This window comes from Populus nigra, chromosome 5 (assembly GCF_951802175.1).
Source record: "Populus nigra chromosome 5, ddPopNigr1.1, whole genome shotgun sequence".
Lineage (NCBI taxonomy): Eukaryota > Viridiplantae > Streptophyta > Magnoliopsida > Malpighiales > Salicaceae > Populus > Populus nigra.
The window spans coordinates 6,786,018-6,858,106 of record NC_084856.1 but is presented as its reverse complement, the minus strand read 5'-3'; the positions used below and the strand labels follow the sequence as shown (position 1 = coordinate 6,858,106).

At 31.0% G+C, this 72,089-nt stretch overlaps 7 protein-coding genes across 7 annotated transcripts in view; 6 read left to right on the top strand and 1 right to left on the bottom strand.

Annotated features, from left to right (window-relative positions):
- Positions 1 to 1,166, top strand: part of LOC133693427 (probable inorganic phosphate transporter 1-7) — a 1,779-nt gene extending 613 nt beyond the window's left edge. Inside the window, exon 1 of the mRNA XM_062114641.1 lies at positions 1 to 1,166. This exon is cut by the window's left edge and continues 613 nt beyond it. Within this exon, the coding sequence (XP_061970625.1) occupies positions 1 to 989 (989 nt within the window). The 3' untranslated portion in view covers positions 990 to 1,166.
- A 508-nt stretch (positions 1,167 to 1,674) lies between these two features.
- Positions 1,675 to 2,951, top strand: LOC133694328 (uncharacterized). Its single transcript, XM_062115823.1, has 2 exons — positions 1,675 to 1,693; positions 1,942 to 2,951. The coding sequence occupies exons 1-2, from the start codon at positions 1,675 to 1,677 to the stop codon at positions 2,739 to 2,741; spliced, it is 819 nt and encodes a 272-aa protein (XP_061971807.1). The 3' UTR covers positions 2,742 to 2,951.
- A 2,945-nt stretch (positions 2,952 to 5,896) lies between these two features.
- Positions 5,897 to 7,740, top strand: LOC133693417 (probable inorganic phosphate transporter 1-7). Its single transcript, XM_062114628.1, has one exon. The coding sequence runs from the start codon at positions 5,962 to 5,964 to the stop codon at positions 7,561 to 7,563; it is 1,602 nt and encodes a 533-aa protein (XP_061970612.1). The 5' UTR covers positions 5,897 to 5,961; the 3' UTR covers positions 7,564 to 7,740.
- Positions 7,741 to 8,248: 508 nt separating this feature from the next.
- On the top strand, positions 8,249 to 9,525 carry LOC133694327 (uncharacterized). The gene is made up of 2 exons (XM_062115822.1): positions 8,249 to 8,267; positions 8,516 to 9,525. Exons 1-2 carry the CDS (start codon positions 8,249 to 8,251, stop codon positions 9,313 to 9,315), a joined length of 819 nt encoding a protein of 272 aa, XP_061971806.1. The 3' UTR covers positions 9,316 to 9,525.
- A 2,944-nt stretch (positions 9,526 to 12,469) lies between these two features.
- Positions 12,470 to 14,313, top strand: LOC133693418 (probable inorganic phosphate transporter 1-7). Its single transcript, XM_062114629.1, has one exon. The coding sequence runs from the start codon at positions 12,535 to 12,537 to the stop codon at positions 14,134 to 14,136; it is 1,602 nt and encodes a 533-aa protein (XP_061970613.1). The 5' UTR covers positions 12,470 to 12,534; the 3' UTR covers positions 14,137 to 14,313.
- Positions 14,314 to 39,995: 25,682 nt separating this feature from the next.
- On the top strand, positions 39,996 to 42,612 carry LOC133693288 (uncharacterized). The gene is made up of 3 exons (XM_062114475.1): positions 39,996 to 41,198; positions 41,938 to 42,166; positions 42,264 to 42,612. Exons 1-3 carry the CDS (start codon positions 40,267 to 40,269, stop codon positions 42,426 to 42,428), a joined length of 1,326 nt encoding a protein of 441 aa, XP_061970459.1. The 5' UTR covers positions 39,996 to 40,266; the 3' UTR covers positions 42,429 to 42,612.
- Positions 42,613 to 60,056: 17,444 nt separating this feature from the next.
- On the bottom strand, positions 60,057 to 64,486 carry LOC133693473 (uncharacterized). Its single transcript, XM_062114692.1, has 12 exons — positions 64,328 to 64,486; positions 63,859 to 63,918; positions 63,735 to 63,788; positions 63,553 to 63,613; positions 63,346 to 63,422; positions 63,056 to 63,105; positions 61,918 to 62,000; positions 61,326 to 61,396; positions 61,085 to 61,241; positions 60,593 to 60,750; positions 60,417 to 60,515; positions 60,057 to 60,222 (listed from the first exon to the last, which is right to left on the bottom strand). The coding sequence occupies exons 1-12, from the start codon at positions 64,364 to 64,366 to the stop codon at positions 60,160 to 60,162; spliced, it is 972 nt and encodes a 323-aa protein (XP_061970676.1). The 5' UTR covers positions 64,367 to 64,486; the 3' UTR covers positions 60,057 to 60,159.
- Between the last annotated feature and the right edge of the window lie 7,603 nt (positions 64,487 to 72,089).

Sequence of the window (72,089 nt, the reverse complement as noted above, 5' to 3'; positions counted from 1 at the left end):
TTGGCTCTACCGTGCCACAAGCAGATTATGTCTGGAGGATAATTTTAATGCTTGGTGCATTGCCTGCTGCTTTGACCTATTATTGGCGCTTGAAGATGCCCGAAACTCCTCGTTACACTGCCTTGGTAGCCAAGAATGCTGAGAAAGCCAGTCGAGATATGTCGAAAGTCATGGGCATTGAGGTGCAAGCTCAGAAGGAGGCAGGAGAGGAGAAGGTGATTAATAAAAGCAACTCTTTTGGGTTGCTATCGGAGGAATTTCTTCGCCGTCATGGACTGCACTTGTTAGGGACTGCAAGCACTTGGTTTTTACTTGACATTGCATACTATAGCCAGAACTTGTTCCAAAAGGATATTTTCAGTGCTGTTGGGTGGCTTCCAAGGGCCAATACAATGAATGCAATGGAAGAACTTTTCAAGATCGCCAGGGCTCAATTCCTTATAGCACTCTGTGGCACAGTCCCAGGATATTGGTTCACAGTTTTTCTCATTGATCATATAGGTCGTTTCACAATTCAGCTGATCGGGTTTTTCTTCATGACTGTGTTCATGTTTGTACTGGCCATCCCTTATCACCACTGGACTCTAAAAGAAAACAACATTGGTTTCGTAGTCATTTATGGACTTACCTTCTTTTTTGCAAATTTTGGGCCTAATAGCACTACATTTATAGTACCAGCGGAGATTTTCCCTGCAAGGTTCAGGTCAACTTGCCATGGAATATCAGCAGCTGCTGGGAAGGCTGGCGCAATAATAGGGGCTTTCGGGTTCTTGTATGCAGCACAGAATCAGGACAAGTCCAAGGTTGATCCAGGGTATCCAGCAGGTATTGGGATGAAAAACTCGCTAATGGTGCTTGGCATGATGAATGTGCTTGGCTTTCTGTTGACATTTTTGGTTCCTGAGCCAAAAGGAAGATCCTTAGAGGAGATTTCAGGGGAGAGTGAAGAAGTTGATCAAGCACATCCCACTGGAGTTGAAACTGTCTAGTCTAGCGGTTTTTGTTTTTTTTTTCAGATGACCTTTTCATTCTAGGTTTCAATATGCTGTACCAAGATCTTAAGAATTTTTCTTTATCCTCTTAATTAAACTGATACTTATTTGCTCGGAGGTTAAGGGCTGCCACTTGGGAATTTCAATGTTGTGCCGTTTTTATTTTATAGCAAATTAACTTAGTTCCATGCCAGGAACCAAGAAACTGATAATGCAGCTAACATTAATCTCTTGTCCACCAATGGTCACAGTTATTGATGGTGTGTTTGGCACATATTTTTAAGATTTCATTTGTTTATGCGGTGTTCTACGCGATGCTCTACATAAATATACATATTATAAATTTAAATTAATGTTTTTTATATGGTGCATCGCTTGGTGGTGGTGATAGCCGATAAGAAAATACAAAGGTTTGTGCATATTCTGAAACCTTTTTTTATGTGACAAAAAGAAAAACATTATTATTATGTTTTTTCAATTCATAATAATCTGAGTTTTAATAAACAGTAAAATAATAAACAATAAAACACTGATCTATAATTATCCCACATTTCATTTAGACTTAATTATTATCATGAACAGCTTTGATTTTCGCATGTTTAGTTCTGCAAGTCGGGGACGAAATAGTGACAGTGACAGAAGTACCATCTGCACTCTGCACCCATAAGATCTCACATTTGCAATGGATGGCTTGAAACTAAGTATGCGCGAGTCATCATCGCTCCATGCATTATCATAAACAAGAAAATCTGGCGCATGAAGGGCCGTCTGATGCTGAGCTTTCTCTATTGAAGCCGTGCGTGGAAAGTCACAACAATTCTGCTAGTCTTCTTTAGTTAGAGAACAAACTCCCTTCTAGGCTGAAGAAGGATCTTGCGTTTCGTGAGTGCTCACCCAATGAGACATGGCGTGATAGATTACTGCTTCCAATAGAATTCTTTCTTCCAAGTATTAATTAATTTCCTAACATTATCAATGGCTGGTGCCAAGATAAAGGGCATCACATTGTGCCCACCAGCTTATTCTGTTCCCATTGACGAGCTTAAATCAGCCATCACAAAGAATACTCGTGCAATTCTCATCAACACCCCACATAATCCAACTAGAAAGATGTTTAGTAGGGAGGAGCTTAGTACTATCGCATCACTTTGCATTGAGACTGATGTACTAGTTTTCACTGATGAAGTTTATGATAAATTGGCTTTCGAAACAGATCACATTTCTATGGCCTCTCTTCCAGGAATGTATGAACGGACTGTGACTTTGAATTCCTTAGGGAAGACATTCTCCTTGACAGGGTGGAAAATTGGCTGGGCAATAGCGCCTCCTCACTTGACATGGGGAGTGCGGCAGGCACATTCTTTCCTTACTTTTGCTACCTCCACTCCTATGCAGTGGGCGGCTGCGGTTGCTCTCAGAGCCCCAGAATCCTACTATGTTGAGTTAAAGAGGGATTACATGGCAAAGAAGGAAATCTTGGTTGAGGGGTTGAAGGCTGTTGGTTTCAAAGTATTTCCATCAAGTGGGACTTACTTTGTCGTTGTTGATCACACCCCTTTCGGCCTGGAAAATGATATTGCATTTTGTGAGTATCTGATCAAGGAAGTCGGGGTGGTAGCAATCCCAACAAGTGTATTTTACTTGAACCCGGAAGATGGAAATAATTTGGTGAGATTCACCTTCTGCAAAGATGAAGAAACTCTGAAGGCTGCAGTCGAGAGGATGAAGGAGAAGCTGAAGAGAAAATGACCCCTTTTGTGTGGGAATAGCAGTCTGAACTTCGATATTTCAATGATTGATGCTGCAATGCAAAATATTTTATGTGGGAGTTTAGTACCCTTTTTGGGTGGCGATAAAGCCAAGTTAGTTTGCTAGCAATTAACAGCATCATTAGAATAATAGAAGGCATCTTTTCCCAAAATCTATTGATATTTATCGATTTGATTATTGTCTCTCGTATTCTCATGTTTGTGTAATTTTTATCACTCTTTAGTTCCTTGTATTGGACTGGCTCAATAATGATTGATATCCTTGTATGTCTTGAAAATGGATTTCTTACAACGTTGCATACAAAAAAGGCCTAGTGTGTTTTCCGAATTAGGTCGATTAAGGCCTGGGCTTTATCTTAGACCTTACTGTTTCCTGTGAGCTGTTTGGTTGTGGCGGTTTATTTATTTATTTATTTTTCTCCTTCCAAACAATATGACTTACTAGATAGATGGTCGTGATTGCTTTTTATTTTTTTTTGCAATGTAAAAAAATGATGTTTAAATGCTATTATCGGATTTCAAAGAATGAAAAACAAATCATGACTTGACATCAAAGAAAGACAGTTAAAAAAAAAATATCATCAATTCCTTATAATAAAAATATAAAAGGATAAAATTAGAAAAACAAATCAATAAAAAAAAGTATTAAAAAACAAAGCACCAGTAAAATCAAGTGAGGTTGCCAAAACTCACGAGCAGAACCAAGCGGACGATCATTATTTGATAGGTGGCTTGTGTAATGCTGTGGACCTATCATTTTTTTTATCGCCTAAAAGATATCGAGACGATGTATTTTTTTTAAAGAAAAAGATCCAAGATTATGATCATTGACTCGAGATTCAAAAATCCTAAAAAGCAATGAAAAAAATGGTTAAGACAAACCTAATGAATTTGCTGAATTCATGATTCGAGACATGATATTGGGATAACTAAATAGAAAAAAAGATAAATAAACAAAGAATACAAATTTTAAAAAATAAAATTCTTTCAAGTATTGCCTCAAATTAAATGCCAGGGATGCAATCAATAAATTTAATAAAAAACTAAAATAGGGCCAATCATATTTTTTACCAGAGAAAAAATATATATTAAAACGATGCAAACCTTGTAAACTCGAGTTATACTCTAAAACTCGCAATCTATTAAATTCTTGAACCGGGCTCAACCTATGAGCTCAACACCTAAACAATTAAATGCTGGATGATAAAATCAATCAATTAATTCAAAAAAAAAAATCCTTTAGAAAATCTAAATTTAACAAAGCCAAACAAACTAAAAGTAAGGTGACCCATGTTATTTTAAAATTGACCACAAAAATCTCATAGAAAGAAAAAAAAAAAACAAAATAGTGAAGTATATTAAAAAAAGCAAAAAAAAACACGGAAACTTGTGCCCGTGTCAACTTCGTTAATCGAAGTCAATTTCTTAAATTTACAAATCTTTAAATTCTACACCTGGACTAAACTAAGATACTTAACCCGATTACCCTGCGACCCGAAATATGAGATGAGAATAACCTGACAAAAACAAAAGCTGAACAAATAACAAAACTCATAGCCTAACAATTCAATGTCAAATGATAAAAAAAAATTCTAAAAAGAATTTAAAAAAATACCGAACTCAAACTAGGTAAATCATTGAAACTAGTGAACAAGGTCATAAAAATGAGACAACCCTCTACAAGGAAGAAATAATCAAAAAGCAAAACCCTCAATTATAAAAAAATTTAAAAAATAAACAATAAGGACCAACTATGACACTAAAAATAATTGGAAGAAACTAATTAGGGATAAAATTGAAAACAAAATAAATGAAGAAAAGGATAGAAAAAGAGTAATGAAAAAAATAAGTACCAAATTTTTTTTAAAAATGAATTAAAATTCTAAAGGAAAAAATAAAAAATTGCGAAGAATGAAAAAATAATAATTAAAAGAATAAAAACTAGATTGTAAATAAAAAAAAATAAATTAAATGCAGAGAGGGATAAAATTGAAAAAAAAAATTTCTAAAAGCATTAAAATCAAAGCAAATAGAAATCAAAAGAATGAGATCCGAACCCAAAACAAATTCAAAATGGAGGACAACAAAATTTTTCAAGGCTTGGCATGAAAACCAAGACCAAGAGAGAAACAAAAAGTAAAAGAAAAAACCTTATTTTTGCCAAATCGCCGCCCGCCGTGGAGCACACGCCACTCCAGCGGCTGGGCCACATCCTTGCATATCGGTTGAGATGGTGATTGGTTTTATTGGCCATTGTCCTTGGCCACACGCGCCTTCAAAATAGCATGATGGCTCCTGACACGTTGATGCATGCGTGACACACGTCAGCATATTTTACTGATTTATTAATATTTTAATAAGAAAAATTACAAAAAAAGAACCCAATGACATACCATGACGCAAAGACTGAAACATCGTCAGAAGCTATGCTTTAAATCCAAAAAGTCGAAGGTAAACAATGTAATTTTTCTGTACAAAAATAATGCAAAGACAAATAAACTCCTCCTTGCAAGGTCATTTTATTTGAGCACCCAAGGGTATAAATGTTATTTCACATGTAAATTTAAAAAATTGAAAAAAACTCTTAGTAGAAGACTATTTTTATCAGATTTCAAGGGTATATAAAAATATATTTTCACTGTGTATTATAATTTAGAATGAAATCTTTGCCCCTGATGAATTCTGAAATACCATTTGAATCTCATGGAAAATATTATTTTACCCCAGTATTATAGATAAAAAAAAATTATAATTACACTGCTTGAATTTACGGTGATTCTCCTTGTATGCTACAGTGTTTTCTCTTTCAAGGAGCCCTTAACCCGAGTCCCAACTGGAACTAAAAGAATATCGCCATGGACTACTCCGTGAACGCTTTTTATTTATTTTTTTCTTGTGAACTTACAATTAATTTATTTTTCATTTTTTTTTTGGTATAAAATAAGGATTTCTCGTAAAGAATCTCGTTAAATTCGTTGGGAACCGAAGAGGTTTTTTTCTCTAAAATCTCGGAGAATCGAGAGACAGAAGGAGTAGATCTTTGGTGGACATTGAACTCCGACTCTTCCCGGGACACATAAACCGTATCCTGCTAGGACTATTACGCTTGATTCCCCCATTCTATAAATATATCAAACTCGGTTTAGAAAAGGAGCTCTCAGCAAAAAGTTTCAGATCAGGAAGGCAGGGGAACCTCAACCATGGCCGCCAAAGGGCAGGTTGATCTTCTTCTAAAGCTAGACCATGCAAAAACGCAGCTCTACCACATCAAAGCTGTGATAATCTCCGGCATGGGATTTTTCACTGATGCATACGATCTTTTTTGCATCTCTTTGGTGACCAAACTACTTGGCCGCATATATTACCAGGTTGAAGGATCACCAAAACCAGGTATTTTGCCCCCTAATGTTGCTGCAGCTGTTAATGGGGTAGCACTATGTGGAACTCTTGCCGGACAACTCTTCTTTGGGTGGCTCGGTGACAAGCTTGGTCGCAAGCGTGTTTTTGGCATCACGCTTTTGCTCATGATGATATCTTCCGTTGGTTCTGGCCTTTCTTTCGGGAGTTCACCGAAAACAGTCATGGCTACTTTGTGTTTCTTTAGGTTTTGGCTTGGTTTCGGGATCGGAGGAGACTATCCACTCTCGGCAACCATAATGGCTGAATACTCTAACAAGAAGACTCGTGGGGCTTTTATTGCGGCTGTTTTTGCTATGCAAGGATTTGGAATTCTTGCTGGCGGTGTTGTGGCTATGGCTGTTTCTGCAACTTTTGGTGCTGTATACAAAGCTCCTGCTTACTCGGTTGATCCAGTTGGCTCTACCGTGCCACAAGCAGATTATGTCTGGAGGATAATTTTAATGCTTGGTGCATTGCCTGCTGCTTTGACCTATTATTGGCGCTTGAAGATGCCCGAAACTCCTCGTTACACTGCCTTGGTAGCCAAGAATGCTGAGAAAGCCAGTCGAGATATGTCGAAAGTCATGGGCATTGAGGTGCAAGCTCAGAAGGAGGCAGGAGAGGAGAAGGTGATTAATAAAAGCAACTCTTTTGGGTTGCTATCGGAGGAATTTCTTCGCCGTCATGGACTGCACTTGTTAGGGACTGCAAGCACTTGGTTTTTACTTGACATTGCATACTATAGCCAGAACTTGTTCCAAAAGGATATTTTCAGTGCTGTTGGGTGGCTTCCAAGGGCCAATACAATGAATGCAATGGAAGAACTTTTCAAGATCGCCAGGGCTCAATTCCTTATAGCACTCTGTGGCACAGTCCCAGGATATTGGTTCACAGTTTTTCTCATTGATCATATAGGTCGTTTCACAATTCAGCTGATCGGGTTTTTCTTCATGACTGTGTTCATGTTTGTACTGGCCATTCCTTATCACCACTGGACTCTAAAAGAAAACAACATTGGTTTCGTAGTCATTTATGGACTTACCTTCTTTTTTGCAAATTTTGGGCCTAATAGCACTACATTTATAGTACCAGCGGAGATTTTCCCTGCAAGGTTCAGGTCAACTTGCCATGGAATATCAGCAGCTGCTGGGAAGGCTGGCGCAATAATAGGGGCTTTCGGGTTCTTGTATGCAGCACAGAATCAGGACAAGTCCAAGGTTGATCCAGGGTATCCAGCAGGTATTGGGATGAAAAACTCGCTAATGGTGCTTGGCATGATGAATGTGCTTGGCTTTCTGTTGACATTTTTGGTTCCTGAGCCAAAAGGAAGATCCTTAGAGGAGATTTCAGGGGAGAGTGAAGAAGTTGATCAAGCACATCCCACTGGAGTTGAAACTGTCTAGTCTAGCGGTTTTTGTTTTTTTTTTCAGATGACCTTTTCATTCTAGGTTTCAATATGCTGTACCAAGATCTTAAGAATTTTTCTTTATCCTCTTAATTAAACTGATACTTATTTGCTCGGAGGTTAAGGGCTGCCACTTGGGAATTTCAATGTTGTGCCGTTTTTATTTTATAGCAAATTAACTTAGTTCCATGCCAGGAACCAAGAAACTGATAATGCAGCTAACATTAATCTCTTGTCCACCAATGGTCACAGTTATTGATGGTGTGTTTGGCACATATTTTTAAGATTTCGTTTGTTTATGCGGTGTTCTACGCGATGCTCTACATAAATATACATATTATAAATTTAAATTAATGTTTTTTATATGGTGCATCGCTTGGTGGTGGTGATAGCCGATAAGAAAATACAAAGGTTTGTGCATATTCTGAAACCTTTTTTTATGTGACAAAAAGAAAAACATTATTATTATGTTTTTTCAATTCATAATAATCTGAGTTTTAATAAACAGTAAAATAATAAACAATAAAACACTGATCTATAATTATCCCACATTTCATTTAGACTTAATTATTATCATGAACAGCTTTGATTTTCGCATGTTTAGTTCTGCAAGTCGGGGACGAAATAGTGACAGTGACAGAAGTACCATCTGCACTCTGCACCCATAAGATCTCACATTTGCAATGGATGGCTTGAAACTAAGTATGCGCGAGTCATCATCGCTCCATGCATTATCATAAACAAGAAAATCTGGCGCATGAAGGGCCGTCTGATGCTGAGCTTTCTCTATTGAAGCCGTGCGTGGAAAGTCACAACAATTCTGCTAGTCTTCTTTAGTTAGAGAACAAACTCCCTTCTAGGCTGAAGAAGGATCTTGCGTTTCGTGAGTGCTCACCCAATGAGACATGGCGTGATAGATTACTGCTTCCAATAGAATTCTTTCTTCCAAGTATTAATTAATTTCCTAACATTATCAATGGCTGGTGCCAAGATAAAGGGCATCACATTGTGCCCACCAGCTTATTCTGTTCCCATTGACGAGCTTAAATCAGCCATCACAAAGAATACTCGTGCAATTCTCATCAACACCCCACATAATCCAACTAGAAAGATGTTTAGTAGGGAGGAGCTTAGTACTATCGCATCACTTTGCATTGAGACTGATGTACTAGTTTTCACTGATGAAGTTTATGATAAATTGGCTTTCGAAACAGATCACATTTCTATGGCCTCTCTTCCAGGAATGTATGAACGGACTGTGACTTTGAATTCCTTAGGGAAGACATTCTCCTTGACAGGGTGGAAAATTGGCTGGGCAATAGCGCCTCCTCACTTGACATGGGGAGTGCGGCAGGCACATTCTTTCCTTACTTTTGCTACCTCCACTCCTATGCAGTGGGCGGCTGCGGTTGCTCTCAGAGCCCCAGAATCCTACTATGTTGAGTTAAAGAGGGATTACAGGGCAAAGAAGGAAATCTTGGTTGAGGGGTTGAAGGCTGTTGGTTTCAAAGTATTTCCATCAAGTGGGACTTACTTTGTCGTTGTTGATCACACCCCTTTCGGCCTGGAAAATGATATTGCATTTTGTGAGTATCTGATCAAGGAAGTCGGGGTGGTAGCAATCCCAACAAGTGTATTTTACTTGAACCCGGAAGATGGAAATAATTTGGTGAGATTCACCTTCTGCAAAGATGAAGAAACTCTGAAGGCTGCAGTCGAGAGGATGAAGGAGAAGCTGAAGAGAAAATGACCCCTTTTGTGTGGGAATAGCAGTCTGAACTTCGATATTTCAATGATTGATGCTGCAATGCAAAATATTTTATGTGGGAGTTTAGTACCCTTTTTGGGTGGCGATAAAGCCAAGTTAGTTTGCTAGCAATTAACAGCATCATTAGAATAATAGAAGGCATCTTTTCCCAAAATCTATTGATATTTATCGATTTGATTATTGTCTCTCGTATTCTCATGTTTGTGTAATTTTTATCACTCTTTAGTTCCTTGTATTGGACTGGCTCAATAATGATTGATATCCTTGTATGTCTTGAAAATAGATTTCTTACAACGTTGCATACAAAAAAGGCCTAGTGTGTTTTCCGAATTAGGTCGATTAAGGCCTGGGCTTTATCTTAGACCTTACTGTTTCCTGTGAGCTGTTTGGTTGTGGCGGTTTATTTATTTATTTATTTTTCTCCTTCCAAACAATATGACTTACTAGATAGATGGTCGTGATTGCTTTTTTTTTTTTTTTTGCAATGTAAAAGAATGATGTTTAAATGCTATTATCGGATTTCAAAGAATGAAAAACAAATCATGACTTGACATCAAAGAAAGAGAGTTAAAAAAAAAATATCATCAATTCCTTATAATAAAAATATAAAAGGATAAAATTAGAAAAACAAATCAATAAAAAAAAGTATTAAAAAACAAAGCACCAGTAAAATCAAGTGAGGTTGCCAAAACTCACGAGCAGAACCAAGCGGACGATCATTATTTGATAGGTGGCTTGTGTAATGCTGTGGACCTATCATTTTTTTTATCGCCTAAAAGATATCGAGACGATGTATTTTTTTTAAAGAAAAAGATCCAAGATTATGATCATTGACTCGAGATTCAAAAATCCTAAAAAGCAATGAAAAAAATGGTTAAGACAAACCTAATGAATTTGCTGAATTCATGATTCGAGACATGATATTGGGATAACTAAATAGAAAAAAAGATAAATAAACAAAGAATACAAATTTTAAAAAATAAAATTCTTTCAAGTATTGCCTCAAATTAAATGCCAGGGATGCAATCAATAAATTTAATAAAAAACTAAAATAGGGCCAATCATATTTTTTACCAGAGAAAAAATATATATTAAAACGATGCAAACCTTGTAAACTCGAGTTATACTCTAAAACTCGCAATCTATTAAATTCTTGAACCGGGCTCAACCTATGAGCTCAACACCTAAACAATTAAATGCTGGATGATAAAATCAATCAATTAATTCAAAAAAAAAATCCTTTAGAAAATCTAAATTTAACAAAGCCAAACAAACTAAAAGTAAGGTGACCCATGTTATTTTAAAATTGACCACAAAAATCTCATAGAAAGAAAAAAAAAAACAAAATAGTGAAGTATATTAAAAAAAGCAAAAAAAAACACGGAAACTTGTGCCCGTGTCAACTTCGTTAATCGAAGTCAATTTCTTAAATTTACAAATCTTTAAATTCTACACCTGGACTAAACTAAGATACTTAACCCGATTACCCTGCGACCCGAAATATGAGATGAGAATAACCTGACAAAAAAAAAAGCTGAACAAATAACAAAACTCATAGCCTAACAATTCAATGTCAAATGATAAAAAAAAATTCTAAAAAGAATTTAAAAAAATACCGAACTCAAACTAGGTAAATCATTGAAACTAGTGAACAAGGTCATAAAAATGAGACAACCCTCTACAAGGAAGAAATAATCAAAAAGCAAAACCCTCAATTATAAAAAAATTTAAAAAATAAACAATAAGGACCAACTATGACACTAAAAATAATTGGAAGAAACTAATTAGGGATAAAATTGAAAACAAAATAAATGAAGAAAAGGATAGAAAAAGAGTAATGAAAAAAATAAGTACCAAATTTTTTTTAAAAATGAATTAAAATTCTAAAGGAAAAAATAAAAAATTGCGAAGAATGAAAAAATAATAATTAAAAGAATAAAAACTAGATTGTAAATAAAAAAAAATAAATTAAATGCAGAGAGGGATGAAATTGAAAAAAAAAATTTCTAAAAGCATTAAAATCAAAGCAAATAGAAATCAAAAGAATGAGATCCGAACCCAAAACAAATTCAAAATGGAGGACAACAAAATTTTTCAAGGCTTGGCATGAAAACCAAGACCAAGAGAGAAACAAAAAGTAAAAGAAAAAACCTTATTTTTGCCAAATCGCCGCCCGCCGTGGAGCACACGCCACTCCAGCGGCTGGGCCACATCCTTGCATATCGGTTGAGATGGTGATTGGTTTTATTGGCCATTGTCCTTGGCCACACGCGCCTTCAAAATAGCATGATGGCTCCTGACACGTTGATGCATGCGTGACACACGTCAGCATATTTTACTGATTTATTAATATTTTAATAAGAAAAATTACAAAAAAAGAACCCAATGACATACCATGACGCAAAGACTGAAACATCGTCAGAAGCTATGCTTTAAATCCAAAAAGTCGAAGGTAAACAATGTAATTTTTCTGTACAAAAATAATGCAAAGACAAATAAACTCCTCCTTGCAAGGTCATTTTATTTGAGCACCCAAGGGTATAAATGTTATTTCACATGTAAATTTAAAAAATTGAAAAAAACTCTTAGTAGAAGACTATTTTTATCAGATTTCAAGGGTATATAAAAATATATTTTCACTGTGTATTATAATTTAGAATGAAATCTTTGCCCCTGATGAATTCTGAAATACCATTTGAATCTCATGGAAAATATTATTTTACCCCAGTATTATAGATAAAAAAAAATTATAATTACACTGCTTGAATTTACGGTGATTCTCCTTGTATGCTACAGTGTTTTCTCTTTCAAGGAGCCCTTAACCCGAGTCCCAACTGGAACTAAAAGAATATCGCCATGGACTACTCCGTGAACGCTTTTTATTTATTTTTTTCTTGTGAACTTACAATTAATTTATTTTTCATTTTTTTTTTGGTATAAAATAAGGATTTCTCGTAAAGAATCTCGTTAAATTCGTTGGGAACCGAAGAGGTTTTTTTTTCTAAAATCTCGGAGAATCGAGAGACAGAAGGAGTAGATCTTTGGTGGACATTGAACTCCGACTCTTCCCGGGACACATAAACCGTATCCTGCTAGGACTATTACGCTTGATTCCCCCATTCTATAAATATATCAAACTCGGTTTAGAAAAGGAGCTCTCAGCAAAAAGTTTCAGATCAGGAAGGCAGGGGAACCTCAACCATGGCCGCCAAAGGGCAGGTTGATCTTCTTCTAAAGCTAGACCATGCAAAAACGCAGCTCTACCACATCAAAGCTGTGATAATCTCCGGCATGGGATTTTTCACTGATGCATACGATCTTTTTTGCATCTCTTTGGTGACCAAACTACTTGGCCGCATATATTACCAGGTTGAAGGATCACCAAAACCAGGTATTTTGCCCCCTAATGTTGCTGCAGCTGTTAATGGGGTAGCACTATGTGGAACTCTTGCCGGACAACTCTTCTTTGGGTGGCTCGGTGACAAGCTTGGTCGCAAGCGTGTTTTTGGCATCACGCTTTTGCTCATGATGATATCTTCCGTTGGTTCTGGCCTTTCTTTCGGGAGTTCACCGAAAACAGTCATGGCTACTTTGTGTTTCTTTAGGTTTTGGCTTGGTTTCGGGATCGGAGGAGACTATCCACTCTCGGCAACCATAATGGCTGAATACTCTAACAAGAAGACTCGTGGGGCTTTTATTGCGGCTGTTTTTGCTATGCAAGGATTTGGAATTCTTGCTGGCGGTGTTGTGGCTATGGCTGTTTCTGCAACTTTTGGTGCTGTATACAAAGCTCCTGCTTACTCGGTTGATCCAGTTGGCTCTACCGTGCCACAAGCAGATTATGTCTGGAGGATAATTTTAATGCTTGGTGCATTGCCTGCTGCTTTGACCTATTATTGGCGCTTGAAGATGCCCGAAACTCCTCGTTACACTGCCTTGGTAGCCAAGAATGCTGAGAAAGCCAGTCGAGATATGTCGAAAGTCATGGGCATTGAGGTGCAAGCTCAGAAGGAGGCAGGAGAGGAGAAGGTGATTAATAAAAGCAACTCTTTTGGGTTGCTATCGGAGGAATTTCTTCGCCGTCATGGACTGCACTTGTTAGGGACTGCAAGCACTTGGTTTTTACTTGACATTGCATACTATAGCCAGAACTTGTTCCAAAAGGATATTTTCAGTGCTGTTGGGTGGCTTCCAAGGGCCAATACAATGAATGCAATGGAAGAACTTTTCAAGATCGCCAGGGCTCAATTCCTTATAGCACTCTGTGGCACAGTCCCAGGATATTGGTTCACAGTTTTTCTCATTGATCATATAGGTCGTTTCACAATTCAGCTGATCGGGTTTTTCTTCATGACTGTGTTCATGTTTGTACTGGCCATTCCTTATCACCACTGGACTCTAAAAGAAAACAACATTGGTTTCGTAGTCATTTATGGACTTACCTTCTTTTTTGCAAATTTTGGGCCTAATAGCACTACATTTATAGTACCAGCGGAGATTTTCCCTGCAAGGTTCAGGTCAACTTGCCATGGAATATCAGCAGCTGCTGGGAAGGCTGGCGCAATAATAGGGGCTTTCGGGTTCTTGTATGCAGCACAGAATCAGGACAAGTCCAAGGTTGATCCAGGGTATCCAGCAGGTATTGGGATGAAAAACTCGCTAATGGTGCTTGGCATGATGAATGTGCTTGGCTTTCTGTTGACATTTTTGGTTCCTGAGCCAAAAGGAAGATCCTTAGAGGAGATTTCAGGGGAGAGTGAAGAAGTTGATCAAGCACATCCCACTGGAGTTGAAACTGTCTAGTCTAGCGGTTTTTGTTTTTTTTTTCAGATGACCTTTTCATTCTAGGTTTCAATATGCTGTACCAAGATCTTAAGAATTTTTCTTTATCCTCTTAATTAAACTGATACTTATTTGCTCGGAGGTTAAGGGCTGCCACTTGGGAATTTCAATGTTGTGCCGTTTTTATTTTATAGCAAATTAACTTAGTTCCATGCCAGGAACCAAGAAACTGATAATGCAGCTAACATTAATCTCTTGTCCACCAATGGTCACAGTTATTGATGGTGTGTTTGGCACATATTTTTAAGATTTCGTTTGTTTATGCGGTGTTCTACGCGATGCTCTACATAAATATACATATTATAAATTTAAATTAATGTTTTTTATATGGTGCATCGCTTGGTGGTGGTGATAGCCGATAAGAAAATACAAAGGTTTGTGCATATTCTGAAACTTTTTTTATGTGACAAAAAGAAAAACATTATTATTATGTTTTTTCAATTCATAATAATCTGAGTTTTAATAAACAGTAAAATAATAAACAATAAAACACTGATCTATAATTATCCCACATTTCATTTAGACTTAATTATTATCATGAACAGCTTTGATTTTCGCATGTTTAGTTCTGCAAGTCGGGGACGAAATAGTGACAGTGACAGAAGTACCATCTGCACTCTGCACCCATAAGATCTCACATTTGCAATGGATGGCTTGAAACTAAGTATGCGCGAGTCATCATCGCTCCATGCATTATCATAAACAAGAAAATCAGGCGCATGGGGGCAAGCTGATGCTGAGCTTTCTCTATTGAAGCCGTGCGTGGAAAGTCACAACAATTCTGCTAGTCTTCTTTAGTTACAGAACAAACTCCCTTCTAGGCTGAAGAAGGAACTTGCGTTTCGTGAGTGCTCACCCAATGAGACATGGCGTGATAGATGACTGCTTCCAATTGAATTCTTTCTTCCAAGTATCAATTAATTTCCTAACACCAAGGAAATGGAAACCGATGGAATCTTTAATTGTTGTAATCAGACCATTGGGTCATTCTTTCTTTTCAAGTTCGATGACCGTACGTTGCGGTGAAAACTTCAAGAGTTGCATTATTATATATAAACTGGCGATTAAGGTTTTACTGCCCATAGTAAATTGCGATTTAAGGTATGATTTTACTGGCGATTAAGATTTTACTTTCCATATATATATATATATATATATATATATATATATATATATATATATATATATATATATATTAAAGGATTTTAAATTTTATATTAAAAAAATAAAATATTTTTTTATTATTTATATAATAAACTTTAAAATAGGTTAATAACCAACTGAAAAATATATAAAAAAAAAATCTTTGACTAAGAGAATAAACACATTAAAAAAAACAGATATTTATCAGGTTTTGTCGGGTCACCCAGGTTCCAGGTTGACTCGACAAGTCCAACAGTTTTCTCCGAGCCAATTATTGGCCCGGTTTTGAATGAAACAAACCTAGCCAAGGTCTTAGTTTACCTGGGTCCCGGGTGACCCCCGAGCCGAGTTTGATAACTATACATTATATCTGTCCAATTTAATCCTTTAATATCACATGCAAATCATGTTTTTTTTTTTTAATATAAGAAATTCATAAAGTTGTCAAAAATTAATATCATATGATGATTTTATCATATTATAAATGATGTTTTTTTAATCATATAATAATGGTAGAATTGTTTTTAAAATATTTTTATGATATTTTGATGTTTTATAAGAAAACATGTGGAACTCATATGTTATTTAATAAAATAAATAAATAAAATGTAATGGAAGGATTATCAATCAAAATATCTTGTTGTTGAAAGAACAAGAAGAAGAATTAATGAATTAAAACCATCAATAATTGGAGAGATGTTTGTCAATGCTTGCTGGAGAGTCTTGAAAATTAATCTTTTTGGTGTCAATTCAAAATATTGAACATTAAATATGTCAAGTCATGCAATTTATAGGGCTAAGAACCATTCTAATTTTTAGAATATTAAAACAAATATTATAGGCTTTTTGTAATTAATTCTCTATTATAATTGAATTTAATTATTATATTTAATTTGAATTTAATTAATTAATAACTTGAATCCACATATTTGAAAGAGATAGAATTCAATTCATTTTGTTTTATATATTATCGTCATTACATTCATCTTATTTCTTAATTTTTTTATATAAAAAAAGATGGGTGGAAGCTAGTTTTAACATTATTTTTTTCTCTTTAGCATAATAGATTAGAGGAGTTAGTCTATGATTTACTTTTATACTAATTTTAGAGATTGAATCACATTTGAGATTTAATTCACTCAAAATAGTTTTAAATATGAGATTTTATTAAAATATCTTAATTGAATTCAATTTAAAAAGTTTCAAACAACTTATTAGTGTTGAAAACTAAACACACAAGTATTTGAACCTCTTTAAGTGTTTATCAATTGATTCCACAATTATGAATACAATGACCCTTATACTTATAAGGTATGTCCTCGAAAGGTTTTTTCTTTTTTTTATTATTATTATTCTCATAATCTAAATCCAATGAAATAATTTGTTTAACATTATCATTGCTCCATGTCTAAAACTTAGCTTTATAAAAAATAATATCACGAATAATAATAATTGTCTTAGTGCTAGGATTGTATAGTCTATATGTTTTTGAATAATCATTGATACAAAAAAAAGACACATTTTCTCCCTTGTCATCAAGCTTTTTTCAAAGGATTTTCATCTCTTTCAATATTCTCACCATCTAAATACATTAAAATAATTTGTTTAACACCATCATTGCTCCATGTTCAAAATTTAGCATCATAGAAAACAACATCACAACTAATAATAATTTTCTTGGTCTTAGGATTATACAGTCTATAAGCTTTCGAATAATCACTAATACCAAGAAAAATACATTTTTATCCCTTGTCATCAAGCCTTTTCTCTTTTGATATGGAACATAGGCATATGCAATGCATCAAAACATTTTGAGATAATCAACAACTAGTCTTTATCCATTCCAAGCTTCCCCTGTTGTCTTATTTTGAATGACAAGAGTGAGACTTCTATTTAAAATATGAATATTTAATTTACTATTTCAGGTAAAAACTCTTTGGTAGGCCACTCCTTATTAAAAGACTTCGTTAACATATCTATAATAGTGTAATTTTTTCTTTCACAAACTCCATTTTGTTGAAGCATATAAGTTGCAGTAAGTTGCCTCTTAATTTCATATGTCTTATAAAACCTTGCAAATTCATTTGAGTTATAATACTCTCCACCATGATCCGTTCAAATAGCTTTTATTAGTTGGTTAGCTTCATTTTCAATAAGTGATTTATACCTATTAAAGGCTTCAAAGCTTAAGATTTTTCTTGCAAAAATAAACCCAATTTTCTAACTATAATCATTAATAAAAATGATTATATATCTTTCATCTCCATTAAAGAATGGAGTTATTGGTCCACAAATATCTGAATGAACAAGCTTCAATGGCCTCTTTGCTCTCTATGATTTTTTTTCCTTGAAAGATTTTGGTGTTGCTTATTAACAACTCATTCTTCGTAAACTTGAGAAGGAGTTGTAATTTGTGAAAGCTTTATCATCTTATTCTTTTGATGTAGAATTTTCAATACGTCAAAATTTAGATGTCTATGACAAAAATTCCATAACCACGCTTCCTCTTTCAATATTATCAACAAACATGAATGAAAATATTTTAATATATGAAGGAAACAATTAATTTGTCATCATGTTAACTTTTAAAATTAAGCCAATTTATTGTCTTCAATTCTACATACTTTGTTTTTTATATAAACTACATACCTCTTTTTTTTTTAAGTTGACCAATGCTAAACAATTTTTTTTTTTCAATTCTTGAACAAAGAAAACATCAAAGATGGTATGGATAGTATTCTTTATGGTTTGGATTGCTACCATTCCTTTTTCCCGTGATAGGAACTTTAGACTCATCATCAAACTTAATAAAATCTTGATAAGATTTAAATAAATAAGAGAAGATTAGTTTATCTCTACTCATGTGATTGTTATACATAGTGTCTAAATACTATAAATTTTGGTGATTTTTTCATTCATATTATAAGCCATCAATAAAGACATTTCATCTTCCTTCTTAACAAAATTAGATTTTCTACCATCATTATTATTTAAATTAGTTTGACATTTATATTTGTAATGTCCATACCTATGACACCTGAAGTATTCAACCTTCTATTTGTCCATTGGCTTTGACTCTAAAAAATTGAATGATTGTTTTCATATCATTTTCCTTTTGTTTAAGAATTAGGAGACTGGTTATCTTTAAAGTTTTGATGTGAAAATATACTATGATTAATGTTTGTGTTCCTTCCTCTTTCCCGACCATCTTTTTATGAGGTAGAAAAAGATTATTATATGAAACGCGTAAAGCTTGCTCCTTCTTTTCTTGTTGATTCCACTTTTGCTCATCAATTAGCAAGTAAATTCACAATTCATCAATGAAGAGTTCATTGATATCCCTATATTCCTATATTGAACACATAATAAAATTGAATTAGCGTGAACGAATGAAGAATTTTTCAAGGATGGTGATATCCTCCATTTTATCTCCATGGATTTACATCTGTTAATGATTATCGTCACTCTTGAAAAATTGTTTGTAACTTACTCTCCCATATTCATCCAAAGAAATTTGAATTGTGTTTAAAATGCTTGAAGATGATGCCTCTTCGCTCTAATTGTTTCTTGGAACTTCTTTTCCATCGAATCCCAAATATTATTGGAAGTATCCTTGCAAATAATGGTTTTAAAACTTTTTTAAAAAATATTAACTAGCTTTGTGGCATCATTCAATTTAATTTCAATAGTGCTGGTGTCTTAGGACAAGTTTTCATTGTGTCATACTCGTATCAGACATATTTTAACTTTTCAAGATCAGATTTCAATCTTGATTGTGGGTCGCGTGACCACGTGATCATGAGGTTCGCATCAGATGGTATCAAAGCTAGGCTCTAAAATCAGGTCATTTCCTTATAAAATTTTTATTTTCTTAACGTTCCTTAAGTTTTAGTATCATCAATTATCTTCTTCTCATTCTTTTTTTGGCAGCTTATTAAAAAAAGAAAAGAAGAGTGTTATTTCATTTTATTACCATCTCTAAATATATCAGTAGGATAAACAAAAGTAAAAGAACACAAAAGAAAAAAAAGATTAGACATTATATAAAGTTTGTTTTAGATCAGTGTTAACTATCTAAAAGGTTGTACAAAATGTTAACACTGACATTGATGAGTTTATTGATGATCATGCAAAGGTGGGTGAGGATGAATATGACTTTGCAACCATGGGCCATAGAAACAAATTTGGGTCAAATAGAGCAAGAAGGAATGTGAGTTTTTGCTAAGGTGGAGTTTTCAGCCAAAAGGAAGAGTTCTCGAGATTTTAGGCATCGTATTGAATCAAATGGAGAGGTGGTTACCATTAAGTTGAAAATACATGCTTTTTAAGGAAATAATGATCCAGAGGCATATTTAGAGTGAGAAAAAAAGGTTAATTGGATTTTGACTGTCATTATTATATAGAACATAAAAACATAAAACTCATTGTCATTGAGTTTACAAATTATGCACTAATATGGTGGGATTAGCTTGTTTTGAGCAAAAGAAGGAATGATGAAAGACCTATTGAGTCATGGGATGACATAAAAGCTATAATGAGAAAACAATTTATTTCTAACTTTTATTACTGAGACCTTTTTTAGAAATTACAGAGTTTACACTAGGGTTTGAAAAGTGTGGAAGATTACCACAAGGAAATGGAGATTGCAATGATTAGGAATAATGTGGTTGAAGATAGGGAAGCTACTATGACTAAGTTTCCTAATGAGATGAATAAAGAGATAGCTAATGTTGTTAAGTTACAACACTAGGTTGAGCTAAAAGACATGGTTCATATGGCTACGAAGGTGGAGAGACAACTAAGAAGAAAAGGACATGTTCGGCCATCATTCAATTCAGGTTTTTCATCATTATGAAAGATGAATTTAAATAGAGAGGAGGCTGCCCAATCTACCAAAGTCGAACCACTTAAAGCTACGGTTGAAGTCTTTATGGGTTTCAAAGGTAAATATGACACTCAACCTAAACGTACTCGTGATGTTAAATGTTTCAGATGTCACTAGCTTGGACATTGTGCTTCAGAGTGTCCAAACAAGAGGATAATGTTGATGAGAGACAATGGTGATGTGGAATTTGAAAGTGACCAATATGATTGTCTTCATAATATTGATGAGAAACAATGGTGATGTGGAATCTGAAAGTGACAAATATGATTGTGAAGACATGCTACAATTGGAGGATTGTACTAAAAATGAATTGGCATTACCTATTGAGGAGTCCTTGATTATAAGGCATACACTTCAGGTTCATATCAAGGAAGGTAACAGTGATCAGCAAAGGGAGAACATTTTCCATAAACGTTGCTATGTACAAAACAAGATGTGTAGTTTAATTATAGATAATGAAAGTTGTGTTAATATACCTAATAGTAACCTTTTTAGTAAATTGAACTTGAGTACTATTAAGCATGCTAGACCTTATAGGTTGCAATTGTTGAATGATAGTGGTGAAGTGAAAGTGACTAAGCAAGTTTTGGTTTCATTTTTTATTGAAAAGTATACTAATGAGGTTCTGTGTAATGTGGTAGCAATGATATTAACAAATGTTTAAAAAATAATTATTTATTAACTTAATATACACAATTTTTAAAAGAATTTCCTCATTAATTAGTATTGAATAAGAATTATATGTATATATATATATATATTGTTATATAGTTTTATTCTTTTATATAGACACGTAAAAATGATTGATATATAATTTTTTTTATTGAAATTTTCTTTTATGATCATAATAAAGTTTTGCTTAAAACATAATGCTTCTCATAAAATAAACATGTTTTTTTTTGTCAAAAAGAGGAAGAAGAAGAAATAAATGAATAAAGAAATTAAGTTGTTGATTAAAAATATTTTTTCTTAATTCAGATCATTATAATTTTTGCAAATATTTGTTTCCTAATTGAGTAATGCATAAGGAAGTAGATGTTAAGTATCTTTGTCTAATGGCAGGACTCAAAAGCATGGTATGGAGAACATAACCAACAAATTTCATGATTGAAGAGTTTTCTTGGGGTGAGGGATCTGCAATAAGAAAATACAAAAATATATGGTGTTGATACAAATAAAATTTTACTTTTCAACTATTTTTTTCTTATTTTTTGAAAAAAAAATAACACATTTGTCTCTTTTATTCTTAATTGATAATCATCTTAAAACATGTGCTTCAATGTTGGTTTATTGACAAAATAAAAAATTAGTGGTTAATTGGACTTGTATAACTATGCCAATAAAAAAGGCTATAAGGGATAGAAAACAAAATTTATTTGCAGCTTTAAAAAGTAGGGATACTTAAATCATAACTTTGTTAGTCTGTTTCTTTTTTCTTATTAAGAAAAGCACCAATATATTTTTTCAAATTATAATTGGAGAATGAAATAAAATGTGACAAAAGCATAATCATAAACTATTTGATTAATCATATATTAATTTCTCCAAAAAACATTCTTAACTATCATATTCCAAGCTGCCAAAAAGAGACAACAACCTCCAAACAATCTATAACCTAAGAATGAGAAAAAGCAAGTCGAGTAATGCAAAAACAAACCACAAACAAAAATTATATTCGCTGACATTGGAACAACTTTAATAAGCAATGCAATGAGATGTTTGGCAAAAAAGAAAGGCATAAAGAAATCTTAAGAGACTGATTGAAAATATAGAGAAGTTAAAGATTTTAATTACCATATTTTTCTCCATATATTTGATAAAATGATTGAACAAAATAGGACACATACCTAGAACTATACTAAAGAGAAGACAAACAAAAAAAAATCTTTTTATTTTTCTCCATATATGTAGTATATTATTTGATAAAATGATTGAACAAAATAGAATACAAAATAGGCTAGAACTATACTAAAGGGAAGACAAACAAAAACTAAAAGCTTGTTTTAAAAGTTAGGGAAAAGATAAATACTGCATGAGAAACTCTAAAGACCAAAAATATAACCAAGTTGCAAGAAAAACAACAGAGAATAGGAACAAAAGTTAAAGTGAAGGTCTTGGTTCTAATTATATGATTCAACAAAAATTGTTGTCATGATAATGAAAACGAAGTGTGAGTAGGCACATAAAAATAGATACATGAATGTCAACAAAAGAAAGAGACAAAAAGGACCAGAAAAAACTATTGTCAATGCAAAAAAGATAAAAATATTTTTAAAATCAATTTGACCACCTGCCATGAGTAGTAGGAAATGATGATGATGCAAAGCAAAGAGTAATGATATACTTTTTTTTTCTTTTGCAAAATATAAAAGAGCTCAACACTTGTTGAGCCTTATATTAAATTAAAAAATGGCAATGTTTTAAAGCTAAGATGATATTGTCTAAAAGAATTCATGAAATGACAATTCCATTTTACATAGAAAATTGAATTGATATAATTCTAGAGGAAAAAGGTTTATGAGTATCGTCTACTAGCAAGGATCAAACCTAAAATGAAATGAAGCAATTAATTGGATATGTGATGGTGGTAGAAAAACCCTACAAAATAGAGATTAATAATAAGTCAAACATCAAAATTATTAGATAAAATATACCATACATCCAAAGAAAGATGGGAATCGAAACTTCCAAAGAAAGATGGGAATGTATTCCATCAAAGACCACCAAAAGAAATGGAGCACCAACGGAGAATAAAGATGGAGGAAATAGACCACCAAAGTTGTAGTGAAGCGCTAATTGTTGAAAACAAAATAAGCTCCATTAACAATGTAGAAAAAAACACTAAGATAAAATATAATAAAGAAATGGACACAACAACATTAATAGTTTTGTAGTATAAAGTGATAAGGAACATGAAAGTAAGTATGATCACAAGTGCCCAAACTAATCAGTAAAAAGTAAAGGGGTTTTGACAAAGGAAAATGCATGAGATTAAACATCTTTAACGGCAGGGAAAAAAAGAAAAAAAAACCATCTTCAAAACAACATTAAAGGCAACAAATGTGCTTAGAACACAAATTAAGATTGCATATTAGGACCAAACATCCTATTATAACATGCTATCATTTGATGTTCAATTCATAGGATCAAATGTCAAAAAATCAATTCAACTTAAAAGTTAAAGGTATTATATGAGGTTTCAGTATATAATTTATATTATTTTTTAACATATTTCCTCAAGTGAAAGCTCTAAAGACTTAAAACTTGCATATACTCACATTACGTTGTACTTAATTTTTATCAAATAAATAGAGATAGTGAGATTTGAATTCGTGACTGCTTGGTCATCAACTGATATCATGTCAAAAAACCAATTTAATTTAAAAACTTAAACTATTAGATGAAATTTCAATATATAATTTATATTATTTTCTAACATCAAAAACCCATGAAATGTAAGTGCTTAACATAATATAAGATTTATTTTTTTCTAAACACGACAAAAGTATCGAGAAGGACATAGCATCCTTCAAATGCAATATCATCAAGGAAAAGGCTGAAAATACTCTACCATACTTGGAAACTGCTATTAGTGGATCCATTATAGATAATCAATAAAAACAACATACAGAAAACAATAAAAATCATAGCATCAACCAAAAAAGAGAAGCAGAGTTTAGCATCCAATCATTAAAGAGAAGCCAAACATAGTTTTTTAGGATAATAATAGGCTCAAAACTAATAATCATTAAGCAGAGGAACCTAGAGGTTCAAATCAGTGAAACGAAAGGTGACTTGGAGAAAAATACAGGTGCACCATAGCGAGGGGGGGAATCAATCACCCACCTCAATTTAGGTCACAGGGAACATAGCGAGGGGGGGCAATCACTCACCTCAACTCAAGTCACAGGGAACATAGCCGAGGGGGGGGCAATCACTCACCTCAACTCATGTCACAGGGAAGGCGCTAACTAGCCAAAAGACATGCGCTAACAGTTGCAAGTAGAGAAAAAAGAACAAAAAGGACAAACCCAAAAGCATTTTTTGATAGGAACATTTCGCTCCTTAAGTTCCCTGTTTGCACAATTCAAAGCTGAATTCAATACACAACATCCATTTTTATTCATTGTAATGTCAAGAAATTAGCTTTCTGCTTTCTACTATTTCTTTAATGAGATGCTGCAAATATATTAAATATTTTTATTATGATTATGGAAAGAAATCCATCTGCAAATATTTTTATTTTTATTTTTATTTTTATTATTGACTAATCATTTACCTTCATTGAATAAGTGAATACATTTGCACAATTTAACCGTAAAACATAACTTTATCCATTGGTATGTACCTTCCATGTCCTTTTGTTAAAAATGTTAAAGAGCCATCATTTCTATAGGAATTAAGAATAAATTCAAGTTATACTTCAATCTATGAAAACTTTACATAACTTCAATTAAGTTCTTAAATGTTTTTATATATATATATATATATATATATATATATATATATATATATATATATATATGCTCTAAATAAAGATCACTAATCCCTTGTCTTGATATGCTCAATCATTTTTTTTCTTTTTGCTTTGCATGGGTTTTATGAAAAAAAATATTAAATGAAAATTGCAATCACTGTCAAACTATTAAAATTGTTTTCCATTTAGAATTCGAATCAAAATGAGTCCATTCGAAAAATAAACTTAGACTAGACCATATACATACCACATTGCATGAAGACATAACCTACACAACCTCTTTTGGTTATGTCTTCATGCAAGCACATTGCTCTACCCTCTTCTTTGAACACTCTATTAATTAATTGCCATCTAGGTAAGAGATCACCAAGCTTTCAGTATACAAGCACAAGAAGGCCATTCAATGGAATTCAATTTTTTAGGAAAATGTAAGGCATATCCATTCATCATGAAGAATTAAAGTATGGAACTTACGGTTATGAAATCTGGTTAAGCAGTTAATACCAAAATATTGATGCGAACCTCTCGACTCGATATAACACTGTTAGATCAACTCGATCAGGGACAAAACTCTATGAAATCATGAAAAATACCCTTTTTCTTGTTAAGATATTGTATATATAAAACTCGATCATCAGGGACAAAACTCATACTACTTTTAATAAAAGTGGTTATTAAAGGATAAAAAGGTGTTGTTTTGACCATTTCTTTTTTTTTTTTTAAAGCAATGGGTTTTTTACTAGGGTTTTGCCTAGTTATTAAACCTGGCCCGGCGGGTCAATCTAGGACTCGATCGCTGGACCGGTTCAGGTTTAATAAAAGACCAGTTGGGGCAACAACTTGGTCGACTCGAGCGAGACTCAATGTTTTTTTAAAAAAATGTGGGATTTGAAACCCTAATGTTATGTTTTTTAAATGTGGGATAAAAAACTTTTTGGTTTAAATACTTCAACTTAAAGAGGTAACATAGTATCTTTTCAATGTAGGATTTGAAGCCCTTTCATATATATACTCTATGTTCCCAAGAAAAAAGTAATGTTTTTTCAATGTGGGATTTGAAACTTATTAGTATATATACTCTATGTTCTTAAGAAAAAAATTATATATTTTTCAATGTGAGATTAGAAACCCATTAGTATATATACTCTATGTTCCCAAGAAAAAGTTATGTTTTTTCAATATGAGATTAAAAAAATTTTGGTTTAAATACTTCAACTTAAAGGGATAACATAGTATCTTTTCAATGTGAGATTTGAAGTCCTTTCGTATATATACTTTATGTTTCCATGAAAAAGTTAAATTTTTTCAATGTGGGATTTGAAAGCCATTAGTATATATACTCTATATTCCCAAGAAAAAAATTATATTTTTTCAATGTGGGATAAAAAACCTTTTGGTTTAAATACTTTAACTTAAAAGGATAACATAATATCTTTTTAATGTGGGATTTGAAGCCCTTTCATATATATACTTTATATTCCCATGAAAAAAGTTATGTTTCTTCAATGTAGGATTTGAAACCCATTAGTATATATACTCTATGTTTCCAAGAAAAAAAGTATGTTTTTTCAATTTGGAATTTGAAACCCATTAGTATATATACTCTATGTTCCCAAGAAAAAAATTATTTTTCAATGTGGGATAAAAAAAACTTTATTGCTTTAAATACTTCAACTTAAAAGCTTAACATAATATCTTTTTAATATGGGATAAAAAAAACTTTTTAAAATATTATTTTAAACTTCATTATTTACAATATGTATAGCCTATATTTACATGGATTTTTTTCTTAATTTTTTCATACGAAATATTAAAGTTTTAAATATTTTTTCATAAAAAATACCAACGAACAAGAATTTTTTTTACCTGGGTCATTAAACCATGATAGCTCTATAGAAAATTAATCAAAATAAATTATAAAAGTTTGATTTCCAATCAACTTAAAATTGAAAGATAAAATTAATAAAAAAAAAATCTTGAGTCAACTATATTAAATACAATATAGTGAAATAGAGATGGACTATATTTTTTGTTTTGCTCATGCTCCTCTGCGAGTTGTATTATATTATCATAAGAGCAACATTTAAAAAGGGTGATTGCTAGAGGACAGGAAAAAATAGCTACGTAAACCGAGTAATGATTGAGGTAATTGATGCATAGATGAAAATATCAATAACGAGGCACAAAAGGATGGTAAATCTATGACCAAATATAACAATCATCTCTAAACATAGCTAAGCACAACCAAAACCTTGAATAATAAAAGCAGTGAGCAACCTCGAAGGATGTAGCTCAACTGGTCAGGTCCTAGGTTTGCTCCCTAGAGGTCACTAGTTCGAGTCCCACAAACTTCAAGGCCACTGGAGGCTTACGTGGTCGTTAACTTCAGGACCTGTGAGATTAGTCGAAATGCGCGCAAGTTGGCCCAGACACCTACGTTAATAAAAATAATAATAATAAAATAAAAGCAGTGAGCTGAGAAATAAGTAGAAGTCATTGATTAAAGGAAAAGCATTGTATTATGTATTAAAGTGTAATAAACAATCTCTAAACCTCGTGATAAATCATTTAAATTCCAACTAAAAAATAATAAAATTAGAAAATATTGTGATTAGGGTGAAATTCTTGGTAAATTGGTGTCAAACCCTAAATGAATTAAAGTATGAATTTGTGTGAAAATATTGATCGTCAATATGAAACCACGCTTAACTGTGTAATTTTTAATAAAATAAATAAAATTTAAAGAAATTTTATTATACTTAGTGGCAAAAAAATTTCAGGCAAGTTAGTATGAAACCTAGGCAAAATAATAAAGAAATTTTATACATGAAAAATACCAACGAACAAGAATTTAATAGAAAATACATATAAGACAATAGTTAGTAGCATTACTATAAATATAAAGGCCAACAGTTCCATGCCATGGGAGGAAGGAAATTTGTAAAAAACTTAGTTGAGTGAATGGTAAATGTTTAAAGTGATTTCCCATAAAAATAAACAGATTTTATTCGAAACAATTAGAGATAAATAGTTAGGGTTTATGTTTTAGAAAGAGAGAGTGAGAAATTTGAAAGAGAAAGGGAAATTGGTGAAATTAACCATTGAAAACTCATCCAATTGGGTTGAAAACTCATCAAATTAGGTTAATCTGACAAGAAGAGGTAAGATGTTTGAACTTCATTAATTTCATTTCCTTTTTGGATTGAATGAAAAAGAATGAATTCCCTAAAGTTATAAAGTTAGGGTTTAATATATTTTTGTATTGGAATGTTAATTGGGCTTATTATTATTGATGTTGGTTTAATACTGGTTTAATTTGGATCAATTGCATGAAAAATTGGATAGCCCAACTTCTTGAATATTAGGGTTTATGTTCATTGTATGGAAATGTTGAATTGGCTATTTTAGTGATTTTAGGTTATGAAAATAACATGGGAAAATTTTAATTTGGGTAATTAACATCTAGAATTAAAAAGCCCAAAATGCGTTGAATTCTAGGGTTTATGGGAAAAATCTAATGGAAATGAGTTAATGATTATTTAGGGATACGATAACTTGATTGAGTGATTTGTTGGAGGAAATATTTGATATAAACATTGAAATTAAATAAATTAGTGGTCGACCATGGATAAATTTTAGGGGAAATTTGAGAAATTGATTAATTTAGTAATGAATTGTGTGTATTGATGTTATATGAGTTTAATCGAGTAGGGTTGGGGTAAAAATTTAGGTTATTACATGATTGTATGCTTGTTAGCATGTTTTTGAAAGATATAGGAAAGTAAATCTTAAGGTTGTTGTTTTCAGGAAACAATTGGCTAAATTGAGTTAAATGACTTTGAGAATTTAAGGTTTTGGGAATCTATTGAATAAATTAAGGTCAACCATAGAGTAAAAATCATTGGTGGCTAAATTGTTACCTTTAGGAATTTTATGGGAATTTTGAAAATTTAGACATTAATTTTAGTTTTTTTTTTTTGGTAATTGTGATGTTTGAAGATGTTGGCAATAATTAAGATTGAGTATACATTTTTCATACTTTACTCAAGGTTTTTATGTGTTAGGATGATGAAAGTGCACCAATTGAACTTTTTCTTTTTGAAATTATGTGTTTGAATGACTTATAATATGTTTGAGTTCGATTTGGAAATAATGTGAGAATGTTGATTTTGTATTTTAAATTCAATTTGTAATGGGAAAATTTAAATAAATTATGAAACATGGGCGACGTTGTCTTTGAATGAATATGTGTAATTTTGGTCGGGGTTTTTATGTGGTTTTTTTATGAGAATACAAAAAGTTATATTTTTCTCCTTTAATTTTAAGTTTTTTTATATTTATTTGATTTCTAAACGTACTAATTATTTTTATATTTTGATTTAAGATGTAAATGGAGGCCTTAATGGCAAAATAAAGTTAATTGAGCAATTCTGAACAATTTCGACATAGTTTTGTAATTTGGACATAACTCTTTCCTCCGAACTCCATTTGAGATGATTCTAAATTCTATGGAACCCTAAGAAACATCTCTATAATTTCATGTTTTGAGTTTTGAGATATTTTGACTGCATCAAGGTTAAAATTTGGAAAAAAGCCATTATACCTGTACTGCTAACATGTGGAACATTCTTTGGCATACAAATCTAATATGATGTGATTTATTTTCAAAAGCTTCTAGACTTGGTGCATGAATTTCAACTAAAGACATCACTTTTCTTGTTATATTAGGACTATGTTTTATTATTTAATAATTTCATTAAATATTCAAATTTGGTGGTTATTTTGGATATAATGTTGAGGGTATTTTTAGAAGATTTTGTAGGCTTCTAAAGAGGAAAAAACATGTAAAAAAAGAAAAGAGAGATCAGAACTCTCTTTCCTCCCTTCTTTCTTCCACTTCTCTTCCCTATTTTCTTTTTCTCCTTCATGATTTTCATGATGATACTATGTAACTAAATTTGATTTGGTTAAAGGAAATAGAAGCCTCAAAATCAATAAAAACTATGAGATTTAATTTATTTTCATTGTTCAATTTATGCTTTAAGCATTAAATATTCTTCGGTGTCTATTTTTTATGATTATCTCATTTAATTAATAAGAGTCCTACTAGTTTATTATTTGTTGCAATCTATAACTAGGTGAATAATCAAATCCGTAATTGTTTGATCTCTCTAATATGTGAAGCAACTAAGGTTTAATGATTTGATGCGTCAAAAATCCGTAAATATTAGGAAGAAAATTCAACTAATTTAAATGCAATTGCTTATGCTTGTGTTGTTTAGCTTTATCAATCTTTATAAGTTTTAAAATTGCTGCTAGCTTAAATTTTAACACTTGTCTTGAGTTGTTTATTAGTCAAGGCTAATTAGATTGCTTGTTTTCTAATTGACTACAACGAAGAAGAGATAAGAAAATAGTTTTGAGTGTTTTTTAATTGTTTTTCTTAAATTGTTTTCATTATTATCAAAACCCTCCTTTCATCCTGGTTCACAGACATCAAACTAGGCTAGATACTCTCCGTGAGAATAATCCTTAATCGCATTACTACATATATTTTAAAGAGTATAAGTTTTTTTTTGGTTCCCTACAACAGCACATCAATCTTTTACGGCCATCTATGAGTTTGACAAGGTGTTTAGATTCTTTCCTAGGTATTTTGAGTAAAAAATGAGTTGAAAATGAGATTCTTGGTTAAAAAAACTTAATAATTAAACCATATTATTAATTATTTGGTTATATATATCACATTTTACATGGAAATACATAGAAATCTTAAAGTATAGGTTTTAAATTGCATTGGAAAAGTGACGTTGTTACAAAGATTCTCATCCAAAGCTCACTAAAAATAGAAAGTAAAACAAACCCTGAAATACATCAGGATTGGAATCCTAAGATGCACAAGGCAAAACACGCAAACTCAATTAAAAAATGAAATTTATTGTGAAATCAGGCATATGAAAGAGCTTAACAAACTACAAAGTAATGGACACTACCACCAGTAGACTAAAACGCAAACCAAACTCCCAAAAAAGGCATAAACCAATAAATCTAAGTAATTTCCAAAAAAGCATCAAAACAGAAGGGAAAAAAAAGAAACTGCAGTCGCATGAAAACAATCCTAATCACAAATAACAAGTATGAAGATTGATCATGAAAACAATGACATCAAAAAGGAAACAACACAACCCCCCTAAGAATGGAATGACCCCCATGTGCAAAACCATATGATTAAAATGAAAACAGACAAAATCTATGTAGAGAAGGAAGAAAGAAAAGAGAAAATGAAGGAATGGAAAGCAAAAAATCTCTCTATCTCGACAGGAGAAAGAGGAGATAAGAAAGAAAAATAAGAAACACGCCTTTGTAACAGGAGAAAGAGAAGAGATAAAGAAAAAAAATGGTTGGTGTTGATTCACATCTCCATGCATGAAAGAAAAGGAAAGGTAGAGAATTGTTTGAATCTACTATGCAAATGTCTTTACATCCATAGAAAAAGCTTCAGTTTTTTTAAGGGTTTTTTTTTTATTAATGGTGTATTTATAAATTATTCAATCAAAATTTCTCTATTTAAACAGGGCAACAATAAAAAGGTATTGATGTTGATCATTTCTTTAACTTATTGGCCAATTATAAAGTTCTTCTTAATAACATTATGAATAACGATTAAATAGGGCTTTTTACACAACTTTTAATTTCTATTTCAAGATTTCATTAAAAAAAAATGAGAAGAAGAAGATAGGGAGCATTAAAAAAGCATGCTACATCATAAACAAACATAGTTAGTCACATTCACAAATGGGTTCAAGCCTTAATAAACAATAAACTTCCTTCAATTGATGAGACAAAAATTATTTTTTCTTTTAGGCTGATTAGTTTTAATTTTTTTTTAAAAAGTGAATAGCATGTATTTAGACTTAATTTAACAGTTGTATACATATAGGATAGCTAAAATTTTATATTTTAGTTTTTATATTAAAAAAATCCAGATTTAAAGCACATAAATCTAGTAAAGATTGAGTATGTGATTTGCATGATGAACTTGTGGTACCAAAATCTTTTATTTATTGTTAGTCTTAGTTATCAATAATAATAAGATTTTAATGTAAATGTTTCAATCCCAATTCTAAAATTTTAGATATTAAAATTAGTAATTATAAAAGAAAATATAAATCAAAATGAATAGTAATTTATGATGTTTTTTATATGTGAGAGCTAAGACAGTTTTAACTCTCTTTGTGCTTAAAGTTTTTCTGTATAAGCTTTTAACATATGTAATGCATGAGCTTTTTTAAGAAAATAGATATTTTTTTAGTTAATTTTATATTTTTTTCTATTTTTATTTCTAATTTTGTATTATGATACGTTTTTATTTTTTTTTCTTTTTGAAGGGAATGATTTTCCTTGTTTATTTTTTATATTTAGTATTATTAGTGTTTACTAGTTTTTTTTTTCTATATAAAAGGTTGTAATAGCCTTTTAGCAATTGCAGACATGAATGGATAAAATTAAATATTTTGAGAGTCTCTTTATACTTGTGGTGTTTTTTTTTTTCTTTGAGGGTTCTGATATGTAATAAACCCTTTTATCATTTGCTTTTATCTACATCAATTGGTATTACAGCCCAAAAAACCTTGATAGTTAATTATTTGCTTATTGTGTGCTACTAAACAGTCATGGTTAAAAGAGGTCATTAAATAGAATGTGCTCATGTGAAAGGGGATAAAGAGGATTTGTCTTGGGAAAGAAACATCTAGGAACTAAATATTGGTTATGTCTACATTAATTCTTGTTAATGAAAATCCTAGTGATGTAACCCACGATGAAACAACCTGTACGAATTTGTTATGTTTAAGATCCATGATGATGCATCTCATACAAAGGTGTTGTGTTAAGGTCTTATAATGAGGTGACCCACACATAAAAAGGTTTTCATGATGGATGCCAATTTCTTTCTAAGACTTGAATTCGAGAATGAGTTCCTTCCGATCCTTGGAGACCAATACAAGAGCTTTTTTAGAAAATTAGATATTTTCCTTAGTTAATTTTATGTTTTTCTATTTTTATTTTCCAATTTTGTATGATGATGCTTTTCTAATTATTTTTTCTTTTTTTCCCTATATAATAGAGTTGTAATAAAATTAAGTATTTTGCAAGTAGAGATATAAATGAATAAAATTAAGTAAATTAAAAGTCTCCCTATACTTATGGTGTTTTTAATTTTTTAAGATTTTGACATGTAATAAACCTCTTTACCATTCGCTCTTGTTAGTGTCAATACTGATGCAAGATGTTTTTTTAGGAAAATTTTATTTGTTTTCTTAATTTTAATTTTTCTATTTAGTTTAGGAAATTTAATATTATGTTGAACAATTTTACTTCTTTTATTTTGTTTAGGATTTCTTATTATTTTTCCTTTATTTTTAGGTTTCTTAGTTTGTTTATGACTTATATTGTTTTTTTTTTTATTTCGAGTTTTTTAGTTGTTTAGGTTAGTTTTTAAGTTTATTTAAAAAGTTGTAAACATCTTATCGAAACACACTACTTGAAGAGAAAATATCTAGTAATAAAATTTTAAATTAGGGTTTTTATGTAAATGTTTTTTTTTTCTTTCTTATGTTATTTCAATTTATAAGCAAGAGATAATGTTTGGTGTGATATAGACAAACATTGTCTTGTTTCGTTTCCTATAGGCAAAATATATTTTGATAATATTTTGTGTGAAGGTGTGACTATAAATGTGTGTCATATATTATTAGACAGACCATGGAAATATAACATGAGTGTCTTGTATGATAAAAGGCGTAATACATATGCTTTTGGTATAAAAAGGAAGTGTATAGTATTGGCGCCTAGAAGGGAACATAAAATTGTTGAAAGCTAGGGTAAACCTATGTTGTTTTTATCTAGATTTGAGGATAATGAGCAGAAAGAAAAGGAGAAAGATGAGAAATATGAGAGCCCAAATAATTTGTGAGTAAAGGTTTGTTGTGGAACAAGTCATTGACGATCAGTAGTGGTTCTTTCAAGATTAAAGGTGCTTTAGGAATTGATTTTTAGCCTACTTTATCTAAGCTGCTTCCATATTAGAGGTTTAAAAGTGGTCAACGACAACGTGATGACTAAAACTCAAGGATGAGTACTTTCCAACCCAGGGAGAATAATGTAGTTTGACTTGTAGAAATTAAAGGGTTTTAGCTATTATATAGAGATTTCTCATAGTTAGATGAGGATATGCCACAAACAGACTATGTGAGTAGTCTAACATATACTTTTATCAACTAGTAGAAAATTGTTAGGCCTAAAAGAGGTTTGGTCATGAATTTTCTTTAAATTAGGCTTTGAAGATTATATTTAATTCAATGTTGTTATTTTTCCTTAATTATTCTGGATTTTATGGTTTTTAGCTATCTTTCCCTTTTGTTTTAGGATTCTAGTTTTTCTTGCCTTGTTAGGTCGATTTCATGCCTATATAAAAACTTGTAAACCTCCTAAAGAGGTAGACTTCATAAATTAATATTTTAAAAATAAAAACAGGATTTTAGGGTTTTTTGTGTTTTAAAATTATTTCAGCCTTTTTTTTGTCTTTTGTGGTTGTTGTTGTCGTTGTTGTCTTTGTTGTGCTTCTGCCTATATTAGTTACTAATGCAAATGAAAACAACACAAGAAAGACAACAGTCATATGAACACAAAACTTTTAACATAATGGAGCATATAGAAACTCTAAATCAATATTTTATTACTATATATTTTCTCTAAAATTAGATTTTCTAACTAAGAGGTTTAAAACTATTTAAATAAACCAAAAAAATAACTTAATCAAACTAGGAAACCCGAGGAGAAATAATAAGAAAAACAAAATCATAAACAAACTAGTAAAAAATAAAAATAACTAAGAAAACAAATAACTTTTCCTAAAAATCCTTCTACATCAATTTTTTTAAGTAAGAAAGAACTCATCCTTAAGTTGAAATTGTTATTGCCTTCATCTTGTGTATGTTTGATAAGAATGAAAAATTTCATATTTTTATCCTTTAATATTTAATATTTTATACTTATTTGATGCTAAAATGTATAAATTTTTTTATATTTTGATTTAGAATGCAAATGGAGGCGTTAAGGGCAAAACAAAGCTAATTTGGTGATTATAGACAATCTCAACACTGCTTTGTAATATGAGCATAACTCTCTCATCCAAGATCTGATGGAGATGATTCAAAATGCTATGGAGCACTAAGAAATATCTCTACAACTATCTTGTTTTGCATTTTGAGAGATATTAACTGTATCAAAGTTGAAACTGAGAATAATGTCGTTGCACCTACATTGCTAACGTGCTGGAGAAAACCTTGGGTTAATATGGAGTGTGTCAATAACTACATTCTTGAGAGGCAATCAAGTTTTTGGTAGTCGGAAGTATCTCAGGCTAGGCCTTACATCCGAGGAAAGGGACCTTTTAGTTGTTCGTTTACCAAGTTCTGCATCAACATTAATCCCAAAAGTTATAAGCAATGAGAACATCATTGGAAAAATAGTTAAAAAGAAACTAAAGGTCTTGACAATGTCTGAACAAATAGTTACAATACTTTAACATTATCACACTTTTATTTCTTTGCTATGTGGTATGAGCATATTAGAAGAGATATTTTAGATTTTTTTTTTGCTCAACCGAACATTCACCAGGAATATATAGGTTTGTTAAATGTTAATTATTTTTATAATAATTTGTTGTCTTTTCTTAGTCATGCTATGGAATGGAGGTTTATAACATCTTCGACATAACGAATTATAATCCTTGTTACAACTATTGAACAATTGATTAATCAACTACAAACTTCCAGGTTGTTTTTTTGGTTTTACCCATATTGTATTATTTTTTATTTTGTTATGGTTATATTTTTTTAAATGTGTTTCAAGTTTTTCAGTATTTTCTAATTCAGATGATGTCTTATATACTCTACCATTTTGACTTTAAACATTAAGGACAATGTCTTACTTTGGTTGGTAGGGAGACGATAATTGACATAGTTGTGAAAAAAATTCTTCCTAATGTTATTAAAACCATTTGACAGAACTGTTACTGTTAAGATACAAAAGTAAGGATGAACTCTACTCTTGATATTACTCTTGAGACTTATCATAATAAATATTTTACAATGGTTGTTTGAAAAATTCATAACAAGATTTTATCATATACATCTTTTCAAATTATTCAAGTTTACAAACTCTCATATTGTTATCACTTAATTCTACTTATTTATAAAGTATTCATAAACCATTCTTTTCACACACACACACACACACACATTTTGACGCATGATTGTAGGTTGCAAATTGAATTATTACATTATTTGTGAAGTTAACCTTTAAAAAACATTAGAACCAACTTTTTATTTAAAAAAAAAGCCCTATAACCATGTGTTGATATATTGAGCACCAAAAAAATATGTATTAGTATATTGATTAAGAGGTATGTAGCAAAAATATTAGTCTAATGAGAGTTTGTTTATTTGAATTGATCAATTAAAGTAAAATGATGAATGCCTTGATTTTAAATTTTGTAAATTGTTTTTCTATTTTAACACTTTAATTACTATGGACTAGTAATAAGCTGATTGAGAGGGTGTGATAAGTACTTAAAAATATATTTTTTATTAAGGTTTTATATCATTATATTGCATTTAAAGTATCATTAAATTCCCTAACTTTAACACGTTTTATAATAACAAGTTTGATAATATAAGATATCTTTAATTTATGGTAAATACTTGATTTTAAATGCAGGTTTGTAAAATAGACATATCTTACAATTTAAAGGATTGATTGATGTGTTTAATTATTAAAATTAGAGTTTATGTGAAGAGACAAAGAGATGGTTAGGCGTAGAGAAGAAATTCTGGTTATGTTGGTTCTATTGAAACTAAAACAACATTTGGTTTTTAGGTTATAACTAGAGCTATAAACCTTGGACTCGGGTATGGTTTGGCTTGATGTAGATGTAAATATAATACATAAGCATAAGACATTTATGATGTAAATATAAAACATAGCTTTATAAAGACCATCTGTTTAGATTATGATGTTATCAATGATGTTTTGTCCATACACCAAATCAATACTTAGCTATCAAATTAATACTTAGCCACCATATCAATAGTTCTAAATTTTAGCTTATAAAATAATGTATTTTCCGTGCACTTAGACATCTTGATTTTCAGATCAAGATTCATGCTCATGCTTTCTTTTTTTACATTTCTGTAATATTCCAGTTTTATTTTATTTTATATTCTCATTAATCTTTTGTTTATTCTTATCATTTTCTTTATTATACTAAATTAATTTATATCATAAGGTATTTTCCATACACTTAGACATCTTGATTTTCAGATCAAGATTCATGCTCATGCTTTCTTTATTTACATTTCTATAATATTACAGTTTTATTTCATTTTATATTCTCATTGATCTTTTGTTTATTCTTATCATTTTCCTTATTATACTAAGTTAATTTATATCATATCCATGTTATTATTTTGTCTATTTATGTTGTTATTCTTAATTATGTTTAGTTAAGTTTAATTTTTCTAAGGCGAAAAGGTTACATTAATGGTGTAAAAATAAATATAGTACAAACTCAACATGGACTTTAATATTTAAATTCAAGAAAGTTTACTATTAACATGTGTTATAATTGTTATCTTAAGCAATCTTAATACTCTCCATGTTAAATGGTAAGTTTGGATTCATGGTGTACAATTCTTGAAACAACATATACTTGATTCTTTTATAATCTACCGCGAAGAATCAACACTTGTGCTATGAAAGGATCTTAATTTGTTGTTGACATAAGTTATTACCATGAATACCTGACAATATTTATAAGTGTTGGTGTTATTTAAATAAGGTAATTAAAAATAATTAATATGATCATGTTAATAACTTAAAATGAGTCATTAATGATAAATTATTCTATGAGAACTTTCTTAGTGTGTGGTTCCCAATTGAGTAATAGAAAGAGAATAAATTATACTTATTTAAAATATCATTAGTAGATCTTTTATCCTTGACAATTACTTTATCTCTGTTAAATCTTTACATTAATATCACATCTTTTAGATTTCTTTAACTCTGTTTCTATTATTATTTGTGGTTTTATATCCTTAACCTCCTTATGGATCGACCCTGGTCTTGTTGGGTTATTTATTAATTTGACACTCCTATACTTGGGAGAAGACATCAATTATTTGATTGTGTTACTCACTAATAGGTTAAATTTGTAATTCGTCTTCATATATTTTTTATAAACACTTCATGAACACCTCTTTTCAATTCCGCAGTCTATCTCTACATGCATGTCTTTTATCATCAGCTCATGAATGTTTCTTTCTTGATAGGGAACCTCCACATCCCTTTTTACCTGAATATGTTATCTTCTGTTACCATCTAACACAAACACAAACAATACAAGAAAAACACAAAATTTTCTAAACAAAGGATTATATAGAAACCCTAATTTGAAATTTTATTACTAAATATTTTGTCTTCAAGTAGTCTGCCTCATTAAAAGTTTTACAAATCTTTAAATAAAACAAAAAATTAACATAAAAAACTAAAAAACTTGAAAATAAAAGAGAAACAATAAAAGTCTTAAACAAACTAAAAAACTTGAAAATAAAGGAAAAACAATAAAAAATATCCTAAACAAATACGAGGAGTAAAAATTATTAAATATAATATTTAATTTTCTAAATTAGATAAAAATATATTAAATAAATAAGAAACACAAATATATTTTTTTTAAAATCTTCCTACAATATATCACATTCATTGACATAATCTTTGCTCTCTTACTAGAGCTTTAGGTTGTCTAATTAGAGGTTGTTTAGGATTTATACATGCGTTTGAGTGTATTGGACATGAAAACAAAAATATTAAATTAATGTTTTTTAGTATTTTTTTATAGTTTTGAAGTAATGATGTTAAAAATTAAAAAAAATATATAAAAAATATTATTTTAATATATTATCAAGTGAAAAATTTTGTACCACAATGAAAATCTTGAATAATTTTATCCTTGCTTTATGAAGCCATTCACATCAGACCGATTAGCCCTAGATTTCTCAACCCTGTATTATGTAAGTCTGAGAACACCAATTCATACTGTTAACACCCAACTCTGAAAGTTGCCCATCAAAAAATTATTATCTCCTACTTCATCCTAGAACATTTTTTTTTGTTGTTTTCTCATGGACCTGAAAAAAATTAAAAGGGATGGTTTCAGAAACCAATATATATACTTCGGAAATTTCCCTCATATATATATATATATATAAGAAAGAAAAGAAATGAAAGCAGCATAGAAAATTACAACCAACATTTTCAAGTCATGTAAAAGCGGATGAGGGAAATTTCCGAAGTCACGTCCGCTTGCTTTTTTTTGCATTGCATGGTCATATTTGATCCCTTCCCATCTTGCCCCTGGGAATTTTGTGCGCTTGCTCCTAAGAATATCAGTAAAGAATCTAACCACCACATAAATAGCATTTCCTACAAAAGGCTACGATATTGGGCTTCGCAACTAAATGATAAATTCATCAATTAATCCAACAACCTCTCTCTACTCTCTACTCTCTCCTCTTCAATCCTTATCTCTACCACCCCTCTCATTATTGCTCCAAAGAAACCTATGACCTTCCTCACGTGATATCCTCTGAACTAATCATGACCGTCCTGATACTGATTCACCCCCTGTTGAACTTCATCATAGATATATCGACGGTGCAGATAATGGCCCCAGTAACATAGCAAACAAAAATTAAAAAAACAAAAATATCCAGTCGTCCAAATCAGCGACCACGACTTTAACACCTCCATGACAGCCACGTCAACGGTGGCGATATGTCCTAGAAGGCTAGCACATCATCCCCGTCCAAACTAAATCCTCGCCATTACCCACATGGGCCCACCCTTTTTTTTTTCTCTTTAACAAAATCGCCACATCAGCGGTGAAAGGATCAAGGGGTATCATAATACAATAAAACCGCGAAACATGGAAAAACATGTACTTTTAAAAGAAAATAAGAAAAAGTGAGATGGCACGTGCCGGCCTGCCACGGTAAAGAATTAAAGGAGCCGATTTTACATCCGACGAACGCATCATACCTTCCCGTCAACACCGGGACCCCCTTTCGATTCAATCCAGCGGCTAAAACCCAACTCCCTATATAACCGTTGGATCCCACATCTAACGATCCATATTAAATTAAATCCCCTACCTCTCCCATTACACCATAAATACCCGGTCCAAAATCTTTACAAAATCTCTCTTTTAAATCCAACAAAATCCACTCGCTCCTTCTTTCTTCCACTCTCAGAACTAGACGCCTTGCTGTTCTTTTCTGTATCATTTTTTTCTACTTGTGTGTGCTCTCTGATACTGCTAAACGTTGCTTAACGTGCGCTGCCTGAGATATGTCGCCGGCGGCGAAAATTACAACGTTAAAAAGAATATCGCGGTACAGGAGGGCCCAGTAAGAAAATCATCGGACGGGGGGGGTTAGTGTGTTGGATCGGATCTCCAAACAAGAAAATGGACGCTCAAAAAAGCAGCCAAACAAAGCTTACAAGAACTCAATCTTCACTCCTCCGTTCATCTCCCACCATCCGATCATCCATTCACAGCTTAACTTCTGTAGCCGAAGAGGACGTTATCAAAACCCAGCAGCACCAACACCAAAAACTAGAAGATGGTTTAGACGAACAGAAAAAAGTAAAGCTGCATCGGTCTGGTTCAACCCCAAGAAGAACCGGTTCAACCCGGTTCACACCAGTACTCACTTTGGTTTCGCTCATTTTTTTCACTCTCTTTTCTCTTTCTTTCTTTTTCTTCTTCTACTTGAGAAGAGAAGAAATATCCACATCAGAGAATCTCTTATTGGCTTTGATTTTCGTTGCTATAATTCTCTTCTTTGCAAGCAAGAACAAGAACTTAATCAACCAGAATTTGATAGTTTTCAAGCAATTATGGGAACAGAGTACAAAAAGATTCAATTTTTCTACTTCAAGAACCAAATCAAAGCAAGTCCAATGGTTTATTGGAGACCCAAATGTTAGCAACAATAGTAAAGGCAAGAAATTAGAGAAGAGGATTATAAGAGAAGGAATTGAGTTTTATAGCAATGGCGATTTTTACGAAGGAGAGTTTCACAAAGGGAGGTGTAATGGGAGTGGGGTTTATAATTTCTTTGTGAATGGGAGATATGAAGGTGATTGGATTGATGGAAGATATGATGGATATGGAATAGAGAGCTGGGCTAGAGGGAGTAGATATAGAGGGCAATATAGACAGGGTTTAAGGCATGGTTATGGAGTTTATAGGTTTTATACAGGGGATTCTTACGCTGGGGAATGGTTTAACGGGCAGAGTCATGGTGTTGGAGTGCAGACTTGTGCAGATGGGAGTTGCTATGTTGGTGAATTCAAGTGTGCCGTCAAACATGGCCTTGGTGTTTACCATTTCAGGTGATTTTTGTCTTCTTGAATTCAAATTTATATATATGAATTTTATTTTATGCTGTTTCTTGGGGTTACTGTTTTAAAAATCCTCTTGCAGCTAGGATTTTTCTTTTTGTTTTCGGGGTTCACCATTGTACGAATTATTTTTTCTTAGTTGTTTTCGGGGTTCACCATTGTATTTTCTTAGTTCCAATTCAGCTTTCCAGTGTGAAGTTGGGTTTCTGGGATTTAAAATGATGGTTGAAAGATGGAATCTTCGGTAATTTTTCAGGTGGATTCTTGAATTGAACTATAGTTTCTGTTTTTCTCCCCTAATTTTGTGGCTGTGTTTTTACTTTTCTCATTTGGTTTAACTTTTCTAAGCGTGTGATGTTCAATTATCATGGGGGTTCCTATTTTAGATCTGTTCATGATTTGATAAAACAGTAGAAATTTGGTGTATGAAGTAAATGTGTGATATATTTAGTATTCCATTTATGATTATTTGACTTGCATCTCTGTAACTGATAATGATTAACAGCAGAGTGCAAGCTGATTATTGTTTGTGATCAGTTATATTTACGGATTAAAGTCGATTTGAAATGGTTGTTCCTAATTTTATTTTTCTAATGGATTTATTGTTCCAGTTGGTTTGTGCTTTTGTGTTTCTTAAATTCTACGCATCGAAGCAACTTTATGTTGTTGGTTTTTTATTTGGTTACACAGTAGGAGCTCAATACTGACGAAGAAATTGATTGTGTTGCAGGAATGGAGACAGATATGCCGGAGAATACTTTGGAGACAAAATGCACGGCTTCGGTGTTTATCACTTCGCCAATGGCCACTGCTATGAGGGATCATGGCATGAAGGACGGAAGCAAGGTTATGGCATGTATACTTTCCGCAGTGGCGACACTAGATGTGGGGAATGGAATGGCGGTACCCTCAAAAACCCTTTACCGTTTTTATCTGATGCCGTCCTAAGAGCTGTTCAGGTAATTTATATGGACCCTAAACTTCCATACTGATATGGGTCATGAGAGAGTTTTCACCCTTCTCACCCTTTTTCTTGTGGATTGCTTTAAATTGCAGGCTGCCAGAAAAACAGCAGAAAATGCTATTCACTTGCGCAGGGTGGATGAACAAGTGAACAAGGCAGTTCACGCTGCAAATAGGGCAGCAACTGCTGCTAGAGTTGCTGCTGTCAAAGCTGTTCAAAACCGGATAGATGGCAAATTTTGCGAGACTAATGTTTGAGTTAATTAACTTTTGTCGAGAGTGTAAATTTACTAATTTTATGCACTTGGAAGATGTGTCGCCCTGCTGAGCAAAAGCTCATCGGAGGTTGAGAAGAGCGTTTGAGCCTTCTTTTATCACACCGCAACTTGTACATACTCCATGTATATCAATTGAATTAAGATCTATTTCCGAGGGTTTTCTTCCTCGTCTCTCGTTATAGTTTGGGATTGTTCGACAATGATGTGGAACTGCAATAATGAGATCGTATGTTGGATCCCAACTAGGGCTAGGGTAATTTTATTATCATCATTGTTAACGTACGATGAACGACAACAATCGCAGCATGGAGTTGGAGGTGGCGCCATAACAACTTGCCTCATTTATTTCAGTTCCACACCTTGCCTGCTCTGACAACTTTGTCATTTAATTAATTTCTATTTGTTTGTTGAAATGTATTTATTTTTAAGTAAATTTTGAAAAAATATATTTTTTAAAAAAATATTTTTTTTTAATGTTTGGTAGTATAATAGAAAATAAGTTAAAAAATATTTTTTAATGATTGGTTATGTTATGAAAAATAAGATGGAAAATAATTTATTAATATTTTATTTTTTCAAGTTTATTAAAATAATAAGGATAAATTTTACAAATTAAAAAATTGAATGAGAATGAAATTGAAAAAAAATATAATTTCATAAACTATTTCAAATAAAATAAATAATAATCAAAATAATAGAAATCAAATCTAAAAAAAAGATGAAGAAATTAAAATAATATTAATTAACATTTCATTAATTATTTCAAATAAAATAAATAACAATCAAAAGAATGAGGATCAAATTTGATACATAAAAAATTTCAAAAAAAAATAGTAAGGAAAAAGCAAATAACAATTATAAAAATGAGGTCCAAAGTTAATATAAAAATTAAATTTTAAGAGATGAAATTAAAAAATAAATATTCAAAACAATATATATATATATATATATATATATATATATATATATATATATATAGAGAGAGAGAGAGAGAGAGAGAGAGAGAAATCAAAAGTTTGAGGACCAAATTTGATATAATCAGTAAATAATATGATATTTCTAAATTTTTCACAACTTCAGGAAAGTGTTTTCCGTCCAAAATTTTCAGGAAAACACCTTCCTGAAAACCAAGCCAAATTTTTCTTTAACTGGAAAGTGTTTTCCATTTACCAACTTTTCTAATGGCAAATAAACACAGAAAAGTTTGAAATATAATTTTCTGAAAAGTGATTTCTGGAAAACAAACATAGCCTAAGTGTGTTTGAGGTTCGGTAATAGTGGTATGATGATTTAAAATATTTTTCAAATATGTTAAAATAATTTTTTTTATTTTAAAAAAATTATTCTAAATAAAAAAATTAAAATTTACACTGCATTCCTAAATACACCCGAAAAAAATCCTATTCACCACTTATTTAACCCGCACCCCAAATCTCCTGCAAATAAAAGAAATCCAGATTGCTTAGACCAAACGCCTTATCTTGGAGGGCCTTTATATTTATGACCTGTTGATTAGCAGTTTCCGATAATTTACATATCCTACAAATCATGACAAAATTCCTATCTTTTTCCAATTATTCACTGTCAAGTTTCTTTACCTGCAAAATCCAATTTGAGTGACTTAATGAACTTTTGCAATATTTTCTCCATTTCTTCATTCTTTGTCGCTGAAAACATGAAATTAAGAGGAGAAAAGAACTCTATAGCCACATGTACTGCATTAGACTTTACTACCATAAGCAACTTTGTTTCAACTAGTTTGACTGGATTTTGTCTAGCACCAACAGGCTATGTGATTGGTTAGTGGTGATGTTACAAAATTTGGTATGCTCATGAATGAAGATATTTGGTATTTGGATGGTGATGGTGACTTATCACATGATCATATCAATATTTTCTTATTCAAAGTATATGATTGATTGTAGAAATCATAGTACCTACAAAACAATCTCTTTTGATGGGGTTTAAGGATCCTCCGATAATACAATCTATGACTTTTAAATAAATAATTGTAATAAATAAAAGAAAAAAATTTAAATTTTAAATTTCAAGAGTAAGAGTGTTTGTTCTTATTTTAGTACTATGAATACTCTAAGAGTTAAGGTATGAATGTTTGAAGAATAGAAAAAATGTGAACTTTTTACCTGGATAGTTCAGTAAGTATTTATAGTTCAGTAGTTATTTACAATCCTTGAATCTTGTTATTTTGATGAAATGAAGGGATTTAAAAGTCATTTTTTCAAGATAACATTAATAAGAAATAAAAATCTCTTACACGTCATTAACGAGAGTCAAATATTCTTAACAAATCATTAATAAGATGAAAATATAGTATGTCATTAGAAGACCTTTTACATATATAAATGTAAAGAGATAATTATTTTCTAACATGAATAATTCATGTTAATAGTTTTAAGACAAAACATTATGGTCCTAATATGAATTTTTTACCGACCTCTAGACCAATTAAGTTTGGCATGTAGCGAGGCCTATGAGAGACAAGTATGACAATTGACTAGACTTATATTGTCTTAACCTTAATACATGATTGAACCCAAGTATATTGAGTTTGACAACTTGTTAAACCAACATTATCTTGACTCAGCACATGACTGACTCATGTATATTGAGTCGAGCAACTTCTTAGACCCATGTTATCTTGAGCTCAACATATAATTGAACTCAAGTATATTAAGTTTAGCAATTTACTAACCTTATGTTTACTTGAGCTTGACTTATGGTTAAATAAAGTATGTTAGATTTGACAACTTGTTAAATCTATATTCGCTTGAGTTATCACCCCGTTATTAATTTAGATTTTTTAACAAAATATAAAAAATATTAAATTAAAAATACTGACTTGCCAGTTAGATTTGAATGTGATTACAAACAAATGGAACAAATAAACGAAATGGTCGATGCTTGCAAGTTTTTGCAAAGTTACGTGACAAGCCATGAGCTTGTACCCAAAAATATGCTTTGGTAAAATCAGCCCACATCTCCTCCTGCACAACCACCAAACCTGTCTTTTCCTCCTTCGACATCTATTATCACCAATAAACCCTCATCTCTTTCAAATCAAAATCACACCAGCAATGAGAGATACATAGGTTGATTTGAGGGAAAGCTACAGAGAAGAAAAAACAAAAATCATAAACCACCTACGCATTAACAAACTATGAGAGATTAACAATATAGGTGCATTAAAATAGTTGAACAAAGATTAAAAAAATTAGGGTTTCCATAAGCTTTAATTTGGGTTTTTTCAAGCATTTCTGGGGGGGGGGGGGGGGGGAAGGACTAATTGCTTTTAAAGATAAAGGAAAGATTTCAGCAACGTGAGAAGAGAAAAAGAAGAGAAAAATCAATTAAAAACACTATATTAAGTTTTGATTTAGATTCAAATTACTAAGAGAAGAGAGAAATTAGTTTGGAGAGAGAGAAAGATTTTATTTAATTGATTATAATGATAATTTAGTTATTTTATTCTATTTAAGAATTTTAATTGACGAGCATAATTTTCTAAACAATAAAAACTTGAAAAAATGAGTAAACTACAGGATTTTTTTTTATAATGATCCCTTAAATTATAATTAATAATAAATCTTCAAACTATATAAATACGTCATCTATAATTTATTTTATAATCAATTTTACTTATTATTGAATTCAAAGATCGTGCAAATACATAATTATATACTCATATGTTTTTTTTTTATAACTTTTTGAGCTTGTAGCTATGTTATTTAGCAATGCTCGCATAATGTCCGATTATTTATATATAAATAATTTTTTATCATATTAATATTTTATACGATGATTTTATTAAAACATTATGCTAATATATATATATATATATATATATATATAATTGTTTCTATTTATATTATTTTTGTTGTATTTAAACAAAAATAGTAAAAATCAAATACCCTTAAATGATGTTTATTAATTTAAGTTTATTGATCCACATCTTAAAGCTATTATACTAATTATTTTTTTATTAGCTCAAAAAACATTTTATAAAATTGTACGTATTCATTTAAAACATGCTTATTAGTTAATTAGCAAACAATGAATATCTTATATATGTAGCTTCTCCACCTATCCAAATACTTATATTATTTAAAAAAGAAACTTCATCGTAACATTTCTTAAAAATTACTATCATTTTACTGTTATCATGAACAAACGAGTATTTTAACAAGATTGGAACCCAGAATAAAGTAATCCAGCTAGTACGTAGAAGCCATGTGCCTTCCTCGATCATGTGCCTAGCTAGGATAATGTTGTGTTTCGCATTTGTTGTCAAGCATATATTAGTTGTAAGAAAGAACATGATGTGGGGTTCCTCGTCGTGGCCAGAAACCTGTTGTAGCTTTCCATGCATGCTGGATCCACAATCTCTGTGTCCATGTAATTTTTAAAGGCAGTTAAGAAAGAACCTTTTCTTCTTGTTTGAATTTTCAAATCCATAAAGATCCTTTATTTTATTTTCATGGATCTTATTTTTACAACTTTGGTCACTAGCAGCTGCTGCTGCTTGTTCTGACTTCAGATTCAAATCTCCCAACAACTCCCACATGCATTTCATAAAAGTAAGGCCAGCTCCGAAAAAGCAGAAGCCATTTTGCTTATATTTATTTCTGGGGTTATGCGATGAGTATTTTTGTTTCTGCTGCCTCTGTTTTGACTAATCCTCGCGGCCTTGCTTAATAATGTCACAACAAATGATGACTGCCTCGAGCCTCCTCTATCATGATGCTAGTCTAGTTTCTTTTAACAGTCACGCGGGAGAAAGAAAGAGAGAGAGAGAGTGCGTGTCTTATTCCATGTATAGTTATAAAAATCCTGACCAGTGTGACACGATTACTGGTGATATATTTAGGTTTGGTTTGTTTTTGTATTTTAAAAATATTTTTTTAAAAAAATTAAATTATTTTATATTTTATATTTTAAATTAATATTTTTTATATTTCAAATCATTTTAATGCTTGATGTAAAAATAATTTTTTAAAAATAAAAAAAAAATATTATTTTAATATATTTCTAGACGAAAAACAATTTGAAAAATAATCGTTATTACACTATCAAACACACTCTTAACTCGAGACATGAACTAAACCGAAAAAAATAAACTTGGTGATTCAGTAAAATTTAACTTTTAATTTGTTGATTTTTTTTTATAATTTTTTTAAATGATGTTCTATTTTTACAAAAAAAAAAAAATTAAAGTTGATTCTTGCTCCAAATTGATCCTTAGAGTAAGTTTTATAATTATGATACCATGTCACTATCATTAACAAATATACTAAAATATCATAGAGTTTGTTAATTTTCACTGTAGTACTTTTTTTTATTTGATTTAATTTTTTATTATATATTTGATGGGATAAAATTTTAAATTGTCTTCCAAGGACAAAATCAAAATTTAAAGGATCACAATATAAAATACAGAGAAAATACATAATTAATTTTAAAGTTTTTAGAATTTTTATTTAGAGTTCAAAAGTGTAATTTTTTTTTTTAAGGTTTGAAAGAGCTTTTGCAGCGGTGCATTTCAAATTGAATCTCAAATATTTATTTATTATTTGATTTCGTTGAACCACATTCAAATATTCCTTTCGCTTTGTATATATTGGTGAGCAATTAAATGGTGCAGCAAAAGTGATGGCGAAAGATGATGTATCCTACGAAAGTCCAAGGTGATGGTGATATATATATATTGGCTTCGTTATTTAGTGTTCTTTAATGCTATCATGTTTCGAAAAATGAGCTCCTCTTCCCCTTCAACCACCACTTCCTTTTTGTGGTAACCGGATTGGGTTTAGTCACCGAATCCAATTTTTTATTGACTTTTTTTTTCTTGACTTTGAAAGTTTGAATAGTATAAAGTATGTGTTCACTGGTAAGCTATATGACTAGCACCTGATACATGTAAATTTATTTTATTTTTTTTATAAATATGATGGTTTTTTTATGATAAATTCAGTAATTTTATATAAAAAAATATAATTATATTTTAGAGAAATAAGTTCTGAAAATATATATGCTAAAATATTAAGAATGAATAAATCGTGAACTTTTGACTTGAAGGATTCATGGTGTATTTATAGCCTATAAATCTTGTCATTTTATGAACAGGAGGGGTTAAAATGTAATTTACACTTATGATATTTTGAGTTGTATTCTACTCATGATAATACGTATTGGATCAATATAAAATATTGAGGAACTCGCATGGGTTTCAGAAAAATCTATGGCGAGTGTTGGGCTCGAGCTCATTAAAAATGAAAAATAGATCTAAGAGGTGAGCCTGGACCTAAATATGTTGAGCTCGGGGTGCACTCCCGGGCCCGAGCCTATGAGAGTGTTGGGTGTGATAGCATGTTCAGCATGCCCAACATGAGCTCAGATTTCTTGCCCGTGCCCATACTTTTTAGGGAGTTGGGCTCGGACTACCATGCCCGAGCCCACTCTTCTAAAATCTCCTGCTATATATTGAACTTGAACTATCAAACACGGTGAAAGAGGTTTTTTTTTATTATTATTATTTTCTTGTCCGTCTAGTGCTCTGTTCACCGTAACAGCCATATAAACAGTATGGGATCTGGCTGTTGAATCTCTGTTCTTTTCAATGTAATGGTCAAAAGGAAATTGAGTAGTAAATTAAGGTTGTGTTTTGAGTAACATATTTTTAACAATTATCGGGATAGAAATGTAATTTTATCTTGATAAAGATACTAATGTCCTGACTCCAAACAAACTCGCAAGCATTTAGCTTGAGTTGTAGCACCTCTTCGCAATTTGTAAGGTGATGCAACGAGATTTGGATTTTAGTATTCCGAAATTGGGGTGATTATATAGGTACTTCGAATAAAGAATAAAAAAAAGTTATTTTGAAGAATTTTTTAATTATTAAAAAAATCTCTTCAAATTATCAGACTTGAAATAAGCTTTTTTAATTATTCTAATTATATTTTGTCTGAATTAGCCGGATTTTAAACGCTTTACCACCATCTTTTTTAATCCAGAATTCCTTAAATATTCTCAACTAACTAGATAAAATTAAGCACTAAAAAAGTCTTGACTATAAAATTAGGCTGAAGAAAAATTACACTCCCATTAGTTTTAAAAGTTTATAAATAAGTTAGTACTTAAATAAATAATTAAATTATATAGTCTAGGTAATCCAATTTATTTATGTTTTACCCAAGTTATCCAAAATAAATTTCAGGTAATTCTTGAATTATCCTTTCTTCAAAATTTTAAAAATTCATTACCTAAAGTGGTTTAGATAATTTGAGTTGTTTTCTTCTTCTTAATAGTATTCATCTCTGTTTTAAAAGTTAAAAGCTCTGAATAATTGGTGTGGTGAAAATAACATTTGAATGCCTTACATATAATAACAATTCAATTTTTTCTTTAAATAGTGCAAGGTGAAATTATGTATGATTATTCATGGTACTAAACCAAGAGTATTGTGAATTATTTTCATTCTAACCTTTTAGATCCTTCTCTTGTTATGTTAATGGCTGGAGCACAATATCTATTAATATTTATTAATGACTATTCTATGAAGGTCTGAATGTATTTTTTGAAGAGAGAAAACAATGAGTTCATCGCCTTCAAGTAGTGGAAGCCTTGATTGAAAAATAGACTAATAAGAAGACCAAACATTTAAAAATGATAATGGTTTGAAATTCTGCTAATGTGAATTTGATGAGTTCTATAGGAATAAAAAAATTACTAAATATTGCAATGTCAGAAATACACCACAATGAAATAGAGTTGCATGTTGTATGCTTTCACAAGATGGATTATTGAAATATTTTTAGGTTAAAATAGTTAACATAGGTTATTATTTGGTGAAAAGATTTTAATCAACATTTTTAGAGTTAAAGACTCTTTATGAGATATGATATGGTTCTCTTACTGATTACTCTAAACTATAAGTATTTGGTTGTTCTATTTATGCTCTAAACTAAGAAAGATAAACTTGGTCTGAGAGTAACAAAATGCATATTCCTAGACAATTCATTTAGAGTGAAGGGATATTGATAGTGTTGTATTGATCTCAAGTCATCTAAGTTTATTACTATAAAAAATGTGACCTTTGATGAATCTGCTATATTTCACAAGGAAAATAAGTTGTCTGGTTTAATGTTGAGATGAACCAAGGTACTAGTAAGCACGTAAAGCTTGAGGTTAGAGCTTTAGAGAGATTGTATGAAGATGTTTTAGCTAAGCCTACTGAGGAAGTGGTGTAAGATATTATTGTTAAAAATGCACATGAAAAACAACTTTATATTATTGATATAGGAAGTTAAAGAAGACAAAGAAAAGCACTGGTTAAGTATGGTTATACTGATTTAGTTGTTTTACCTTAAATATTATAAAAAATCTTGATAATCATGAGTCTCGTTCTTATAAAAAAATATTTTTTTCAAAGAATATTCTTAGTGAATAATTGTTATGAATGAGAAAACTTAGTTTCTTTATAAAAACCAAACATAAGAGCTTGCTAAACTACCACGTAGATAGAAGATTATTAGGTGCAAATGGGTTTACACCAGGAAATATAAAATCCTGGGGGTTGATGATACAATGTTTAAATCATGTCTAGTTACTAAGAGTTTTATATAAAGGAAGATGTTGACTTTAATGAAGTGTTTTCTCTAGTCATGATGCATGGTTTCATCCAGATATTACTTGTCTATAATAAAGGCTGAGTATATGACATTGACAACGAAAAAGGTTTGATTGGTAAGTTTGGTTTGTTATATGGGCTAACTGTTGTACATTGTAATAGTTAGAATGTTATTCATCTGACGAAGAACCAGACGTATTATGAAATGACCAAACTTATTAATGTTACATATCATTTCATTCTAAATATCATGTTATAAGGTGTTGTGTCAGGGAAGGAGATTGTTATAGCTGAGAACCTTGCATATATGTTAAAGAAACCTATTTCTATAGTTAAGTTTAAGCATTACTTGGACTTGATTGGTTTGTGCAGCACTTGAGAGATGTTTGGTGGAGATAATCAAAGAAAAGTTTAAGTTTTGTAAGTTAACTCAATTTAAGTCAAGGTGGAGATTTGTTGAGTTTATTTTAAATTGTGGGTCCAAGTGAGAAAAAAAATATTCATATACTTAGTCCATGTAAAAGCTTATAGTTGTCATATTTTAGGATAAGATTATTTGTGAATATTTTGATTCTTTACACTTTGGTGGCTAGAGATAGAAGGGAAAAAAGTGAGTTTTGAGTTACTTTAAAATTTTTAGTGATAGGATATTTTTTTTAAATTACTGAATCATGTAAATTCTGTATGTACTCTTGTATGATTGATTTTACTTCTTTTTTATATTATTCTACTTGTCAATTGATTTAAAATTTAAAATTTGTTTATTCTACATAAAACATGTAATATTAGACTGCTATGCTAACAAGACAAATTTATTTTTTGTATTGTTCTAATTGCCCATCAAACAAACTAACAAGCATTCATCTTGAATGCTAGCGCCTCTTTCTAATTTGAAAGGAGAGGCTTTGAGATTTGGAGTTTAGTATTCAGAAATAGGGGTGTGATTATACGGTAATTCGAATAAAGAATAATAAAAAAGTTATTTTGGAGGATTTTTTTTAATTATTCTCATATTCAAAATAATTTTTTAAAATTTTTAAAAATTATTTCTTCAAGTTATCCGAAATAAATTTCCAGTAATTCTTGAATTACCCTTTCTTCAAAAATTTTAAAATCCCCCCCCCCATAGTGCCCATCTCTGTTTTAAAAGCTAAAAGCTCTTAATAATTGGTGTTGCGAAAATAACCCTTGAAGGCCTTCTTTACTATAGTTTTTAGTATTCGGATTTTAGATTTTGATTGGGTCACTGGATTGTTTGGGTTAATTTTTTTAAAAAAATCAAAATGATATTTTAAAAAAAAAAGTTAATGAATTATAATAGAGTTTTTGACCAGGTTTTACCGGGTCAACTAGATCACCTGATTAACTCGTTAAGTCAGCCGAATTACATCAAGTTTTTTCTTTTTCTATTTTTTTTAATCTGGTCTGATTCCAGCTCTGGATTAGCTAAATTTCATATCGATCTGCTAGGTCAAATAGGTTTTAAAATTAAGTTACCTACAGCAACAGCTCAACTTTTCTTAAAAAATATCCACCAAACACCATTACAAGCAGTTATGCGATGTCTTGTCCATTGTGTCTCTGCCTAACCTGTCAGTTTAGGGTTGAATTGATGCTTCACAAGGATTGAATCGATTTCCTTTCAGTTAGGAAAAATAAGAAAAGCAGAAAACGCACATCCCTCTACTTATGATATTGAACTTCTTAAGAACAATATGATACTCTCTCCATCTCAAAAATGATCTTTATTTGACATTTTATACAAATTAATAAAAAGTATTAAATATTGTACCAGCCCATCTTACTTTACTGTATTTATAGAATCATCCTTTCACGTTAACTGTGATTGAATGAAAAATTAGTAATTTCATAAACAAGATATATGATTAGTTTTATGATTTATTGGCAAGGGACATGCATTTTTGGATAATTAAATAAATGAGTATATTAATTAACTGTTTAATCTATCAAAAATATTTTTGTGGTGGTGGGATCACGAGAAATGATGACTGCACGTAATTGTGGTTGATGTAAGGCTTTGAGCACTCTAGCATGCGCGCAAGCAGGAGGTCACCAACACTTGACAGACAAAGTATTCCTTAATTAATTTTGAAAGGTAGTTTAACTTAACTTTTTAATTTTAAATTTGATTTTTAGGAGTTATTAATTTAATTTTTATAAATTTTAGGGTCACTAAAAGTTTATATAATTATTAATTTTAGGGTTTGTAAGATTAGTTTAGATATGCGTAATATGATTCGAACACCCATGTTAATAAATAAAAAGAAGTATTGCTTAATTAACTATGCTAGTTTAATTGGTCAGATTTTAAATTTGTTTTTTAATGGTCACGAGCTCAAGTTCCCTCAAGATCACTAGAAAAATATTAAAAACTTACATAATTGTTAATTTTAGAAGCAATAAAATTAATTAAAATACACGTAAACCGACTTGAATGTCCTTATTAAAAAAAAAAAAGGTATTGCTTTAACTGCCCAGAACAACTAAATACTAGTTTCTTGGGATCATAAATGCATCCGAACGAACTGCACATGAAGGAGGCGAACATGTTCCCTGTTCTGAAAGCCGTGGAAGAAAAACATTTGGAGTTATTGCTTGTCTCATTGTTCTTCGATGCATAAAATATGAGATATCTGAAGATGTGGTCTCCAGATCTGAATAGATTTTTCTTGTTAAACGAGCACCCAGCTATGTTGCCAGAGAGAAAGACCATTGTCTTCGTGTCTCTTTCTCCTTCTTACGCTCCTTGGCTGGCCACGATACCATATCAGAAATGCACATCTGAACTCAATTTCAGCCCATCAATCCCTCCCCCTCACCGGAAAAGGTTCGCCAGGCAGGTTCAATGGACAACGCCTAGGTTTTATCAAAGGCCCAATAAACTATCCAGCACGGCGTGTAAACCTCAATCAATCACAATTACCAAGATTTAGAGTATGTTTAGTATTGTAGTTATTGTTGTGATTTAAAAAAAATAAATTTATAAAAAGTATTTTTAGTTGAAGTTGGTTTGGAAAAATATATATTTGGTTAAAACTGTGGTTGAAACTGAGGTTGAGTAAAAAATAGTTTAATGTGTTTGGTTAAAAAAATACTTTTTAAATTGAGGTTATATATATAGTTTTTAATTTAAATATTGTAGATTTAACTACCATTATTACATTATTAAATAAATAATATTTTATATCAAATACTTTTTATTATTCCATTAAATTATCTACAATTTCATCACGTATGAAATTTATCTGATAAGGACTATAGTTTCCATGGTTTTTTGAGCGTGCAACAAAATCAAGTAAAATATCATCAAAAACAAAATTGGAATTGCGATCAAATTTCAAAAGTGTTACGTTATCATGCGATGTTCTTCTAATTTATGTAGTGTTATTACATAATATTAAACATTATTTTTTTGAGTAAAACATAATTTTTTTTTAAAAAATTTTTATCAGGTTGGACACGGTCCAATAAATTTTACTCGTATGAATGGTGTAAAAAAAATTCACCTGGCACTGTTAACATGAACAGTGCCAGGTGAATGCTTCTCGCGGGTGGATTATAATTCACCTTGCATCACCTGGCATGGGCACTGTTATGAACAATGTCCACGTGAATTACATGAGAAGCAGTTGGAGAGAAGCAGCTCCCAGCTACTTGTGCAAAACGCCGGTTTGATGTAAAAAATTATGGGACCCATCAAATAATAAATTGTTGTTTACATGTTATCAAACGCCTGGTTTACACGGTTTGTTTTAAAAGCAAAAGTTATCGCGTAAACAAACACCCTCTTGGAACCCATGGTGGCTAGAACAAACGGTTTACAAAAGGAGGGAACAAATCCGTGAAAACAGTATAGCCCAGTTCTTTTTCATGATCCAATTAGCTAAACATAACAAAACTGTTTTCTTTTTTGAGATCAGATTTATGTTTTAAACCAATGTTCATGCATCCACTTCAAGCATATAAAAATGATGAGAGGGATGATGGGAAGAGTTTGAGAATATCTGGCGCAAGGGAAGAGGATATATTTAAAAAAGAAAAAGAAAAAAAAACTTACTGGGAGGCCCATTCAATTTGGGCTTATGATAGTATTTTCCCTCGTTGCTAATTGGACCAAAAGACTACACCTACAACTATTTGTAAAATGGACTTGATTTAATAAGAAAATGATTGAAATTATAAATATAATCTTAGAATTCAGATTCCAAATGAATTAAGATACGATAGTACTGACATGTTAATACGACGAAAAACTAAAAGGGCTAGACCGCTAGATTGGTTGTGGGTTTGCTTATTTGAAAACAAATGCACAATTAAAAGCCGCCACCCAATAACAAAGGAGCGGTTGGCAAGTGTTAAATGCGGGGCGGGGAACGTGGTAATGGCTAGAGCCATGTAATAGAGAAATAACAAAATCTTAAAAAAAAATAATAGAAATAAGAGTCATAATCTAATATTTTATGATACGAATGATTATGCAATTAAAATTATAAAATATCAATAAATTATTTTATCAATATAAAAATGCTAATTTTGTCTATAGAAAAATCACTGACAAATTAATCGATGGAAATATATTACTAAAAAGTATCTTGTCGTTGATGTTATATATCAGCAATTTCATCGATTATTTTAATATCAATAGAATTAACGATAAATTATTATAGTTGGTCTTTAAAAAAAAGAGCCGACTTATATCTGTCACCAAATTTATTGGTGAATATTATCGATGGAATTCAAACAAAAATATGCATAAAAGTTTTTTTATATCTAGATTCTTAATATATTTTTTGATGTCATGATATGAGAGCTTGTCCTCGTCTCTTCTTCTAATGAGCAACAGGAATATGCAAGAAAGTTTTTGATCACATGCACACAAGTTGCATTCTCACTCTATAATCTATTTTGGCCATTGGCGTTAATATGGTTAAAGCATATGCAAATTGATTCCTATCTTGATTCAAATTATTGAATTCAATCTCATCAAATTAAAAAACTAGTTTGGTGAGATATTCTTGATATGGCTTTAACTTTTTATTTTTCATTTGGCATTCTCCTTTTACTTAGAAAATTATAAACAACAAATTATTATCACATTCAATTTGCAAATTTTCATTTCTAGAGCTATTTCTAATCCATGTACAAATGCTTCATACTCTACTATGTTGTAGATGCATTCAAATTGCAACCATATAGCAATTGGGTAGTCTACCATTTGAGGAGATCAATGTCATCTCGATGCCACTTTTAGACATATTTACTGTCCTATTAAAATAAACAATTCATCTATCATTTACAAGTTTAGTTTCATCGTTGTTAATCATCACTGCAATTGACTTATCTAAATTAGAACTTTATTGGCTCATAATCCTTTCATCATTAACAACATTATCAGCTAGGTGATTGACTATTACACTGCCTTTATTTTTTCTCTTCATGTGAATAATGTCATACCTAGACAACATTAATTGCCATCACATAATGTGACCTAATAGATATGGTTTATTAAAAAAGTATTTAAAAGGATCCATCTTAGAGATAAGTCATGTAGTGTAGTACAACATGTATTGTCTGAACCTATGTGTATATCTTACTAAACTACATCATATCTTTTCGAAAGTCTAATATTTCGACTCATAGTCAATGAACTTTTTACTCAAGTAATAAATAACTTACTCTTTTCTTCCAGACTCATCATGCTGACCCAAAACACAAACCATTACCACATCGGTGACCATCAAAATATAAAATTAAAGGCTTCCTAAGAACTAGTGGTACTAGCAAGGGTGGCTCCTGGAAATATTACTTGATTTTATTAAATGCTATTTGAGATTATTTATCATAAACACCTGAATTCTTTTTGTAATAGTTGAAAGATAGGTTCACATGTTATTATCAATTGAGAGAGATAAAACAGGCAATGTAATTCAACTGTTCTAAGAAGCTTCAAACTTTTTGCTCCATGCATAGCTTAAATACTTTTGATTTTGTTTGTATCAACGTTAATTCTATTATTGCTTATGACAAACCCAAGTAATTTGTCAAATCAAACCCTGAAAGTGTATTTTGCAGGACTAAGCCTCGATACAAATGCTTTTTATTTTTCATTTGGCATTCTCCTTTTACTTTGAAAATTATAAACAACAAATTATTATTACATTCAATTTGCAAATTTTCATTTCTAGAGCTATTTCTAATCCATGTACAAATGCTTCATACTCTACTATGTTGTAGATGCATTCAAATTGCAACCATATAGCAATTGGGTAGTCTATCATTTGAGGAAATCAATGTCATCTCGATGTCACTTTTAGACATATTTACTATCCTATTAAAATAAACAATCCATCTATCATTTAAAAGTTTAGTTTTATCGTTGTTAATCATCACTGCAATTGACTTATCTAAATTAGAACTTTATTGGCTCATAATCCTTTCATCATTAATAACATTATCAGCTAGGTGATTGACTATTACACTGCCTTTTTTTTTCTCTTCATGTGAATAATGTCATACCTAGACAACATTAATTGCCATCACATAATGTGACCTAATAGATATGGTTTATTAAAAAAGTATTTAAAAGGATCCATCTTAGAGATAAGCCATGTAGTGTAGTACAACATGTATTGTCTGAACCTATGTGTATATCTTACTAAACTACATCATATCTTTTCGAAAGTCTAATATCTCGACTCATAGTCAATGAACTTTTTACTCAAGTAATAAATAACTTACTCTTTTCTTCCAGACTCATCATGCTGACCCAAAACACAAACCATTACCACATCGGTGACCATCAAAATATAAAATTAAAGGCTTCCTAAGAACTAGTGGTACTAGCAAGGGTGGCTCCTGGAAATATTACTTGATTTTATTAAATGCTATTTGAGATTATTTATCATAAACACCCGAATTCTTTTTGTAATAGTTGAAAGATAGGTTCACATGTTATTATCAATTGAGAGAGATAAAACAGGCAATGTAATTCAACTGTTCTAAGAAGCTTCAAACTTTTTGCTCCATGCATAGCTTAAATACTTTTGATTTTGTTTGTATCAACGTTAATTCTATTATTGCTTATGACAAACCCAAGTAATTTGTCAAATCAAACCCTGAAAGTGTATTTTGCAGGACTAAGCCTCGGTTAGTATTCCTTCAATCTTTCAAAGAGTTTTCTCAAGGTCTCAACAAGATTCTCTCCTTCTCTTAACTTGGCAATCCTACCATCGACATATATTTTTATTTCGTGATGCATCATGTCATGAAAAGAAGCCATTATATCACATTGGTATGTTGATCCCACATTCTTCAAATTAAAAAGCATCATAAAAGTTATTTTATTTGTCTTTTAAAGCCATTTTGATCTGATTATAGCCTCGACATTAATCCATAAAATAGTATATAGTATTCTTAGCAACAGAAAGTCATCTTTAGAGTTTGCTTTATTACGATCACGATAGTCAGCACACATTCAGATCTTGTCATTTTTTTTTATCGACTATAACTATGTTAGAGAACCATTGAGGATACTCCATAACTTTAAGGAATCTAGTATCTCATTGCTTTCCAACTTCTTTAATTTTGAGCAAAACATTCAGCCTCATCTATCTAAGCTTTTTCTTGACTAGTTTGCTCCTGGGAATCAATAGCAGCCTGTGGACCATAATATTTGTATCTAAACCCAACATATCGATATAAGACATGCAAACACTTTTGTAAATTCTTTCAACAAAGCCACTAAATCTTTCTTTTTTTATGTGGTCATTAAAATGCTGATTCTTAGCTCTCTTTTTTTAATCTTTTTTAGCACTCGTATGATAGTCTCAAGCTCCTCATTTGATTTGATGGGACATTTGAACAACTTGATTAGCTTAGCAAATTATTAGGTGTCTTGATCACTCCACTCTATTTCATTTATTGTAATTAAGGTTTCATTAAAGTTAAACCAAATGAATTCAGTGCATTTATTTTGAATTTAAAATGATGATCAAGATGTTCAACCCGTGAATAAAAAAAATATGAATAAAACTAAAAGACAGAATGCAAATGAGATATTATTGAAAGGAAATTGCACGCCTTGGTATTAATATTAAACATGGATAAGGGTCCAATATAAAAATAGTTCTTTTTCTAGTATCTAGAGCCATGATTACTAGAAAGGTAGAGATAATATGACAAAAAACTACATAGACTTGGGAATCTCTTCCTCGAAACAATTGAACTAGTTAGCATCAAATGTCTCCTACGAGTGTTGATGGCAAGTTGTGGTAGCATGATGATCTCAAAAGCCGTCAAGGTTGGCTGCTTAACTTATCCCTCGTCTTCGTCTTTGATTCCCATAGTATTCCCATCAACAAATAAGTGTTTTGAGATTCAAGCCTTTGTAATCTCCATAATTAGCAATGAAGGATGACTTAGGAAATGCTATGGAAATAGGAGGAATGCCTTTGTCATCTCTTAGGAAATGCTATGGCAACAGGGGGAATCTTTCCAACTTCAGCTTCCCTCATTTCAATGGGAGCCTATTAATAAAATAAAATAAAAAAAATAAAACCTATTAATATAAAAAATAACTATTTTATCATCAGTAAATGACCAATCAACTCTCTCTCTCATCTTCATTTTCCAACTACTCCTTTTCACAAAGACCAAAACATGAATAAAATGAATTTTATGGATTAAAATGTAAACTTCTCAAAAAATAGCAACAAAAAAGTCAGATAAAACTTTTATGGGCCAAATACTTAGAAATACACCTCATGTACAATTAAAATAAAAGATTGAAATTTTCGTTTAAGACAATTTTGATCCCCAAATTTTTAATTATTTTTAATCAAGTTTTTTTTTTTTTTTTGCCAAATCAAGCATCAAATTAATGTCAAAATATTTTTTTAACATTGCAAAAAAAAAAAAAGCAAGAGTGCGAATCCATAGTGATTTCCCTCATAAAGTGTATTAATGATGTTTTAGTTTTTTTTTTAATTTAATTTTCTCAAACATACATTCCTATTATTTGTTGTAACAGGATTCAACGAGAAATCTATAAATTACGGTGAGCACCAGCATGAAACCCTTGCGTATAGGCTGTGTTCTTAAACATCGTCTGCAAAAAAAAATTTAAAAAAATTAATAAAAACTCATGAACATTGTAGAAAACATGCATCCACAACCAAATATTTCACCTTTTGGCAAGACACCGTGCTAAAAAGTCAAAGATATTGCAGGCAATGCCTTGTGATGGTAAAAGTAGACTTTATTCTTCTTTTTTTGAAATAGAAAAGAATGAAAAATACTTACAGCAATGCTTTGCAAATCTGAATTAAGCCGCTTTCTAATATTTTCAGCAACCACAGTTCCTAGATTTACACCATTCTCCTTGACAGCATCCTCTGTGATCTGCATAGAAAAATTCCACAGGTCTAACTCAGAGATTCCACTACGGTTAAAATGGAAGCATATTGCACAGAACTTACCTCTGAAAGTAATAGAGCTGATGTCTTATTGAGAATCTCTTCCACAAATAATCCAGCATCTGAGAAAACACTTGGCTGGTGTACAGGATTGACCGACTTGTCTTTAGAATTTTGCGCGGAGGAATTTTGCGTGGAGGTGTGCGGCTTAGCAGCTTTTCCTACATCAAAGATAAAGAAGTCATTATGCCATGACTGTCAAATAAACAACAAATTTCATGAGGAGTTTTCATCATGAATATCTAAGAGGAAGTACTTGTATAATCAAGAAGATACAATTTTTAAAATTTTAAAAAATCTTTAGGCAGGAGAACATATAGTAGTGCTGAACAGAAAATTATGACAACCATTGTCTGAGTATTGTAAAAACAATCCAAAATGAGAAGACATTAAAGTTAAGGCCCAATAGACGAACAGAAATCTGACAAACTAGTTATGTCTATCCTGTAGAAATCAGTTGATGACTGATGAGTAAATCACATTTGGATTGAGTACCTGTGGCAGCTACAGACTTCTTATTCACAGGAACAGAATTCTCCATAGGATCTTGCAGGGGGGCTGCTATATCTGGCTGATCTGGCTGAATAGCTGAACCAGATGGAACAAAAGAAGCAAGATCTGGAGGTTGATCCTTCCCTACAGTTGGGTTAGCCTACATGGAACATAATTTTATATCTTCAATATTCTGTGAAAATTAACTGAGAGAATTAATACAATAAACTGAACTACAAATTACCTCGAGGTCAACGTATGAGGGATCTCTTCCTATTGATTTAAGAAACTTGTCAAGATCGCAAGCATTTAGAGCTGGAAGCAAGAACAGCACATGCCTGATCAGAGTCTATTCTAGTGGGAAAGAACTAATGGTGCATTTCATCATGTGGGGCAAAAAGTCGATTTGCACCCCACACTACTTTCATTTTTGGTCAGTTACAACTAATTTAGTCAAATGTGACTCAAACCACCCCAATTGATAACATCAACAACTAACTACTGTGAAATGTTAAGGCTACTTCATACTTGCAGGCCTATGACTGGCCTTGATGTTATGAAGAGAAAGACAAGACAGCCTAAAAAGTTCACATTAGCTAACAGTTTTCATCAATTGATTGGATCACATTTTGGCCTTTGAAAATAAAAACAGGGGCTAAAATGTGATTTCTTATTGTATTAGATATAAAATATATATCATAAGGAGTCGCAACTATCAAATCATTGGTTTTAAACAGGTCATCAGGAAAAAAAGTGGTATTCAAGTTCAAGAACATTGAGAGTTCGTGCAAAACCAAAGAAAAAAAGTGCCAGAAAAAAAGAGTTGTCAGACATACCAATTGACATATCATTAGATAGTGGATGGAAAAGGCAATGCTCCTGAGATTGAAATCCTTTATCCAACAAGAGTGAGACATGCCTTCATAAGAGAGATATTGGTTAAAGTACAACACCAATAGTTAAGTGATTCTTTTCTAAAGAGATTATCGATCAACTACGAATCACGGATAAAAAGTTATGAAGCAACAGTTGTGTCATAACTTAAAGTTATGCATGTTAAATATGGGACATGCCCACAATTTTGTGCAATGTGTTGGGTTCATCAAAGGGAAAATATGTGATGGCACAGAAAGATGTGATCTGTCACTTTGTCCATTTATAAAATAGCTTTACATCAGCTGGTCATTAATAAAGAAACTATCTTTCCAATTATCATAAACCTGAAAACCATCAACAAATAATTTTCCTGGAAACATACCAACAGCTAAAGTAGCTCTAAAGTGACTGTTAGAAATAGATTCAAAGCCTCCTGCACCCTCAAATGCATGCCTGACACTATAACCATTATCCAAAATCACTCGAGAAGTTTTGTCCATATACCTCTGCTTTTTATTATATTTTATCAATTCGCCTACCTTATGTATCCCACCAATTTCTTGTAGCTACATTCTATTACACCCTCTCATTGAGCAGGTTGATCCATAATCTTCAATTAAGAAAAGATTACATAAGGTGCGGCTGAAGATGAACATGTTTGCCTGTTTTGGAGTGTGGTTGTTGTAGCGGTTCAAAGTACTTTTCGCTTAGAAATGCATCAACATGATGTTTTTTTATTTTTTAAAAATTATTTTTTAGATCAGCACATCAAAATGATCTGAAAACATAAAAAAAAAAAATTTAATTTTTTGGAAACACGGGTTTGCCCGCATTTCCAAATAGGGCCTAAATGGAGGATGAAACTTCAGTTTTTTTTAATAATGTTGATTATGTAGCAGTTCAGATGATTACAAATAGAAGAATCACATATGCTATGCATCATGAGTAACAAAATGATATTAGAGACTGCAAGATTTGAAACATTTCACATAAACATTATTTTAGCAAGGTAGCAAAATTGCAAACACGAATTTGTTCAAATAAATACTTGAGAGAAGAAATTAAAAATCAATGCAGGAAATATAATTTAAAGCTCACCGTGCTGACTCATTTACAAGTGCAAATGGAGTAACACAGCCCAAAGGAACCTTGAAAACAGAAAATACAAGATCAGAGAGTGAATTACCATCAAACTTTTAGACCAGAAGCAAACTAATCAACCAGAATAAACCCAATGAAATGTGGAAATGTTCAACTTGTAAACACATGCTGAATGCATAACAAGACGCTTTATTTATTGAAAACAGCAATACGTAATGTCAGTAACAATGAAATGAAAATGGAAAAATCTGATAAGGGAGGGACTCAAGCACAGTCCAGGCATATACCTGAAGTATCTCACCCAATGCTTCTTCAGGAGCCATTCTTATACCTCCTTTCCCCAAACCAAGCCTTTGAGACAAAACTGCTCATGTCAAAAGCACAGGTAATTCCCATCAACATCCAGGAAATGAAATATCAGCATTTCTAACTTCCAATCCAATTTGGGTTTTACAATGTCATGAAGTTAAAAAGAAAAAAGAAAAAGAACTCACCTTTCATATCTACTTTCGTGTCAGCCAGAGCAGAAACGATATAGAACCGACTTTTCTTGTCCTGCATACACAAGGACATACAATTACCAGGCTATGGATAAGGAAAAAAATGTAAAACACTGCCGAGATGTATTACTGCGACAATTAGCAACTGAACACTTCATATAACCTTTATATTTTACCTTCAAGAATAAATTTTTACTGAGGCCACCTCCCTTATCCCCGACATATTTTGCCTGATGGAGAACAACAATGATCAAGTATAATATAACGAGCATTTTTGGGGGAAAAAAGAAAAAACTTTACCTGTGCTTCAACAGTCAAAACAGTAGGATGTTCATACTGCGAAAAATCAATTTGAAGCTCCTAAAAAAAACCCAACATCAGATTGGTTAAAAAATTACAATAGAGACATTAAGCAAAGCTATCACCAAGTAATGGACGCACATTCAAAACCATTCACTTTCAGAATTTAAGGTCTTGATTTAAAAGTCAATACAATTGCTAAATCCCAATTCAAATGTAGTGATCTTGCAATTTAATTATTGTTATTTTCATGATAAGGCACAAACCCTATCCTCATTCACAGAATTCTTTTTGAACATCGTGCAACCATAAATTCAAGAACAAAGAATGACTGAAAGAATCCAATACCCACCCATCACAAGTTACTCTAATGACAGATCAAGAGAAATGGAAAATGGGACAAAACAAAGATAACCCAGATCAAGTTTCTTGACATTATAATGAGCTCAAATTAAAGAGATGGACAAACCTTCAAGCGAGCAAGCAATTGTTCCTTTGTCAAACCCATTGTATGTGAATAGTAAGCTGAGAAAGGGAAATAAGAGACAGTGTTAACTGCGAAGATAGCTGGCGTGGTACGACTTGGTGATTCATGTTTCCATAGAGCTAGGGTTTATTGGGTTAGTTATGACAAGTCCAAATATATCACTGAGCCCATTTTTAGGTTTTATTGGTTCAACCCTAATGATGATAATCAAGACCACACCCAAGAGTGGCCCATAAGAAAACCATCTGTGCTAGTTTCTGGGTTCTCGGCTAAGCTTGTTGAGAGCCTGAAAATAAGACATGTGGGCTGGATAATATACTCCGAGTTTATCCATGGGATTTTATCATTGAGTTGGTGTGTCCAAAACAAGGTTACACTAAAAATATAATATAAACTAGAATAATATATATATAGTTTAGAACTTTAAAATACATTAACACTTTATTATACAATAATCAACTACAATCACATTCATTATATCATGTTTAGTACTTCAACATTAAAAACAAAAACAAGTTTCATAAAATTATCAACACACTCAAATAAAAATTCTTCATCTAATTCACAAACTAAAACTTTCAATAACATCATAAACACAATTTAATCAACACAAAGCATTTTAACATCATAAATCACATTCAAACAATTAAATCAACCAAACAAGTATGTAACTCATGAATCTAAACACAATATCTAATTAAACTATAAACGAAACACAAAAATAGAGTTAACATGTTATTGTTTATGATCTTAAAATTCAACCTTTAATGATTAAGTAAGAGGTTACCGGAACAACTGGAAGCCAGCGATGATAGTAACGACACGTCAACTTTATGCGCAGGAGAACATTATGAATGTTGGGGTGTTTTTCAACCTACTGGTAAGGTCTGGAGACATGTGAAAATCTCCATGTGATACATCAAACTCATTACTAAAAAATTGGCACATAGCAACGAAAATGTTTATGTAAAATATTTCATCGGTAATTTCCAACATAAATAGCTACAAAAAAATTTCATCGGTAATTGCCATTAGAAATTTGACAAGTTAGTATTTTCTGAAAAAAATTTCGATGGACACACCATCAGAAAAATTAAATGAAATAAAAACTCAATATTTCTCCCCCTTTACTTTCTTCTTTTTCTTCCTACCTAAAAAAATAAAAGCTTCTTCCCCTTATTTTCTCACAAATCTAGCCACCTCAAACCTACGATGTCAACCCAAATCTATCAATAGTTTTATTATCCCTCTCTTGGTTCAATTTCATATGAAGCTTCACTACACCAAGTAAGCAGACATATCTATTTTTTTTATAACTCATTTAAGTTTTAGGTTAATTTATTGAAAAACATTTTATACCATTTATAGTATACTTGTATATTTAAGTGTTTTACAACTTTTTCATAATGAATTTTGTTATATTAATGTATTATTTGTATGTTAGAGTTTGTTTGGAATTTGAGGGAAATTAATTTCATTTGTCATTTGATGGAATTGAGTTTTATTTTGTAACTTAGGTGTGTTATAATTGAAAAAATAACAAGTTATTTAATGGGTACCAGTTATGTTTTGCCAATTTTATTTTCAAATTGAGAATTTGAGAAAATTATTTTTTTATGAAATTGATAATAGTTTAAAGGTATTAATTTAAGTTAAATAAGTTTGAACTTAACAAACTCTGGATAATTAGTTGGGTACTGATTATTTATTATTAATTTTATTTTTTAGTTCATGTTTTAATGCAACAATTGAATTTATGTAGAAATGATAATTAGTTATTGGATTGTGAATTTATTTTCAATAAGAAGTCAAATTTTGAATTCATAATTACATTATTAATAAATGTTGTCATCAATATTCTATATGGGTTTATAAGTAATGGATGATTGTTCTTGAATATATCGAGATTCTTTTGAAAGGTTATATAGGTAAGATTATCTTAAAAAGATTAATAGTTTATTAACTTTATACTTTCTAATCTGAAGAATATTAGTAGGGTGAACGTGGATGTTTGTACATGAAGTGTAAGAATAAAAAGTTCTACCATAAAGATATTGTGACTATGCATCTACTTAAAAAAGAGTTTGTTGAGGAATACCTATGTTGGATTGCACACAAATAACCCTATGTTCCTTATAAAACAATATTAGAAAAGATGCTTGGCTCAAATTCTAATTCTAGTAACATGTATGGGTTGATGGATGATAATATTAATTCTTAGAGAAGTATGGTAATATATGAAATGAGAATGAATCAAGATTATTTAGATGAAAGTTCACGTAGCATCTTTTATATAAAGAACTAAATATTTATGCAATTAGGTTTTTAAATATTCTGATGAAACCAATATGGAATGGGTGTATAGCTTATAATAAATTTTTTTGCTATTGCACAAGTATTTACCACCAAATTAGATTATGGATTGAGTGAGACCGGTTATGACAAGATCCTAAAATGGGAAAAAAAAAACATGTTAACTAGAGGGAATAGACTGAAAAATAACTTATAAGCTGTAAAATTCATAATAAAACCTTTTGGTCTAAGATACAAAAAAAGGGACATGTTTCTAAACTTTTTCATGTTGTATAACAGTGAATAAGTAAATTTTACTAAGTGCAACACTTATCAGCATGCTCAATATAAACCTAATAATGGTAGAGGAAGGATATATATCACATACAAAAAATTGAGATACTTCTCAATCGCTCTTAAGCTGCAAATGTTATTTATATATTTAAAGATTATTGAGCATATGGCATGACATCATTCATATGATGAGATGGATAGAGTTACGATAAACCCTTCTAATGGTAAAGCTTGAAAGCGGTTTAATAAGGTGCATTCTCAATTTTCAATGAAATTTTAGAACATATGTATTGACTTGTGTATATATGAATTTAATCAATTTAGATCCTTTGTTACCCCTTATTCTCATTAGCCTATCATTCATATATTCTCTTATAAAATAAACTCATTTAACTTTCTTGTAGGCAACCTAATCAATTATTGTTATCTCAAAATCCAAATATTAGTGAATCTCAAATTTATCAAATACAAGATAAACAATTTAGCATGTGGTTTAAAACACTTGTAAGTATTTAATAATTTGTAACTACTAAGTTCATATTTAATTATTTTTTTCATCAATTGTTAATGGTTGTTAACTTTAACCAGGGGTTTAAAATGAGAGTTAATGTTGGTAGTTTAAAATTCCTATTTTTGGGTCCTATAATAAAGGTCATAATTATTTCATCAATTGATATATCTTTCATACTAAATAGTTTGGTGAAGGTAAAAAGACCTACAATAGTGGGGTTTGTGTAAATTGTTCAACATCCAATAAGTTTGAAGTTGATAATTATGACAAGTTATAAGAGATTATTGAATTGTTATATCATAAATCAAAAGACACTGTGTTTTTATTGAAATATTATTGATATGATACCTATAAAGGAACTAAAATAGATCTTCACCATGATTTAATTGAAATAAATAAAACAGGTAGACTTTGTAGCATTGACAACTTTTTTATTTTTTTAAAACAATGTCAATAGTTTTATTATATATATATATATATATATATATATATTCATTCCTTTAGAAAGATTATAATAGAGTTGATTGATTATGTGTTATGAAAACCAAACATAGGAGTCTTGTCCAAGTTGAAGTTGTTGAAGAAGGTAATGATGAAGTAATCAGGGGAGAAGATGTGTTCAACTAGATGAGTTATTTGACCCATATCGAGTTACTCCATCTACCGAAATAGAAAATATAAATTTTCATATCACTAAGAATATTTATATTGATGTTGATGTTAATTAGTTAAATGCAATATTGAGTACTAGTGGACTTAGAGAAACAGATGAAGATGATGAGATCAACCTTGACTTCAACAAAGAATATGATGTTGGACATGACAATGAAGAAAATGAAAAGGAGGATTTTGATTAAAGGTTATTGAGTTGATTTAAATATGATGTTTTGTTGTGTAATAAAATTAAAATTATATTGGAAATTTATTGGTATTTTATAATACATTATATTTACATTTGTTGCAAAATTTTGAAGTTGTGTTTTTTCATGTAATTAATTGCATAAATATTCTTTTATTATGGTTATGGATTTAATGTGAGCTATTATTGGATTGAATATGCCCATCTATTATTTCTATTATTATTATTATTATTAAAAACTAATCAGAAAAAAAATCCCTTACTTTTAAATGGAATCTACAACAAATTTATCATTTTCATCAAAAAATTATAGAATGGTTTGGGTATTTTAATAGATGTAATGATGAAATATTTCATCACCAGTAAAAACCTTAATTTTCAATAGAATAGGTGAAAAAATTGTCATTTTCATTAGAAAATTACAAAAAAAAATTTGAGTTTCCGATGGAATAGGCAATGATATAAAAAATATTACAATACTACAAAAATTTCATTTGTTATTTTGTCGCCATTGATGACATGTCTAATTTACCAATGGAAGCACTAACAAAATTTATATCGACAAGACTAAAATCAATTAAAACCCTATAATCTATCTTTCCCCCTATTTTTTTTTCTTCCTGAATTCTAAAATCCCTAATTTCCCAGGATACCACCCTTCTGAGCCTCTTAGCAGTCCCTCTTAGTCTATCACCATCACCCTCTCTTTGATAATCTTATCATCTCTTTCTTTTATAGTCTTGTCATCCTTCTCTAGTCAGCACCTCTAACCGCTCAGGTCTATTCCTTTTCTTTTTATGTTAAATAACTTGCTCAACATCTCTCTATCATCTTTACAATGGTCTATTCTTTTCTTTTCTTTTTTATTTGTATTGTGATGAAATTGTATTTTCAGTTGTTATAGTGATAAGGATGATGAATTAACTAGCTTAGTTTCATTTTAGGTTATTATTATGACAGTGATACTAGGTTTTTGATTAATTGTTTGGTGTTTTCAATTGCTTAAGACTGATGGGTTTTTATTTAGTCTTTTTGGTTCATAAGAGTTTTGCTTTAATTGACTTCTTACCTTTTCAATAACCGAGTTGAATGTTTAACTTAATGTATTTCAAGTATCGAGGCATTTATTTCAAGTTAACTCTTTACATTCATTGTTCAAACAAAAAATCTAAGTTTCAATTTAATGCCTCCATAAAGTCTCTTGCAAACATAATTGTTTAATGGTAGGAACTAAACAACTATACACATTCCTGAATATGGTTTGGGTTGTTGTGTTTGCACGTAATAATTTTTTATCTCAAGTTTTAGGTGAGGTCCCCGCGCAAGGGAAACTCTGCCAAAATTTTGTTAATTTTCCTTGTTAGTGTTTAGTGCTAGTTTGGATATCTTTTACGAAGTCTTTTTGCTTGTCATGTTGTTGTGAATGTAATAGAATCTTCTAATGCATGTATCAATATTGTAATGCATTAAGTTAATTATTTTATTTAAGATTCTATGTTTCAAATGAGAAAAAGTTCCAAATCCAATAAGAGCATTGTTACTTTATCAATCATTAGAAGCACTTGAAGAGGCACTTACTGCAAACACTACCGACCAAAACTCATCCAATACGGGAAGTAGAGCTAGAATCCCTTTAGAAATAGATGGATATATAGGAATAATTATTGAAGAATGGAAGGCCGACCATTTAACATAAGTTATGTTTTTTTTCTCACTAACAAAGTTATTTGTGTGTGTTATGTTATTTTAAGTTTGACATTAAATGAAAATGACTTTCATAAATTCATTTTCAAGTTTACCAATATTGAGATTGTCTATTTGATCACAAATATGATGAAACCATCATTTAAAGAACCATTGTTTCAATAAAGTAAGCTTCAATATCATTTTGAATGGGTGAATATAATAGGTGTTTTGTGGGGAATGTTTAAGGTTAGATAATAAGCTTTTTTTTGAATTAATATATAGTTTTTTTTTAAAAAAAAATTAAAACTAATTAATATATGAATTGACTATAACGAAATTTCTTGACAGGACCAGAAAAATAAGGGAGAGGTCAGGAAAGTGTGAGAAAACCTTAGTGCAATGATGTAAGTATCAAGCAATAAAATATTACATTATTGTATATTTGAAATATTTTTCTCCTTACATAGTATATGTTTAACAAATTTTTGTACCAAGTTGTGTGATTTATGGTATAATACCCATAAAAATACAATAAACAGAGACAACTTTGATGATATAGTTTTATGGAAAAATTATAAATTGAGGCACGTCATAGAGGATAATTGGAGGGGGGGGAGGATTTAAGAATTTGTGGCATTAGATGGATTTATAAGGCATTTTGATCCGGGTCTCAAAATAGAAACAAAGAAACTCATAGTTTAATGAGCAAGCACACCAAGAAACGCTTCCTTTTGTGAACCATGTAAGATGCTTGGTAAGAGCTTATTGTTACATATTTAATTATTTTTCTTTAATTTTTAATTTAGTCTTCATTTGTGATTTTTTTTACATATTATTTATGTTGCAAGAAAAAAACTTAGACACAAACTAACTCTAATGGAGTTATACGAGGAAACTCATATAAGAAAGGGAGATATGGGGTTACAATTTTTATTGATAATAGAACATAAACGTTCATTGTAAGTTTTTTTTTAAAAAAATTATTTAATTAAAATTCATATTTATTTGTATTACTAATAAGAATTTTGGATTTTGCCTTTTCTTTTTGTAGAATGCATATAATGAAGGCATGATTGTCAAACATGGAGAAGGTGTCTCCACTCATCCTCCTTACGATCCTCAATTATGGTTGGAAATTGAAGTAACTAACAAATCTGATAAGATTGGGTTTATGACATTAACTCAAGATATAATGACAAGTTGGAATATTTCAATGATAGGCACACAACATTCCAGCCTAAACTAGGTATCATTAGCCATTGAGGAGATGGTTCAAGATCAAGTTTAGGAACAACTGGTTCAAATAATGGCATAAATAAGAGATGAAGTTGAACCAGAAATACATTCATATTTGGCTTTACATTTTCCTCCCCTTTTTGGAGTTTCTGGTATTCATGATATTTTCCTCCCCCATCACCTTTATAGAAATTTTAATATGTTGTTTAAAATATTTTTGGTATGGAATTCATTGTGTTTGAAATTAAATTTAATATAATTATTCTATGTGTACAATGAATTTTAATATAATTCTTGTGTATGAAATTCATTTTAATTTTAATCACCCAATTTTTTTTTGTTGCTGCAATGAGTTTAGGGTTTTTTTAATATAATTATTTATTTGTTATAATCATAACAACTAAACAACACAGGGGGAGTGTTACATTTTGATAGAATCACTGACAAAATGGACTGTTCTATTAGCTATTTTGTCGAAAATGTTCAATCATATTTCATTAGAATGTTAGAGGATGTTTTGGCATTTTTGTTAGAATCAATGACAAAAATGATCTGTTAGCAATATTATCAATAAAATAGTTTTAATGAAATAGGCACAAAATAGTCTGTTAGTAATTAAGGTCATTTGTCGATGGAATAGGTGACAAAATAGTCTATTAATGATTAAGGTTATTGATGAATTTACCGATGGAAAATGAGTGGTACAATCTAATTTATTAGTGTGAATATTTTTCAGCGATCCCATCAAAAAATCTAGGGGACGACATAATTGATAACAAAACACAAATTCCCAATGAGAATATTGTCGATGAGATGTTTCCGTTGAAAAGTTCGTCAGTATTCTATTGTTCAAAACAAATTTCCTT

Excerpts from the sequence above, each read along its gene's own strand:
- LOC133693418 (XM_062114629.1), top strand. The coding sequence starts at position 12,535 with ATGGCCGCCAAAGGGCAGGTTGATCTTCTTCTAAAGCTAGACCATGCA.
- LOC133693473 (XM_062114692.1), bottom strand. The coding sequence starts at position 64,366 with ATGGGTTTGACAAAGGAACAATTGCTTGCTCGCTTGAAG. Across the intron at positions 63,423-63,552 it reads CACGAAAGTAGATATGAAAG|TTTTGTCTCAAAGGCTTGGT; the intron begins GTGAGTTCTTTT and ends TGACATGAGCAG. Across the intron at positions 61,397-61,917 it reads ATCTAATGATATGTCAATTG|CTCTAAATGCTTGCGATCTT; the intron begins GTATGTCTGACA and ends TCTTGCTTCCAG.
- LOC133693288 (XM_062114475.1), top strand. The coding sequence starts at position 40,267 with ATGGACGCTCAAAAAAGCAGCCAAACAAAGCTTACAAGAACTCAATCT. Across the intron at positions 41,199-41,937 it reads CTTGGTGTTTACCATTTCAG|GAATGGAGACAGATATGCCG; the intron begins GTGATTTTTGTC and ends ATTGTGTTGCAG. Across the intron at positions 42,167-42,263 it reads CCGTCCTAAGAGCTGTTCAG|GCTGCCAGAAAAACAGCAGA; the intron begins GTAATTTATATG and ends TTTAAATTGCAG.
- LOC133693417 (XM_062114628.1), top strand. The coding sequence starts at position 5,962 with ATGGCCGCCAAAGGGCAGGTTGATCTTCTTCTAAAGCTAGACCATGCA.